Source organism: Gossypium hirsutum, chromosome A13 (assembly GCF_007990345.1).
Source record: "Gossypium hirsutum isolate 1008001.06 chromosome A13, Gossypium_hirsutum_v2.1, whole genome shotgun sequence".
NCBI classification, from domain to species: domain Eukaryota; kingdom Viridiplantae; phylum Streptophyta; class Magnoliopsida; order Malvales; family Malvaceae; genus Gossypium; species Gossypium hirsutum.
Genome location: NC_053436.1, coordinates 105,654,155 through 105,715,102, shown reverse-complemented (window position 1 = coordinate 105,715,102; position 60,948 = coordinate 105,654,155). Strand labels below are relative to the sequence as shown.

Here is a 60,948-nt window from a genome sequence, read left to right as displayed (position 1 = left end):
TCGTATGAGATTTATAAATGATATTAAAATGCCTACACACATTAATTTTGGGGGATTAATATTCCTAGGCAAATGTAAAATGTTGGCATGATGATGATGATGGTCTTAAAAGGAGTTTTAATTATAAAATTACTAAAAACATGCGGAAATAACGGTAATTATTTAAAGGGTATTATTTTAACAAAGCAATAGCATAAGAAACTATATGTAATGATGTAAATGAGAAGAATCAAAGGTTTTAGGTTATATGTGGGGGCATTGGAGGCTTTACGGGCGTGGTCTCTTCTTCCCATAAAATCCCCCAATGATTCTCATTTCTAAATTCTTTTTTGATATAATTTTTAAAATTATTCACATTTCCTCGTTAATCTTTAAATAAGAGGATAATATATTTCAACGCACTCGAATTCACGTCTTCTTCTACTGATAATAATACCGATTGCAATCAAATTAAGGCTCAATGGACATAGTTTTTTGTTTTTTTAACTATATTAGTAATTATGCTGATTGAGTCTTAGTTCGATTGGCATAGATATTGTTATCAATACAAGAAGACCTGGGTTCAAGTATGTTAAAGCACATTATCCTCCTATTTATTAATTGAGCATATTAATCGCTTAATTATAGTTTTCTTTTTTTTTTTTAGTCACTTAATTATGAAAAATTATAAAAAAATAGTCACTAAATTATTAGTATTTTTTTAGGTCACTCAATTATAAAAAATTACAAACTACTCCCTCAACTAATCAATTTATAATGATTTGTTTTATATCTAATTTTATATTATCAATTAGATCATAAATTTTTTATTCAATCAATCCATTCCATCCGTTGAAATATAAAAACCTATAATCCTTTTCCGTGATAGACTCGGATTAAAGCACCAGCGCCCATCAATGTTCAATTTCAAGCAGCCACTAGGTTGTGGCTTCAAGTCAAAAAGTTGATAATTAAGAAAATGAAAAAGAAATTCAAACACTCATGCTCGGTAATAAAAAGTTATAATTGTTTTTATTTTTATTTTTTATGTTCATTTTACGGTTTATATTCGGAGTTTGTGACTGTCTCTGCTAATAATATCGTCTCCAAAATTCAAATCTAAACATGTCTTTTGAGAGAGTAATATATCTTGTCATTGCATACCCAATTATTGATTGGTATGTTGATAATTATTTTGATTTGTAACAAATGACAAAAGCATGGCAAAGCTTCTAATTGTTTTAAGGCCATTGACATAGTTTTGTCGTCTTCACAAATTTTCCATCGATAATTAGGATAGCAAAGCTACCCGACTTTTATTTTTATATTACTTAAAACAGCGTGGAAGATGTTGCGACGGAGATTAAGGACGATTCACCTTAGTTGGGTGTAGACCTGTATTATATGGGTGATGATTGGAGCCGAGTTTTTAAGAAGGGAATAACGGTGATGTTCAGGGTAAGAGATTATACATGGTGTATTATTCTTGAGGATGTGAGAGGTATTTACATAGGTTGATCTTTAGGGATTCGTGTTTTCTTTTGGTAGTTTTATTGGTTATTATATGATTATTTATTAGGTAAATTATGTGACATCACTTAAGTTGGATGATACTGTTAGTTGGAGTGATCTATTAAGAATGATTTGCTTGCATATTTCTTAGATTATGGTGAAAGAATGCTTGTAACGAATGAGGTGCAACTTACAAAACTAAGTGGGTGCTGAAGGTTAAAGATTTCATGCATAATGATGAAAGACTATGAAAAATTGATTGAGCACTTTAAAAATCACCATTTGATTGATACGAATTTATTATTAATATAAATCCACAAAATCATTAATTTTTTTTTTATAATTATGGTATCATCTATGTCTATTTTAGGGTTAATGAAGACTAATCATTTCAAGATTCATAACTGCTCCTCCAACAATGTTATTTTCAATGTTTGGATTTGTTCTTTATAGGAGTTAATATATTTTACCATTTCACCAAACACTTATTAATGAAAAACTAATGTAGAAAATGTTAATCAGATCAAATATGTCGATAATACAGATAATTAGGCATATAATAAATGTAGACTATAAATGATGAAAGGTATAATCTATAATTAAGCCAATACTTGCTTGAAACAATAGTTAAAAGAAATATGTGAAAATATGACATAAGTTCATGGATTTGAATTTTGAAAATCTTCGAAATAGATAACTTAAATTCATAGAAATAAAAGTATATAACCTCTTTAATAGGCCTATAGAATGCAGATGATTAATTATTGGACTCGCTATGGTAGATATATTGAGAAATTAAAAAAATAAAAAAGACAAAATTCTAAATTTATAAAGAGTGCATAAACTTATAACATATTTTAACCTTTTAAAATATAACTAAAATTTGAGTAAAAAAAATGAAAAATAGAAAATTATTTTGTGATTAAAAATATGTATAACTAAAGATATTAAATTTTAAATCACAAACAAATGTTTGTTTATTATTTATATAATTATTTTTCACTCAAAAAGTGAATATGATGAGTTTTAATATAAATTATATTCAAGTTATTTTAGTTCCTGACTGAATTGATGTCACGAGTAAGTTTGACGTTAACTTAGGATATGTTTGATAAACCATTGAAAATTTGTATTTTATTGAAAATTAAAATTTTTCAATATTTATTATTTTAAATGTGTTTGATAATTATTTTAAATTTTAAAATTTTTACTTAATATAAAATTTTCAACAAAAAAGTGTTGAATAAGACAAGATAAGTAGGTAGATAGTTACTTAGTACTTAATGTAGAAAATACTAAGTTAATTTTATTTTATTAAAAAATAAAAATAATTTACCCTTTTTGGAAAAATAATTACGATATTCAAATTATCATATTTATATTTTATCCAAAACTATCTAAAATAATACAAAATGTTTCACTAATAAGATGAAAATTAAAAGAATAAATACTAAAAATAAGTATTTACTTTTATTAAACAATAAAATTATATTCAATATTTACATTTACCAAACAAATTTTTTAATATAAATTTAGTACTTATAAAATTTAATATTAAAAATTCAGTACTAAATTTTTCAACATTTAAAATTTCAGTTTATCAAATATACCCTTAATTAAGAAACAACTAAAATCTCTATTTAATACTAACAAATATTATGATAATAATTTTTTAATTTTTTATGTAAAATCTATTAAAATCAATTTAAATCTAAAATATATTTAAAAAATAAATATACTTAGAAAAGCTTAAACACATATTTTTTTCTCAGAATTTATCAATTGTCATAATGGGTATGAATAAAAAAATTAAAATAATATTTTGAGATAATGATTTATTTGACTTTCTAACCTTAAAAAAATGATTTTAATTATTTATTTAATTTTCACTTTTTTCTAACTTTTAAATTTACTTTTTTTTTGTTAAAGTTTGTTAATTTTACTAACGTGATATACGCATGAATCATGCGGATAATATATAAGCATTTAATTAAATTTTTAAAATTTTTAAAATGTTTTTTTATAATTTTATACTTTTTAATAATTTTAATGGTTTTTAAATTTTAAAAATAATTTTATTAAAAATTTAAAAAATTAATTAAATGTTAATGCGTAATCTACATGACAATCTATGTAAATATTGTGTAAGTAAAGTTTAAAAAGTTAAAATTTTCATATATTTTTTAGATAATTTGATAAAAAGAGTAAAAAATAAATAATAAAAAATTAAAATGAATCAGTTAACAAAATCCATGGGATAGGATAATGATCCCTAGCTTCATGGCCCAAATCTCAACCTCCTCGGAGGATTGTCGACCTCTCACTCGCACAAATTGGAATTGTCAACCAAAGTGGTTAAAATCTATCGTAGAAATGGAAAAACAAACCCTAATTAAAGACCACCTTACCTAGAGCCGCTCAAAAGAAGGAACAAATCAGATATTGTCACGTCGCAATTTTAGCTGATAAGACAGTTATACCCTTGTAAGGCAAACGATCTGATTGGTCCTTACGGGCGGTTGTACTTACCTCAGCCCAGAACAAGCTGTATACGCTCTACTTTTGTCTCCCCAAATGACGCAGTCCAATCAGTCCAATTCCTAATAAGCCCCTTCTCCCCTTCCATCTCACGGTCACTATTGGTTCATCAACTCAAACAAACGTATCAGATGGTCAACCAGCCAATAAATTCCCAACACACAATTAAACTAGTATATTTTTTTATTTATTAGAAAAAAGAAGAAGTAAAATTGAAGTAAAAATGCGAGGAATAACCCTTTTGAAATTTCTGTCAATATATATGCACTGGGGAGTGACTAAACTACTTGCATCTCAAGTCTTTTTTCTCTTTATCAATGGGAGTTTTACATTTTATACAGTGGGTTGATTTTCATTCTGGGTTTTTGTCATTTGATGTCAATACATCGACACAACTGTTGGATTTGTTGTTAATTGGCCGATGACACTCGGGTACGTGTGACCGACACCTGTTCGTTCTGCATGATAGAGAGAGATTGAAAGATAAGTGAACAAGTGGATGAGAATGAACAGAGAAAGGGAGAAGAAGGGTTTTTTTTTTTTTTTTCCTTTCCCTTTGTTGTTGTGCTTGACAGGTTGGGGATGGGTTTTTTTTAGCTGAAAACGGCATGATTGTGGAATTACAAGGTCTTACTTTTGGTACTTTTTTTTCCCTAAATGGGTGTTTGGTCTTGTTTTCAGATCTGACTCGTACCTTCAATTAAAATTTGTTTTTGTTTCTAAGTGAAACAGTTTCCTTATATGGCAAAAGCTTTACCTTCTTTGGGACAGAGAAATTGACAGAAGAGAGTGAGCACACAGAGGTATTTGTATAAAGCTTATACTAATGCTTTTGCGTGCTCACTTCTCTTTCCGTCAGCTTCCAGTGCCGGGAGTTGATTTTTAACTCCCCGTTTTGGTCATATCTCGGCCTGTTTTTGTTCCATATATTCTCTCTCCCTCCATTCTCAGAAGAGTTCAATTTGACTGGCACCAATGAAGGTGGTATGCCCTACTGACGACCTGACTGTATCTTTTGTTTATGATTTATGTTATTAACAAGCGTGGCTTTTGATGTTATTCACTGTTGAGGTATAAGCTTTGATTGATTATTGTGCAGGTTTAGTGGCAAAACGATGAATATGGGACCATTCACGTTACCTCTTGCCTACTAATAGCTAGTATGGTCCTCCCTCAACAAAACCCTCTTTTTTTTTCTGTACTTTTCTTCTTGTTGGTACCATACCTTCATCTTTTACTGCTTTATTGGAGTTTGTTTTCACCTGAATCTAGCAGGCTCAAGTTTCTTGTACGCTTAGTTGCAAAAATGGAGTTTTCTATTCATCAGTTCAATTTATAACCCTATCTTTGTAACAGCAACATGTTGCTTGTCCTACACCTGTTTGTAAATTTCACAATGAGCTTCTTTCTTGACTTATTGTTTCCTTTTGCAGGAAGAAACTGATTTTGAGTTTTTGCAACACTGGATCAAGGTTTGTTCTTTCTACTACTTTGTTCTTGTTGTGTATCAAACAACTTAATATGCTTACAAGTTACAACACTGTACTTTGTTGTAGTCTTTATTATTTCTTGTATCTCCAAAAGCATTTTCAGCTCTATAATTGACTGTAGTAAGGCAAAAACTTCCATGCAATCAACAAATTTCAAACTACAATAAGATTATGTTTTCTTTAGGAAATGAAATCATTTTCATGGATGTTTGCACTTTTAATTTTTTTTGAATCTGTTCTGCGTTAATTATTATTTTAAATGATTGCATGCTGTGTTCATTTCTGAATATCAAAATTTTCTGCTAAAGATTAAGCAATTACAAGATTCCTTTTTTTTTTCTTTTTCTTTTCGTTTGATTGTGTGTTGAGGCTGTGCCAATTTGGATCTCCTTGTTGCTTATGTTTCGTTATATTAATTCTATTTCAAAAGTAGGATATCACTCTACAAGTATTATAGGTATATTGTGACTGTGCAATGTGCACTTAGTGAATGGATGAAAATATCCAAATTAACAATATTATAGCAAATATGCTGGTTAAGGTTTAGTTCGATTGGCACCTGCATTGGTAATGCAGGAGGACATGAGCTGAAATTCATTATCCTCTTATTTAGGGGATGGAAAGGGGTTGTAGGTAGTTTTAGTGATTATGTCCAAAAAGATTAAAAATAAGACTATTAACAAAAAATAATATATAACAAATATTTATAAAATGAAAATATTCTAAATAAGATTGAAATTTATTAGGATGTGTATTTTTTTTTATAATCATAGGTATCTTCAGCTGTTTTAAAGTTTCAGACTAATCCTATCCAAATTGGGACGCCATTGAGGAATCGCTTTCTCATCAATGATTAGGATGTAGTCGACTTTCACCTCTTCTAACTAGTTGTTGCAAGGTATATAGGATCCATGTAGTCTACCTTCTGTTGTACTCTCTTTATGAATTTAACTATAAATGATTGCATTACCAAACATCCAATGGTTAAAGTTCTCTCAACCATCTCATTCATCCTTTTGATTGAAGTAAGCATAATTATAGCTGATATCTGTAAGCAACCATCATATTGTAGTTCATATTTGAAGGCACGAAAAGTTTGAAATTGTATCCAACATTTGTAAGCAATCATCATATTATGTATGTTTTAATTTTTTTAGAATTTCACCAATTTTTTCACTGTTGCATAGATCTCAATTTCAAGTATGTTGTTCCTCACCTCCTGGTTTTCATTTCCACCATTAAGATCTTCTGGTATTTTTTACCTTAAAAATTAAATTTTTATCCAACTTTGTACTTGATCGAGTTTTAACTCGATTGGTATGAATATTGTTCTCAATATAGGAGAGTTCGAGTGCGTTGAGGTGTATTATCTTTCTATTTATGTTTATGAGTTGTGAAGTTATAATGAGTTGGGGAGAAGCTATGAGTAGTTTCAGACATTATCTTAAAAAGAGCATATATGTAACTGTAAAATTAATCATCTAATTAGTATAACCTTTTTATCCAAATAAAGTCTTATCTTTTATGAAAATTTAGATTTTTCTCACTGTTTTCTTTTTTATTTTTATTTTTTGGTTATGGCACTTGTTGATCTCTAAAATTAGAGTTTGTACAAAGAAATATTTTTGGTGAAATCACTTAAAATTATGTGTCTTGTGTTCTTGACTATTTGTAATTTTTAAGTGCATTTCTTAAATCATGTAAAAAAAATCATAAAGCTTGATTTATCATTATTAAATATAATTTAGGGACAAATTTTAAAAATATAAATAAATTATGGTTTAATGTGTATATACATGAACTTTAATTTTATTTTATGTAATTTTATATATAAAATTTTGATATAATTCAATTCTTGAAAATTATTAGCACAATTGTTGATATAACATCATTTTATGTTTATATATTGCATAGATAAATAAATATATTTATTCAATATAAAATAAATAGATATGTTTATTTCTTTAAATGTGTATGATTAAATCAAAATTAAAGTTTCAAGTATATATTTTAACTATAATTAGAATTAATTAGAATTTTACGTGTATAATTGTACAAAATTAAAATTTATGTATATAATTGTATATTAAATTAAAATTTATATATAATTTTAAAATTTATTTTTATAATTTAATGTTTATTTTAACTTGAATAAATTTATTCAATTTAACTTAATTTTTTGAAAAATTTCAAATTAAAATAAATTGATAAAACAAAACTTAACAACTTATTACACATAATTTTCCTACTACAAATGATGTATATCTTTATCAATATTTTTGAAATATATTTAATATACGTAAATAAAAATATAAAATAAATGAAATTAAATAGATTTAAAATGTTTTATATTCATCAATTATATGTAATATTCTTTAATACACATTACAAATAAATAAATAGAACTCATCATTCAACAAATCAAAAAACAAAAAAAAAACAACAAAAGCATCTCATGCTAAACATATAAGATGGAAGTTCTATAAAAATATACATAGAAAGATGTATTCGTGAAATTTATAAGAATTTTGCTTCCCCTTCCAACCGATGCACCTTCTTATAGTAGTCGTGACAAAAACTTGAACAAAACAAAATGCTACGATTAATATAGACTAAAAATTTTTCCGATACAAAAAATATTTGAAAGTTTCGATTTTCTACTAAAATGATGTGGATAGACTGAATTAATACAAAATTAATCATACGGGAGGACATCGTTTTCTAATTTGAGTTTTTTCAATTAAACGTATCCAATTAATTGTAGGTTCAATAAAGATTCAAATCCATCCATCACACTTAATATGTAGTTTGTCCCTTAAGTGGTATTTGAACTTATATTCCGTTACTTAAGTTAGTATCTTCTCACTAACACCGTTAATTTGTGTTGTTGTGGCATTGATAACCAATCTAGTGGTGACATGTGGTAGTTTTTCAATGTCATGTGACGAGCATAAATTAAAAAAATTAAACAAACCTTTGAAAGTAAATAAATTACTAAAAAAAAGTATAAATTTTTGTCTAGTTTCATTTTTATGCTAACAAAATTATATTTTTTATAATTAATTTATATATTTTTAAAGTATTTTTCATTTATATTTGCCACGTGGCATACTAAGAGACTGCCACGTGTTATTAACGGATTGACTATCAGTATCACGTCAACATAAACTAACGGTGTTAGTGTAAAAGTACCAACTTAAGTGATGAGAACAAGTTCAAATACTAACTATAGGTCTAATAAAAAATTTAAATACCAACCAATCACCTTTAAATAAGTTAAAAGGACAAACTACATATTAAAAAAAAATCCTAGAGAAAGAAAGATGGGCCTAAATAAATTTATTCAATCCAAAACGTCATGGTAATCTATGACTATTCCCGATACCCGAATACAAATAGACTGACCATCAATAACGTTGTACGAGATTTTATTTATTTTTTAAATAAAGATTGGATATCTTTATTGAAGCAATACGGCAATGTTTCATAAATGAAAAAAAATCAAATAAAATACAAACCATAAGACTTTAAAAATAAAACATCAAAAGAAAAGCAAAAGTTCCCGTCGCACTTAAGCTTTCCTCGTCAAAAAACCAGAATATCAAGAAATTGAACAGCTCCCAAGTTCACTTTTGTCCACATCCATTGCTAGTTGTAGATGGCGGCAAGAGCATCTGGCAGTAAACAAGTCAAAGGTAAGCACTCTGACCGTTGAGATCCATTCCAATCTTTCGTCTGCCGCCACCATCGCCCTCAGACCTGATCCATCCACCACATCACCTTCGTGGACATTTTTCGCCGTTCGTCTTCTACAAGAAGATAATGATCGGGGTCACGTTCACCCTCATGACCATTCTTGATACTCGAATACAAACGGATTGACCATCAATAAAGTTATACGAGATATTAATTAAATCGAATAAATCTAAAAAATTGAATCGAATAAATCAAAACAACTTGATTTATTCAATTAATTTATTCATTTCAAACAATTTATTTAATCAATTATGAATTTTAAATATAAAAAATTAAATAAATCAAGCATTAAACTTGATCCACTATATATACCCAACCAAATATCTAATTATAAATAGTTTTAAGATCTTAAGAGAAAAAAATAGTCCAACTGCTTCTCTATGAAAACATTTCACTTTTCTCCTGTTATTTTAAAGAAAATGGGGGGTTAATGGTGTAATTATTTTCGCATATCAAATGCTAACACCTCATATATTATTAGAGTCTCTATATATATGCTTGCTTAAAATCTAAAATATACTGGAATAAAAAAAAAAGAAGAAAAATCAATTGATTAATTTGGGATATAATTTTAGATTTTTTCTTATTTTATTTTTGAAGAGTTCTTTTTTTATATAATTTTTGGAATTATAATTTTTATTTAAGATTTTTAATTAAAAAAATAAATTATTTGCTGGAGACTAGATTTATCCCACTAGAAATCTCCTTCTCAAGGCAGTGGTAAGATCTAGTACATCCCAGAGGTGACAGTCTGTTGTTCATGATGCCACTGATGTTGATCTTAACAGCTTGGAAGGATATTTAACTGCTAACATAGGGATCGATAAAGCTTCAAAGGTTGGAGCAATCACCAAAAATGTTTTGACAGTCATTTTAGCTTTACGTTGTTAAATTATTTTATTTTCTTGAATCCGAGTGAAGGGATTTTGAAAAACAATTTGAGATGCAGGTTACCTTGCAACTCACCTTTTCGAATATTTATATGGCTATCAAGAAAACCTACCAGTTCTGCTCATAAACATAACCATGTCTTTCTATTTATGATTTATTGGTTGCCTGTGCTTTCTGTTATGCCAAAAGAAAGGCAATTTGGAAATAAAATTTGTTTATTTTTGGACTAGACTGAAGCTGCGATAGCATATATTTCTTACTGATGCTGATCTAGTTATTTTCTAGCCACAGAGGAAATTGGGTTTAAGGTTTCAATATTAGGATGGAGTCACTTTAATATCGACTACGTTAAATATTTTAATATAATTTAATATAAAAATAAAAATATTTTAATATAATTCGATATAATATATTATTTTCAAATTTCAGAAAACATAAAATAAAAATAATTTATTATAAAATATTAAATTAAATTAAATTATTTAATAATAATATTAATAAAATTTAATAATAATAACAATAATTATCAATCTAAAAAATTTTATGGTAAGGGTAATCTGGTCATTTTAGTTTTTTTTATGTTATTACAACTTTATTCCATTCAACAAGATACAAAAATACTATTAGAGTTCTATTTCTTTTCATTCAACCAAACAATTAAATTACTGATTATAACTATATTCCATTACAGCTCTATTCCGTTACAGTGAACTAAATGTGGTGATAGTCTCTTATTAGTGATAGAAGGTTGATGGTTAAATTGTTAGGCATAAAAAAATAGGGGCTAAATTAAATAAGTGTGTAAATATTAAGGATTATTTTTTATATTATTCTCAAACTAAGCATTTTACGGCACAATTTAAGGGAGGGACTATTTTTTTCATTCATCTAATGTTTAGGGATTAGTTTACCCAATTTTTTAGTAAAAAGACCAAAATGCAATATACGTTATAGTACAGGAACTATTGTTGTAGTTTTACACAAGACAGTGGATCACAAAAACCTAATTCCAAGTGAAATTTAAAAATGAAATTAAAGGAAAAAGTGAAAAACACATATATACGCTCTTTTCGTTTTCCAGATCTAATTTCCCTCTCTCCCTTGTCAAAGAGAGAGTTTCTCCCATCGTCAAAATGGAGTCTCGATCCAGATCTATGCACAAGTTGACCGCCAAGATATGTCCGTTTCTCTTCCTCTTTCTGGCCCACGCTGCTCACTGCTTCTACCTTCCCGGTGTCGCTCCCGAAGACTTCCATAAGGTTGCCTTTCGATTTCTATTTGTGTTTTTCCCTATGTTCCTTTCTTCTTCTTTTTTTGGTTGATCTGGTTTTAATTTCGTGCCTTAGCTATGATCTCTGTTTATTTTTTTATATAATAGTAGGATTCATATAGGTTCACTACGAGAAGGAATATTATTAAAAATTTAATATGTTGGAAATGGAAATAACGTCTCAGATTCAGCTAGGTTGTATAATTAGAACAAGTTAACTTCATTTCACATGATGATTTCCTTTTCCGTTTTATTCTTTTATTTGAAAACGTTGAGAGTGCATTCTTTTAGCTAGTTTTTAAGTTTTGTTCCGTTCTTGCATTTATCCAAGGTATCTGCGATTGTACTTTATGCTGATCATGTTCTGTAATGCTACCTAGAATAATTATTGCTTAAGATTTAGGAAGTTATCCTCGAAAGAGATTCAATATACATAATGTATTAATTGAAGCACCAAAACGTACGTGATCTTTATTGTGGTTAGTTACATTGTGCTCATCATGCACACCTGATCAATAAAGGCTTTGATTAAACCACTTTATGTTCTCACTACATGCCATGATAGTTGGGAGGCGTTCACTGAGGAATCATACTGGTCTTCTTTAGTTTTTATTCTTTTGTTGGGGTTTGCAGGGAGATCCTTTGAAGGTGAAAGTGAACAAATTGACGTCTATAAAGACTCAGCTTCCTTATTCATACTATTCGCTTCCTTTTTGCCCACCTAAAAAGATAGTTGACAGCACTGAGAATCTTGGAGAAGTGCTTCGTGGTGATCGAATTGAAAACTCTCCTTATGTGGTCAGTTATTAGTATTTCTGATGATTTAGTTCTGACTGTTTATTTTATGGCCTAACTTGTTTTTGTTGACTTTAATTAATGTAGTTTAAAATGCGAGAGCCACAAATGTGTACTGTTCTTTGCCGCATTACACTTGATGCCAAAACTGCAAAGCAGTTTAAGGAGAAGATTGATGATGAATATCGAGTCAATATGTATGCTATTTGTTTATTGGGACATGGAAGTCATCTTTCAATCTTTTAATTGCTCTGTCGCCTAGGATCTCTTTCTAATTAATTTTTGATTCGCTTGACAGGATACTGGACAACCTCCCCCTTATTGTTCCCATTAGAAGATCAGATCAAGACTCTTCTACTGTTTATCAGCTTGGCTACCATGTTGGGCTCAAAGGCCAATACAGTGGGGTAAACATAATATCTATTACAAGCATTAAAAGTTCCTTTGGTTGTGGATGTAATTAGCTACTATATCTGTGTATGCTTATGTTTTCTGGTTATTTACAGAGCAAGGAAGAAAGATATTTCATTCACAACCATTTAGCATTTACCGTCAAGTATCATAGGGATCCACAAACTGACTCTGCTAGAATTGTGGGTTTTGAGGTTAAACCATACAGGTTAGTTGGTTCCTTTGAGTTCTATCATATTCTAATGTTTTTGATTCTAGGTTTCTGCGACTGAGATTCAAGTATTGTGTTTTAATTCATTTTCTTCATATACTGAAACAATGCAGTATTAAACATGAATATGAGGGGGAATGGAATGAAAAAAGTCGTTTAACAACATGCGATCCCCATAATAAACGCACAGTTGTTAGTTCTAACACTCCTCAAGAAGTTGAAGCAAAAAAGGAGATAATATTCACCTATGATGTTGAATACCAGGTGAGCTCTTCAACTTCAAATAATTTGTAGGGTTGACAATTGCAATGTTAAAATTTTCCAATGGCAACCTTGAGCTGAACCCTTAGAGGCTGTATTCCTTTGTGTTTAAGTAGATTCTGTTGATATTATTACTTGGAAAAAATTCTCTATTGTATAACATTTTCTTGAATTAAGTTTCTGACATATAAATCTATGAGGTGCTAGTATTCTTAAATTTTTCTGTGCGACTTTCAGGAGAGTGATGTGAAGTGGGCATCTAGGTGGGATGCATATCTTTTAATGAATGATGACCAAATACACTGGTTCTCAATTGTCAATTCTTTGATGATTGTTCTCTTCCTTTCGGGAATGGTAGCAATGATCATGCTAAGGACACTATACCGTGACATTTCTAGGTATAACGAACTTGAGACTCAGGAAGAAGCCCAAGAAGAGACAGGATGGAAGCTTGTCCATGGGGATGTTTTCAGGCCTCCATCTAATTCTGATCTACTCTGTGTCTATGTTGGCACTGGTGTTCAATTTTTGGGCATGGTACTTGTTACCATGATCTTTGCTGTTTTTGGATTTCTTTCCCCTTCAAACCGAGGTGGTCTGATGACAGCTATGCTTTTACTTTGGGTCTTCATGGGCAATTTTGCGGGCTATGCTTCTGCCCGTCTGTACAAAATGTTTAAAGGAGCAGAATGGAAGAAATTAGCTTTTAGGACTGCGTGCATGTTCCCAGGCATTGCCTTTGCCATCTTTTTTGTCTTAAATGCAATTATATGGGGCCAGAAGTCTTCTGGGGCCGTGCCTTTTGGGACAATGTTTGCTCTGGTCCTCATGTGGTTCGGAATTTCGGTTCCACTTGTTTTTGTGGGTGGTTATGTTGGGTTCAAGAAGCCAGCAATTGAGGATCCTGTGAAGACGAACAAAATCCCAAGGCAAATCCCAGAGCAAGCTTGGTATATGAACCCGACATTCTCTATTCTGATCGGAGGAATACTTCCATTTGGAGCTGTTTTCATCGAGCTGTTCTTCATTCTCACCTCAATCTGGCTGAACCAGTTCTACTACATCTTTGGTTTCCTGTTCTTGGTATTCATTATCCTCCTTATCACTTGTGCTGAAATAACCATTGTGCTTTGCTACTTCCAATTATGCAGTGAAGATTATTTGTGGTGGTGGAGATCATATCTCACATCCGGCTCCTCGGCTTTGTACCTCTTCCTCTACGCTACATTTTATTTCTTCACAAAGCTTGAGATCACTAAGCTGGTTTCGGGGCTCCTATACTTTGGGTACATGCTAATCGCTTCGTATGCATTTTTTGTGCTAACGGGCACCATCGGATTTTATGCGTGCTTTTGGTTCACGAGACTTATCTACTCATCTGTCAAGATCGATTAGTGTGTAAAAGGGGATATGCTTTTTAGGTTAAGATATAGTCATGCTTTAAGATGTATACATTAATTCTCATTTTTGAACTGAGTTGTCATTGTTGTAGTTGATTGAGAAAATACTTGTTATTCAGATATTTGTTAAGAGGAGTTTCTTGTGATTCTTTTATCAATCATTCTCCTGTTATATTGGAAATGTCAGAAAAACACTGGGTGAATTTGATGATTTTGTAATAATATCGTAGCCTTTTTATTCGTTTATTTACAGAAAACGCAAAATACTTATGTTGATGATTTGTCTTGACCTGGTGGAACACAACTTGACATGCCCAAGGCTGGAATTCTTTTATAACGAAAGGAATGGATCATGTCCGAACTCTAGTTCAATCGGTCAAGAATATTTTTCGATCCGATTTAGTTTTCTTTACTAGATAAAATATTAAGAACTTTAAAAAAAATATTGAAGATTTATAGAATTCAGCTTAAATCGTTTGTTTAATCGTTGTACTCGTTAAAAAACTAATCATTTTTTTTTTAATATTTCTGACGTACAAACCGATTTATCTGATTTTGACAATTATGAAGCTTATTTCAAGTTTAATAACTGTAAGCTATAACTGTATATGCATTATTTTGTGTAAATGTTTGCGCATAATTTTTTCTGATTTATATGGTGGTCTAAAAAATTCTCTAATAAGGAATATTCAATAAATTCTAGCCTTTGAGTAGAATTGATCCTTAAATTATGTTTTCAAAGAGACCAATCGGGTAGCTGATACTTTGGCTAAAATGAATATCTCAAGTGTTGAATCGTTGAATTTATTTAAAAATCTCCCTTTGGAGATTAAAGAGATCTTGAAGGATGATAACTCTTTTGATAATTTGCTTATGATATTCTTTTTTCTGTTTATTTTATCAAAAATAAAAAGAAAAAGAAAAAGAAAATTGTACAACATTATGTGATTATACTAAATATTATTTTGTTACACTAATTATGATTGATTTTGTAATGTTAGTCTAACACAGACTATAGAATATATTACCGATTTACAAAATTTCTTAGAGTTTGCATAATTTTTGAGTAATAACACAACTCTTAGGCGACATATTACCTTATTATACTAATTATTACAGATTTTATAATGTTTAGTATAATATGAATTATAGAATATATATTATCAAATTACAAATTTTATTACTACTTACTAAATATTTTGAGTAATAACAAAAATTTCATAAGGATTTTGTGTGATTATACAAAATATTATCCTATTACATTAATTATTATAGATATTGTTAGTACAAATCTTCGGTGAGGAAAATCTCGAACACACGAACGGAACTCGAACAGAAGAAGAAATAGGACAAGGCTTCAAGGCGTGTATTAAGCCACTATCTTTAAGGTTATATTCGCCCTCACCTATCTTCGGTGTGCAAACGAGTTTCAAGCAAATTAATCTCGAGGATATAATGAAGCCAATGACTATTTACGTTTTGCACTGACGAGAATAGCCCACTACACACTGAGCAATTGTATGACAAGAAACTCAATTTCTATAAAGGATTTCTGCAGTAATACTTTATAGAATAGTCTAATAATATTAGAAAACGAAGGAAGGAAAGAAAGAATATTAGAATTTGATGGTATGAATTCCAAATGAAATCTCATTCCTATTTATAGGAATTTTTATGTCTCTTCGTAGAGACATATTTCATCAATAGTTGTCTTTCTGAATAATAATTTCTTTAAAATAAACATATAATTATTTATTTAACTATAACTATTCAAATAAAATTATTCAAATAGTTATAATTCTTTTTCAAATAATTAAACGATATAATCTTTTGATTAATTACACCCATTCATTTATAGTTATTGGAACACTATAAATATTTGAAAATGTTCCAACAATCTCCCCCCATTTTCAAAATATTTTAGATTTTGATATTCTTGGAAATCAAGTTACATAAATGAAAGGTATCTTACGATTGAACTTTCACTTAGTGAAAACATGTTAAAGTTAATCGAAATTGCATGGTAGACTAAGCTTTGAACCAACTATTTCATTTGATTAACTGAACACATCTCACACAATGATTTCAACATTGGTCAATGCATAGTTGTAATGGCCTAAATTCAAGGTTATTGAAACAGTGGTTTCGTAACCACAAATCCGATTTAAAGAGAAATTTATTTTAATATTGTTGCATGAATATTTATATGATATAAAAATCGTATCAAAATATCGATAGAAAAAATTTTACCGATTTAGTGGTTAGTTAGAAAAAGAAATTATTGAAGAAATTGGGTAAAAACAAGGTATTAAGACCTTGATCTCGTAAAAATGAGTAGGAAATATTTTTATAAATATTTATGAAATGTTAGTAATGTGGTATTAAAATTCCGTTAGAAAATTTTAACGTTTGGATAGGTAATTAATGAAAAGGACTAAATTGAAATAGGTGTAAAAGTTACAAGAATGATTAAATAGCTCAATTGTCAAATGGAGAGGGACCTAAAGAGAAAATAAGCCCAAAGGAGATATTTTGGGTGGCATAAGCTGAGAAAAATCAGGAGAATTACTAAAATAAGGGCAAAATGGGAAAATAACAAAATTTACTAAATTAAAGTAGGACTAATTTGGAATATCTAGAAATCTCTTCATTTTTCTTCATTCTCATCAGCCAAAAACACCATAGGAGGGTTTTCTAAGCTGATATTTCATAATTTTTGCACCAAATCCAGAAGATTCAAATACGAAGCTAGATCGAGGAAAGGAAAAAGTTTGGGATTAGTAGATTTTTGTATACGAACAAGTATCGAGATAAGCTCGTGTAACTTGAATTATATTTTTAAATGCTTGAAATGTATGTTATTGATGTGAATATGATTTGAATGTTCATTGTATGAAAATTGATGAAACATTGATAAATTTGATAAAAAGGGGAAGAAATCTCAATTGAATGAAAGGAAACTTCGATGGATCTTTGAAAAGGAATTGACGGTAAAAAGGATCTAGCCCAGACGGGTGATCCTATTCTGATATAGCCCTCCCAAAGAATATGTGGAAAATGGATTTAGCTCGGACGGGTAATCCGAATTAGGGTCTGAATTTAGCCTGGACTTGTAATTCAGATCCAAGCTCATTAGAGTAATTGTCGTTGTAGGGGATTTAGCCTAGACTCCGACAATACTCTATGAGTTTATATTACAGGGGACTTAGCTTGGACTGGTAACCCCGCTGTAAGGATGAGGTTCGTGGGAGTGTGCTCTCTGAAATGGAAATGTGCGCACATGTATATGAATTGACGGACCCGGAAATTGTACACTAAAAGTGTACCTCTGAAAATCTATCGAAAATTCCAAGAAATTCAACGGGATAAATATGGAAAAATAATAAGGGAATGGAAATCATGGTATTGATGAGTTCATCAATCATTGTATATATATATTATTGATACATGGAAATTATTGTACTAACTTGAATGTTGAGTTTGTGCATGTTAGGGTAATAATGCATTGAATGGATATATGATTGTTTATTGCATTATATTGAAAATATTAGGTAAGTATAATTCTTGTTACATGAGCTTACTAAGCACAAAGTACTTACCCTATTTTATTTTCCCCTGTTTTGTAGTGTTAAGAGCTCGGAGGTTGGATTCGGTTGGAGACACATCACACTATCAACCTCAAGATTTTGGTATATTAAGAAACTTTATTTTGGAAATCAATGACATGTATAAGCTAATAAAGTAAATGTTAATGCGAAATGAATGTAATGTCAGCCATTGGTATGGCTAACAAATCTTGGTTTTGGTATGTGATGAGGTTATTTTATAAATATGCATGAATCTATCTTGAAGTTATGTTGAATTAGATTTGTTAATGTGGATTGGTCTCAGTTTTAAATTGCAGGGAAGGTTAGATAACTATAAAGGGGTTATATTGAGTAAAAAAAATTAATTCGTAAACTCTAATAATACCTCGTACCCTATTCCGGCAACGAATACAGGTAGGGGGTGTTACATTTGTTGGTATCAGAGCCACGGTTTAGCCGATTCTAGGACCAACGTAGCAAACGCGGGATTAGCTATACATGCCATTTAAATTATTATTGATAGTGTGATATCTCCTGACCATTTAAATTGTGTTTTTCTTATAGTAATGTCATCCGACCAAGCTCAATCCGAGAAAGCTAGGAGTCAGGCTCCGACTTCAGTACAAAGAGAAGAAACTAGCAGTAGAAGGCCCGAGACAGAGGGTCGAGGGGAGGAGGCAAAAATAGCCTTCTTTCAAATGATGAATGAATGGTTTAGTCAATACTTAAGAACTAAACCTGTAGTGCAGCAAGTTCAAGCTTCCCCTCTTGCTCCTCCACTGGTTCCCGAGATCCTACAGGGTACAGGTACTGAATCTATCAGAAAAGAGAAAGCTCCAGTAGATAAAATTCAAAAATATGGGGCAGAAGAATTTTGAGCAGCAGTTGATGATGATTCCGAACGGGCTGAATTCTGGTTAGAAAATATTACTCGGGTTTTGAAGGAATTATCTTCCACACCAAAAGAATGTTTGAAATGTGCCGTCTCACTGCTAAAAGACACAGCTTATCATTGGTGGAATATTAAAGCTTCAGTTGTTCCAAAAGAAGAAATTACATTAGAGTTCTTTCAGAACGAATTTAAAAAGAAATATATCAGCCAGAGGTTCCTTGATCATAAAAGAAAAGAATTTCTTGAACTGAAACAGAGCAATAGATCGGTATCTGAGTATGAAACAAAATTTGTTCAATTGAGTAAATATGCTCCAGAATGGGTACAGTCAAAAGCTGAAATGTGCAAACGATTCAAAGAAGGGTTAAATGAAGACATTAAGCTACTGATCGGAATTCTTGAAATTTGAGAGTTTGCTACGTTGTCAGAGAGAGCTTATAAAGCAGAAGAATTGAGCAAAGAGAAGAAATAGGATGAGAGGGAAGCTCGAATTTTTAGTAAAAGACCCATGAAAAAAATCTCAGTTTTCTGTTTCAAAGAAATTGAAGAAGTACCAAGAGTGTTCTACCTCAGCCACTGGGTATTCGGGCAGAGAGGGAGGTTCTCAACGCACTAATCCAAGACCTTCCACTCCATCAGTGATCAGTGTTGGCAGTGTTGGGACCCCTAAGTGAAGATGTCAGTACTGTAATAAAGCTTATTTTGGTGAATGCCGATTAAAAAGTGGGGCTTGTTACCGATGTGGATCTTTTGACCATTTCCCCAGAGATTGTCCAGAAATGGGTGAAAAAAAAGCTGAACAGATATCGAAGCTGAGTAATTCAGTTTCAAGTGTTAGACCACCTCGACCATCCGGTAATGTCAGTGGTAGTCGAGGAACTACAAAAGATACTGCAGGCAGACCTGAGGCACAAACACCTGCTAGGACATATGCCATTAGTGCCAGAGAAGATGCCTCAGCACCCGATGTTATTACTGGTATATTTTCTTTACTTGACACTGATATTACTGCATTAATTGATTCCGGTTCTACGCATTCATATATATGCATAAAGCTTGCATGTGTTAAAGATTTATCTATTGAACCTATTGAATTTGTGGTTAAAGTCTCGAACCTCCTGAGCCAATCTGTTTTGGTGGATAAAATCTGTAAAAATTGTCCACTGATGGTAAGAGGTTATTATTTCCTAGTTGATTTGATGCTACTGCCATTTGATGAATTTGATGTGATATTGGGCATGAATTGGTTAACCCAACATGATGTAGTAGTAAATTCTAGACAGAAATATAGTGCTAAAATGTCAGAATGGTGAGTTGCTCCGGGTTAAATCTGATCCGGCAGAGGGGTTATCTAATGTGATTTCAGTAATGACAGCACAAAGGTATGTCAAAAAAAGGTATGATGCTTACTAGGCTTATGTGCTCGACACCAAGATATCTGAGTCAAAGATACAGGCAGTGCCAGTGGTATGTAAATTTTTCAATGTCTTTCCAGATGAATTACTAGGGTTGCCACCAGAAAGAGAAGTGGAGTTTTCTATAGATTTGATTTCGGGAACTACTCCGATTTCCATAGCTCCATACTGGATGGCTCTTACAGAATTAAAGGAGTTAAAGGCACAGTTGCAAGAACTTGTTGACAGGGGTTTTATCCGATCGAGTCATTCACCTTGGGGTGCTCCGATTCTATTTGTAAAAAAGAAGGACGGGTCTTTAAGACTGTGTATCGACTACCAGCAGCTTAATAAAGTAACCTTAAAGAATAAGTACCAATTACCCCGAATTGATTATTTATTTGATCAGCTGAAATGCGCTACAATATTTTCAAAGATTGATCTTCGATCAGGTTATTATCAGTTATGGGTAAATGAGTCAGATGTGCCAAAAAAAGCCTTCAGAACCAGGTACGGGCATTATGAGTTTCTAGTTATGTCGTTTGGGTTAACTAATTCACCCGTAGTATTCATGGATTTGATAAACCAGATATTTAGACCGTACTTAGACAGATTTGTGGTATTATTCATTGATGATATTTTGGTTTATTCTCGAGATGATGAAGAGGAACACGTAAAACATTTGAGAATTGTGTTGCAAATTCTGCAAAGGAAGCAGTTATATGCTAAATTCAGTAAATGTGAATTTTGGCTTCGTTAAGTGGATTCTCTTGGACATATTGTATCCGCCGAAGGCATTAAGGTAGATCCAAGTAAAATCTCAACTATCGTTAATTGGAGTCTACCAAAGAATATATCTGAAGTTAGAAGTTTCTTGGGTTTAACTGGTTATTATCGGAGATTTGTACAGGGATTCTCTATGATAGCTTCTCCGATGACTCGATTATTGCAGAAAGATGTAAAGTTCGGGTGGACTGATAAATGTCAGTAGAGTTTTAACCGATTGAAAGATTTACTAACGAAAGCACCTGTATTAGTGCAGCCTGAACCGGGTAAGGAATTTATTATTTACAGTTATGCCTTATTAAATGGTTTAGGTTGTGTCTTGATGCAAGAAGGTAAAGTAATAGCCTATGCTTCAAGACAACTTAAACCAAATGAAAGAAATTACCCAGTACATGATCTTGAATTAGCTACTATTGTATTTGTGCTGAAGATATGGCGACATTACTTGTACGGTGAGAAATGTCATATTTATACTGATAATAAAAGCCTGAAATATCTAATGACCCAAAAAGATTTGAATTTGAGACAGCGCAGGTGGCTTGAACTGATAAAGGACTATGATTTGATTATTGATTACCATCCGGGTAAGGCTAATGCTGTAGCTGATGCTTTGAGCCAGAAATCTCTGTTTGCTTTACGAGCTATGAATACCTAGTTGTCACTGACTGATGATGGTTCAATCCTAGCTGAATTGAGAGTTAAACCGACATTTCTACAGTAAATATGTAAAGCTCAAAAGAATGATGAGAAGTTACAGGTTAAACGGGCACAGTGTGAGTCAAGTACTGATTCTGAATTTCAAATTGGGATTGATGGTTGTATGTTATTCAGATGTAGGGTATGTGTACCTCAGAATTCAGAGCTCAAACAGAAGATTCTACACGAGGCTCACAGCCGTACTATGTCTTTACATCCGAGGAGTAATAAATGTAAAATGATCTGAAAAAGATGTACTGGTGGTCGGAATAAAACGTAATATCTCTGAGTTTGTATCAAGGTGTTTAATATGTCAGCAAGTTAAAGCTGAACATCAGGTACCTTCGGGGTTACTTCAGCCAATTATTATACTGGAATGGAAATGGGAAAGAATAACTATGGATTTTGTATCAGGGTTACTGTTGTCTCCGAGGGAAAAAGATGCTATTTAAGTGATTGTTGACCGATTGACAAAGTCAGCACACTTTATTCCGGTACGTATAGATTATTCTTTAGATAAACTGGCTGAACTATACATATCTGAGATTGTTAGGCTACATGGAGTGCTTGTTTCCATTATATAGGATAGAGATCCCCGATTTACGACTTGTTTCTGGGACGGATTGCAAGAAGCCTTGGGTACTCAGTTGTATTTCAGCACTGCATTTCATCCTCAGACAGATGGCCAATCTGAGTGTGTAATTCAAGTATTGGAAGATATGCTCCGATGTTGTATACTAGAGTTTGAAGGTAATTGGGAGAGATATCTACCTTTGATTGAATTTGCTTACAATAACAGTTATCAGTCCAGTATTAAAATGGCTCCGTATGAAGCTTTGTATGGTAGAAAATGTAGAACACCATTATATTGGACAGAGCTCAATGAAAAGAAAATACATGGGGTTGATTTGATCCGAGAAACAAAAGAAAAAGTAAAGGTTATTCGGGATAATTTAAAAGCAGCTTCTAATCGTCAAAAATCATATGCCGATCTTAAACGAAAAGAGATTGAATTTCAGGTCGGTGATAAGGTATTCCTAAAAAGTGTCTTCTTAGAAGAAAGTTCTTCGATTCGGTCGAAAGTGTAAATTAAGTCCAAGATTTATCGGGCCATATGAGATCATAGAAAGAATTGGATCAGTCGCTTATCGATTGACATTACCACCGGAACTAGATAGAATCCATAACGTTTTTCATGCGTCTATGCTATGACGATATCGGTCAGATCCTTCACATGTTATTTCTCCGACAGAAGTGGAGATTCAACTAGATATGACTTACAATGAAGAACCGGTCAAGATATTGGCACGGGAAACAAATGAGCTTAAAAATAAAAATAAAACATAAATTTGGTGAAAGTATTGTGGAAAAAGCACGGGATTGAGGAAGCGACATGGGAACCGGAGGAAACAATGAGGAAACAATACCCAAACCTCTTTACTGGTAAGATTTTCGAGGACGAAAATCCTTAAAATGGGGGGAGAGTTTTAATGGCCTAAATTCAAGGTTATCGAAACAGTGGCTTCGTAACCACAAATCTGATTTAAAGAGAAGTTTATTTTAATATTTTTGCATGAATATTTATATGATAGGAAAATCGTATTAAAATATCGATAGAAAAAATTTTACCGATTTAGTGGTAAGTTAGAAAAAAGAATTATTGAAGAAATTGGGTAAAAACAAGGTATTAAGATCTTGATCTCGTAAAACTGAGTAGGAAATATTTTTATTAATATTTATAAAATGTTAGTAATGTGGTATTAAAATTTCGTTAGAAAATTTTAACGTTTGGATAGGTAATTAAATGAAAATGACTAAATTGAAATGGGTGTAAAAGTTACTAGAAGGATTAAATAGCTCAATTGTCAAATGGGGAGCGACCTAAAGAGCAAATAATTCCAAAAAAGATATTTTGGGCGGCATAAGCTGAGAAAAATCAAGAGAATTACTGAAATAAGGGCAAAATCAGAAAATAACAAATTTACTAAATTAAAGTATGACTAATTTGGAATATCTAGAAATCTCTTCATTTTTCTTCATTCTCATTAGCCAAAAAAGCCATAGGAGGGTTTTGTAAGCTGGTATTTCATAATTTTTGCACCAAATCCAGAAGATTCAAAAACGAAGCTAGATCGAGGAAAGGAAAAAGTTCGGGATTAGTAGATTTTTGTATACGAACAAGTATCTAGGTAAGTTCGTGTAACTTGAATTATATTCTTAAATGCTTGAAATGTATGTTATTGATGTGAATATGATTTGAATGTTCATTATATGAAAATTGATGAAACATTGATATATTTGATAAAAAGGGGAAGAAATCACGGTTGAATGAAAGGAAATTTCGATCGCTCTCTAAAAAGGAATTGACGGTAAAAAGGATCTAGCCCAGACGAGTGATCCTATTCTGATATAGCCCTCCCGAAGAATATGTGAAAAATAGATTTAGCCCGGACGGGTAATCCGAATTAGGGTCTGAATTTAGCCTGGACTGGTAATTCAGATCTAAGCTCAATAGAGTAATTGTCGTTGTAGGGGATTTAGCCTGGACTCCAACAATACTCTATGAGTTTATATTACAGGGGATTTAGCCTGGACTGGTAACCCCGCTGTAAGGATGAGGTTCGTGGGAGTGTGCTTTCTGAAATGGAAATGTGCGCACATGTATATGAATTGACGGACCCGAAAATTGTACACTAAAAGTGTACCTCTGAAAATCAATCGAAAATTCTAAGAAATTCAATGGGATAAATATGGAAAAATAATAAGGGAATGGAAATCATGGTATTGATGATATCATTAATCATGGTATATATATTACTGATACATGGAAATTATTGTACTAACTTGAATGTTGAGTTTGTGCATGTTAGGGTAATAATGCATTGAATGGATATATGAATGTTTATTGCATTATATTGAAAATATTAGGTAAGTATAATTCTTGTTACATGAGCTTACTAAGCACAAAGTGCTTACCCTATTTCATTTTCCCCTATTTTGTAGTGTTAAGAGCTCGGAGGTCGGATTCGGTTGGAGACACATCACACTATCAACCTTAAGATTTTGGTATACTAAGAAACTTTATTTTGGAAATCAATAGCATGTATAAGCTAATAAAGTAAATGTTAATGCTAAATGAATGTAAGGTCAGCCATTGGTATGGCTAACAAATCTTGGTTTTGGTATGTGATGAGGTTATTTTATAAATATGCATGAATCTATCTTGAAATTGTGTTGAATTGGATTTGTTGATGTGGATTGGTCTCAGTTTTAAATTGCAGGGAAGGTTAGATAACTATAAAGGGGTTATATTGAGTAAAAAAAATTTAATTCATAAACTCCGATAATGCCTCGTACCCTATTCCTACAACGAATACGGGTATGGGGTGTTACAGTATCTAGGGACACTATTATGGCCATATGTTTGTGTCCTCTTTTTATGAGTACTGTTAGAACCAAGCCCTTGAGCTCCTAGAAGCGGCCATACTTCCACTCACATACGTAGATCCTATCAAGAGTGTTCCCGTAATTATAACACTCTAACATTTTTATGTTATGGGTCTATTAAGAGTACATTACTCATCCTTCCCTTATCATTACAGGTACCTAGCACTTTAATCTTAAGATGGATTTATTTACAGTGCTAACAGTCACATACTAATGATGTACTTTGTCTCATTGAACTCAAGACTTGATGTTATACCAAGCATTGAGTCGAGTTTCCATCATGGGTGACTCTAATTAATGGGCTTGAGTCCCATCCCTTTTGAGGTCCTTTTTACTATATCTTTAGCAAGACTTTTTGTCAAAGGATCCGCCAAATTTTCACTTAACCTCACATAATTAATAGTGACCACTCCATCAGAAATTAATTGTCGGACATAACTATGTCTTAATCCAATGTGTCTAGACTTTCCATTATATACTTGGCAATATGCCTTTGCTAGAGTAGCTTCACTATCACAACGGATAGAAATAGGTGAAATTGGCTTCGGCCATAAAAGGTATATCATAAAGCAAATTTCTTAACCATTCTGCTTCTTTAGATGCAACGGCTAATGCAATAAATTCTGCTGTCATGGTGGGATCAGTAATACATGTTTATTTCTTAGAACCCTAAAAAATGGCTCCTCCACCAAGAATGAAAATCCATCCACTAGTAGATGCATGATCTTCCAAACCTGTAATCCAACTAGCATCGGAATACCCTTCTAAAACTGGAGGATATCCATTATAACACAATCCATAGTCAATAGTTTTCTTTAAGTACCAAAGTACTCTATTCAAAGCTTGTCAATGCAAGCTACTTGGATTACTTGTGTACTTACTTAATTTCCCAACAGCATATGCAATACCTGGTCTTGTACAAGTCATTATGTTCATAAGACAACCAATTAGACTTGCATATTTCAATTGATCAATTTTCCTACCAGTATTAGATACTAATTTTATTTGAGGATCCATGGGTGTAGATGCAGGTATACAGTTGAAAAGATCAAACTTTTTAAGCACCCTTTCAATGTAATGTGATTGTGATAAAACTATAGTGCTTTCATCTTGGGTTATTTTAATCTTAAGAATAACATCTGCTGCACCCATATCCTTCATAGCAAAGTTGTTTGACAAGAATTTCTTTGTGTTTTCTATTTGTTACAAATCTGTGCCAAAAATAAGCATGTCATCTACATATAAGCAAATTATGACACCTTTTCCATTTTCAAATTTGCTATATATACACTTATCGGACTTATTTATTTTATAGCCATTAGCTAAAACAACATTGTCAAACTTTTGGTGTCACTGTTTTGGTGCTTGTTTGAGTCCATATATAAATTTAACAAGCTTACAAACCTTATGCTTTTATACTGGAACAGCAAATCCTTCCGGTTGTTCCATATACACTTCCTCTTCCAATTCACCATTTAAAAATGCAGTTTTAACATCCATTTGGTGAACAACCAAATTATATATAGAAGTAAGTGATATTAAGAGTCTAATTAGCAATTCTTGCTACTGGAGCACAGGTATCAAAGTAATCAATACCTTATTTTTGTGTAAAACCTTTGGCTACCAACCTTTCTTTAAACTTATCAATGGTTCCATCGACTTTCATTTTCTTTTTGAAGATCCATTTACAACCTATTGGTTTGGAACCCGATGGAAGATCAACTAAGAACTAAGTTTGATTTCCCATTATTGAATCTATCTCATCATTTATTGCTTCTTTCCAAAAAGCAGAGTCTTGAGATTTCATTGCCTCTTCAAATGTAATAGGATCAGATTCTCTATTATAACAATAAGGTATCTTATTGCATATACTGTCACCTTTTCCTTCTACAAGAAATATAATGAAATCTGGTCCAAAATCTTTGACCTTTTTAATCATCTTACTTCTTCTTAAATCTTGACAAGATTCATCATTATTATCAATTTGTTCCAATGGAATCTCATTCTCATTTGAAGAATGAATCAATTTTTGTGGCTGTAATTGTCTTGATATAGAATTAAATTTATTTTCGTCAAAAATAACATCTCTTGATTCAATAACAGTATTAATTGAAATTGAACCATTTGGTTCAATTACCATGAACCTATATGCCTTGCTATTTTGTGCATATCCTATAAATATGCATTCAATTCCTCTTTCACCTAACTTTTTACGTTTAGGTGTTGGAACTTTGACAATAGCTCTACAACCCCAAACATTTAAATAATTAAGGTTTGGTTTCTTTTTTTTTCCATTGTTCATAAGGGGGTTATTTTAGTTTCCTTATTAGGAACTCTATTCAATATATGAAAAAACTGTTAGAACAGCTTCTCCCCAAAAACCTTGTCCAAGACCTGAATATAATAACATTGAATTTACCATTTCAGTCAAGATTCTATTTTTCCTTTCAGCTACACCATTTTGTTGTAGTGTGTAGGGGGCTGAAACTTGATGGATAATCCCAGTGGATTCAAAATAACTTGGATTATAGTATTCTCCACCTCTATCCGATCTTAAGCACTTGATAAATGATTCACACTGAAGTTCAACTTCAGATTTATAAACTTTAAATTTATCAAGCACTTCATCTTTTGAATGCAATAAATATACATAACAATATCTAGAATAATCATCAATAAAAGTAACAAAATATTTCTTTCCACCTAATGTAGGAGTATTATACATGTCACATAAATCAATATGTATCAAATCAAGCAATTTTGTTTTTCTTTTAACCTTAGGGAAAGGGTTTCTTGTAATTTTAGTCAACATACATGTATTGTATTTTCCAATATTATTGTTAAAAACAGGAATTAAATCTAACTTATACATGTCATTCAATTTTCTATAATTCAAATGACCTAATTTATAATGCCATAAACAAAAAGACTCAACCATATAAGCAGAAACAGTATTTTTATTCTTATTAATAATATTTAGCTTGAACATACTCTCATACATATACCCTTTCCCTACAAAAATTCCTCCCTTAGACAAAATAAACTTATCTGCCTCAAAAACAAGTTTGAAACCAAACTTATTTAACAGACTTCCAGACATTAAATTCTTTCTAACTTCTGGTACATAATATACATCATTTAAGGTTAAAACCTTTCCAGAAGTGAATTGTAGTTCAACAGACCCTTTGCCTTTGATTGCTGCGGTGGAAGAATTTCCCATGTATAAGACATTGTCATTTTCACATTGTGTAAACTTTGTGAACGTGCTTTTGTCTTTGCATACATGTTTGGTGCTTCGGTATCAATCCATCATGTATTATCATCTTGAGCCATATTAATTTCAGATATCATTGGAACGAACTTTTTGTTATTATCAGCCTTAGAAGATGATTTTTTCTTTAAAAATTGACATTCATTCTTGAAATGTCCCGGCTTACCACAATGATAGCATGAGTCCTTTTGTTTCTTTTTGAACTTAGGTGCTTTATCAGTTTGTTTGAACTTTCTCTTGAATAGTTTAGTAGTCTGTACTTCCTCCGTAACATGCATTTTGGCATTTTCAGAATTTAGATTCTGATCTTGCTTTCGATATTCTTCTTCAATACGAAGATGATTTGCCAAAGCTTCAAGAGATATTTCTTCTTTTTTATGTTTTAGACTTCTTTTAAAGTCTTTCCAAGATAGAGGAAGTTTGTCTATTATGGAAGATACAACAATCATTTCATCCATTTTCATATCATATGGCTTGAATTGATTCAACATCTTTTCAATATCACGGAATTGTTCCATAACAGAACGACCATCAACCATTTGATAATATTGAAACGACTGACAAGAAATTTCTTACTTGTAACATCCTCGGTCATGAATCTTGTCTCCAGTTTTTCCCATAATTCTTTAGCGGTGACCTCGTTTTGGTAGGTGTCGAACAAACCATCAGATAAACCATTCAATATGTGGCCCATGCACATGTAATCAGCATTGTCCCATTTTTGTCTTTCTTGGGTTGCAGCAACAAATTCATTTTCAGTCTCGTCAGGTCTTGGAATATCCAAAACATAAGCAATCTTCAAAAAGAAAATGAAGGTCGATGAAACCATTGATAAGTTTAAAGCAAGGTTGGTAGCCAAAGGTTTTACACAAAAACAATGTATTGATTACTTTGATACCTATGCTCCAGTAGCAAGAATTGCTACAATTGTTAGTACAAATCTTCAGTGAAGAAAATCTCGAACACACGAACGGAACTCTAACAGAAGAAGAAATAGGACAAGGCTCCAAGTCGTGTATTAAGCCACTATCTTTAAGGTTATATTCGCCCTCACCTATCTTCGGTGTGCAAATGAGTTCCAAGCAAATTAACCTCGAGGATACAATGAAGCCAATGACTATTTACGTTTTGCACTGACGAGAATAGCCCACTACACACTGATCAATTGTATGACAAGAAACTCAATTTCTATAAAGGATTTCTGCAGTAATACTTTATAGAATAGTCTAATAATATTAGAAAACGAAGGAATGAAAGAAAGAATATTAGAATTTGATGGTATGATTTCCAAATGAAATCTCATTCCTATTTATAGGAATTTTCATGTCTCTTCATAGAGACATCTTTCATCAATATGTGTCTTTCTGAATAATAATGTCTTTAAAATAAACACATAATTATTCATTTAATTATAACTATCCAAATAAAATTATATAAATAGTTATAATTCTTTTTTAAAAAATCAAACGATATAATCTTTTGATTAATTACACCCATTCATTTATAGTTATTGGAACATTATAAATATTTGAAAATGTTCCAATAGATATTTTAGTGTTTTATGTAACATATGAATTACATAAGTGTAAATTACTATATTCATGGTCACTCTAAAATATGATTTGTTCTATTTTGATCATTTCAAAAATCTTTTTTTGTCAATTTAGTCACTCTAAATAAGATAATTGTGTGAATTAGTCACTCTATTAAAATTTTCATTTTCTTTTAACAGATTGTTGATGTGACACATTAGCACATTGAGTGATTGACACATATTTTTTGTTGACTTTTGATTAAAGTTTAGGAACCTCCCTATAATTAGATCAAAACTTTTTCCCTTAAACTTTAGTCAAAAGTCAACAAAAAATGACACATGTTAGTCACTCAATGAACTAATGTGTCACGTTGGCAATCCATTAAAGGAAAATGAAAATTTTGATGGCAGTGACTAATTTGCACAATTATCTTATTTATAGTGACTAAATTGAGAAAAAATTAGAGTTATCAAAATAAGACAAACCCTATTTTAGAGTGACCTTGGATGTAATTTACCCATTACATATTATATTACCCAGTTACAAAATTTCTTAGAACAATCATAGTATTTAATTAATTTCTTAGATGGATTTGTTAGTCACTTTTACCTTTATAGAATCAGTAGAATAAGAGTAGACCTATTCATGGGTCGAGTTATTAGTCTAGATTTGAAGGTTCGCCTGAAATTTGGGAAGATTTAGATAAAAATATTAGACCCGATAAATGGGCTTGGGTAAAAAATTAGGCTCGTTTAAAATATGAGTAGAGCTTGGGCTTGAATATTCAAGGCCCGAGCCCGGCCCGACCTATTTTTAAGTTTATAATACTTTATATTTTGTTATTTTTATATATTATGTATTTTAGAACACATTAAAAAAATAAACTCAGACTAAATATATAATACTATTCTAATGTAAATATTAAAATAATATTAAGATGAATATATAAAAAAATTCAATAAAAAATTAAAATAATATAATATAATATTTGTTTAAAATTTTTTAAAAATAATACGGGTAAGTCTAAAATGAGTTTAGATTTGGGCAAAATTTTGGGCCTATATTTCAGATCGGACTAAGTTTAAACAAATATAAAATATCTTAATATCATACTTATACTCGACTCGACTCGAATCTGATCCGACCCGGCCATGATCAGATGTTAGAGGGAGTTGTTTTCCAAACCGGCTTACAAACCCGGAAATGAAATCTCAGAGAAAAAACAAAAAAAAAAGAATGGGCCTAAATAGATCAGTCCAATCCCAAAAGACATAATAATAATCCACAAGACCATGACCATGACCGACACTCGAATACGAATTGACTGGCCACCGCCAGTCACCACACGGTAGATAAGAAAAATCAAATTCCACGGCAGATTTTAAAAAAGATTAAAAAACAACAACATATAAGCTCTTCTCTTTTATCAGATCTCATTTCCCCTCTCCTCTTCCTTCTCAAAGAGAGAGTTTCCTTCTCCAACCCCGTCAAAATGGAATCTGGATCCAGATCTATGCACCGATTAACTGCCACCATCATATGGCCGATTCTCTTCCTTTTCCTGATCCATGCCGCTCACTGCTTCTACCTCCCCGGTGTTGCCCCCGAGGACTTCCAGAAGGTCGTCTTTCCCTTTCTCTTCTCTTCTTTATTTATTGATATGGTTTTTATTTTGTATCTTCACTTTCAACTCTGTTTGTTTTTTATAGAATAATAAGATACGTATATGATCTCTGCGAGAAGGAAAATTAATGAATTTTTTTGCATGCGTGTTGGAAGTGGAAAAACCGTCTCAGATTCAGCTGGGTTTTTTTTTTAAACAAGAAATTAGAACAATTAACTTCATTTCACTTTATGATTTTCGTTTGCCGTTTTGATTCTTTTATTTCAAAACGTTGAGTGTCCACACTTTTAGCTAGTTTTTAAAATTTTCTTCCGGTCTTGCATTTATCCATGGCATTTGCGATTGTACTTTATGTTAATCATGTTCTGCAATTATTGCTTAAGGAACGAGATTCAATTTACATAATGTATTAGTGGAAGCGCCAAAGTGTGCTTGATCTTTATGGTGATTAGTTACATTGCGTACCTGATCGATAATGACTTTGATTAAAAACTAAGTTCTCACTACATGCTGTGATAGTTGGGACTGTTCATTAAAGAATCATTTTGGTCCTCTTTAGTTTTGATTCTTTTGTTGGGGGTTTGCAGGGAGATCCTTTGAAGGTGAAAGTGAACAAATTGACATCTATAAAGACTCAACTTCCTTACTCGTACTATTCGCTTCCTTTTTGTCCACCTGAAAAGATTGTTGACAGTGCAGAGAATCTTGGGGAAGTGCTTCGTGGTGACCGAATTGAAAACTCTCCTTATGTGGTCAGTTATCAGTATTTCTGATGATTTAGTGTTGGTTGTTTATTCTATGGCCATTAACTTGTTCTTATTGACTCCAATTAATGTAGTTTAAAATGCGAGAGCCACATATGTGTACTGTTCTTTGCCGCATTACACTTGATGCCAAAACTGCAAAGCTATTTAAGGAGAAGATTGATGATGAATATCGAGTCAATATGTATGCCATTTGCTTATTCGGACATGGAATTCATCTTTCAATCTTTTTATAGCTGTTGCCTAGGATCTCTGTCTAATTAATTTGTGGTTCAATTGACAGGATACTGGATAACCTTCCCCTTGTTGTCCCCATTAGAAGATTAGATCAGGATTCTTCTACTGTTTATCAGCTTGGCTACCATGTTGGGCTCAAAGGGCAATATAGTGGGGTAAACATAATATCTATTACAAGTATTAAAATTTCCTTTGTTTGTGGATGTAATTAGCTACTATATCTGTGTTTGCTTATGTTTTCTGGTTATGTGCAGAGCAAGGAAGAAAAATATTTCATTCACAACCATTTAGCATTTACTGTCAAATATCATAGGGATCCGCAAACTGACTCTGCTAGAATTGTGGGTTTTGAGGTTAAACCATACAGGTTAGCTCCTTTGAGTCTAGCATATTCTAATAATTTTAATTCTAGATTTCTGTGACCGAGATTGTTGTATTGTGTTTGATACATTTTCTTTATATACTAAAACAATGCAGTATTAAACATGAATATGAGGGGAAATGGAATGAAAAAAGTCGTTTAACAACATGCGACCCCCATAATAAACGCACAGTTGTTAATTCTAACACTCCTCAAGAAGTTGAAGCAAAAAAGGAGATAATATTCACCTATGATGTTGAATACCAGGTGAGTTCTTCAACTTCAAATAATTTGTAGGGTTGACAATTGCAATGTTAAAATTTTCCAATGGCAACCTTGAGCTGAACCCTTAAAGCTTGTATTGTGTTTAAGTAGATTCTGTTGATATTATTACTTGGAAAAAATTCTCTATTGTATAACATTTTCTTGAATTAAGTTTCTGACATATAAATCTATGAGGTGCTAGTATTCTTAAATTTTTCTGTGCGACTTTCAGGAGAGTGATGTGAAGTGGGCATCTAGGTGGGATGCATATCTTTTAATGAATGATGACCAAATACACTGGTTCTCAATTGTCAATTCTTTGATGATTGTTCTCTTCCTTTCGGGAATGGTAGCAATGATCATGCTAAGGACACTATACCGTGACATTTCTAGGTATAACGAACTTGAGACTCAGGAAGAAGCCCAAGAAGAGACAGGATGGAAGCTTCTCCATGGGGATGTTTTCAGGCCTCCATCTAATTCTGATCTACTCTGTGTCTATGTTGGCACCGGTGTTCAATTTTTGGGCATGGTTCTTGTTACCATGATCTTTGCCGTTTTTGGATTTCTTTCCCCTTCAAACCGAGGTGGTCTGATGACAGCTATGCTTTTACTTTGGGTCTTCATGGGCATTTTTGCTGGCTATGCTTCTGCCCGTCTGTACAAAATGTTTAAAGGAGCAGAATGGAAGAAATTAGCTTTTAGGACTGCGTGCATGTTCCCAGGCATTGTCTTTGCCATCTTCTTTGTCTTAAATGCAATTATATGGGGCCAGAAGTCTTCTGGGGCCGTGCCTTTTGGGACAATGTTTGCTCTGGTCCTCATGTGGTTCGGAATTTCAGTTCCACTTGTTTTTGTGGGTGGTTATGTTGGGTTCAAGAAGCCAGCAATTGAGGATCCTGTGAAGACGAACAAAATCCCAAGGCAGATCCCAGAGCAAGCTTGGTATATGAACCCGACTTTTTCTATTCTGATCGGAGGAATTCTTCCATTCGGAGCTGTTTTCATCGAGCTGTTCTTCATTCTCACCTCAATCTGGCTGAACCAGTTCTACTACATCTTTGGTTTCCTGTTCTTGGTATTCATTATCCTCCTTATCACTTGTGCTGAAATAACCATTGTGCTTTGCTACTTCCAATTATGCAGTGAAGATTATCTGTGGTGGTGGAGATCATATCTCACATCCGGCTCTTCGGCTTTGTACCTATTCCTCTACACTACATTCTATTTCTTCACAAAGCTTGAGATCACTAAGCTGGTTTCGGGGCTCCTATACTTTGGGTACATGCTAATCGCTTCGTATGCATTTTTTGTGCTAACGGGCACCATCGGATTTTATGCGTGCTTTTGGTTCACAAGACTTATCTACTCATCTGTCAAGATTGATTAGTGTGTAAAACCGGGATCTGCTTTGTGTTCTTTTGTCATATTCATGGACCAATGTCTTAGGTTAAGATATACTCATTGCTTTAAAATGTATACTTCAATTCTCATTTTTGAACCGAGTTGTTATTTTTATAGCTGATTGAGAAAAACACTTAATTCTGATATTTGTTGAGGGAGGGGCTTCTTGTGATTCTACCATCAATCATTTTCTTTTCTGTTATATTTGATATTTCTGTGAAAAGCTCAGGTTGAATGTCTTGACTGTCGTAATACCCTAGTCTTTTTATTCCTTTATTTACAGAAAATGCAAAATACTTCTGATAACGTGGTAGATAACGTGGTAGAACCAAATTAAGCACTGGCTTGTTATCTCTATATAATGGCAACACAACAGAGCCATCTCCACTGTGGAAACAACCTTATTTACACAACTCTATCTAACACCTCACTTCACAAAATGGACATACATTGAGGAACTATTGATGAATATTTTCAGCTTTTTATTCATCTTCAGAGTGGCCCTTCCGAAATTAACAGCAATCAAATCTAAACAAAAATAATTCAAAGCTTTTGGGAATCCCAACATGAAAAAGAATTGATTTCACTTGGACAAGTCCAATGGCTTAAACTTCGGAAATTTCTCGAGCTCGAATCTAAGGGAATACTCCCAACAAAGAATAATGTTTGCTTCATTCTCACTGGCTCTTCGGTTCACCTTCGTCCGAAGATTATAAATTACCCAGCATTATCCAACTTTCATCTGGACTCTACACTCACATTGCAACTTAAATCCTTATTTGCTTTGTAGTAAAGCAGTTTCTGAACATAGAACAACATATAACACTGTGAAGCTCTCACTATCCCCTCATCAACTTCACATATCCAAGCATCATCGCATTTATACCACTGGTTGTTTACATGCAGATACGTCACATAATGCCCAGATTCCAGCATTCCCGAATGAGCAATCACAGCAAATATCTCGTATTCTGCTGAACTATCGGTGTTTTCACATTCGAAAGCAAACATTCTATTCCCGAACCTGCTTCTAACAATCGAGGATGACAAATATGGGGTCATGTCCAATGCGAAAGGGAACTGCAAATATTGATCGATTTTCCTCGATGTTTTTCGGATTAAAGAGTGTTCAAATCTCTTTATGTGTAAACAAAGCACCAATGGGAGTCTACTAATAGACAGTTGCTTCGATGTGTCCCGTAGCTCTTGACAATTCTGACAATGGAGTTTCGAGTCAGAACCTAACCTCTCTGCTCTCGTAAACAAATTCAGGCAACCTGACAGAGTAGACAAACCCGTCTTCTCAGCTGCAGATGAGTTAACTGTGTCCAAGTTGAGTGAAATATCAACACAAGGATCGTAAGTTGTGGAAGTAAATCCACAAGTCGTACAAGTGACATCAGATCTCAACAACCCCGAGAATGCCCTATGAGCAATGCATTGGCAATCTCCATCATCTGTGCAAAAGAATAACATCATGAGTAAAATACAATCCGCATTTTCAGTTAGAGAGGAATATCTACAAACGCCCAAATGACCCCAAGTATATTCCGAGTAATTTCTGACCAAAGTGAGAACATGTGTTCCTACTTATGGCTACATGTATGTAACTATTCTCCTACTCCGAGTCGTAGAATCAAATTTCTTACCTCTACAAGTTATGCATGTTAACTAATCAAATTTCTTACTCTGCCCCTAGTATCGGTACCGGATAACCTCAACTGCATGCATTATTAGCATAATTGTGTATTTATGACTACCGCACAACAACGTATGCGATAGAGAACAATTACCACCTCGACAACCTAATAGTACATATATGACATTAATTTGAAGCAAGCAAACATCATCACAGCACCTTGTTACCTTTGCTAGAGTTTCTTACTTTGCTTTCTTTCTCATGGATCCCATCTAAAACTGAAATGAAGAATTCATGAGCATCCTGCTCCTCATAACTAGCTAAATTCGATGAATGCTGCCACCAACTTCAAAAAAACAAGCACAAATCCATCAGTCTTTAGATGGAAAACCAAATAGATTGAGTACAACATACAAGCAGAAAAAATTTGTCTCGATTTAAGGCTTAAACAAAGTAACCAAAACAGACCTAGTTCTATTCACATCATTACATTAAAAGCATTGCAAATTACTTAGGCACCTGTAAAGAAACTGAGCTGGACTGTAAGGGGATCGATCACCCGAGAACATAGCTGAAACAAGAGCACCAATATCACAAAGCAAGCATAGCTTTTCACCATATCTTCTCTTGCATTCATCACGGTTATGGTGATCACTCAAGAAATAATTCCTCAAAGGAGGAGCATGAAGCAAAGCCTGCAACACTGAGTTCATAAAACAAGTATTACCCAAATTGTTTAATCCCCTTAATCCCAATGGATAACACGATTTAGCTCTCCCATCTCTCATTGCAATCAACTGTTTCGACTTCTTCAAATCCAATTCCATCCCTGAATTTAATCTCCTCCTCTTGTTCGATCTCCCAGGACAGGAGCCCTTGATTTGTTCAGACACGACAACCTTGTCGAAATCAGGATCGTATACCTGATCACAACACAAACAGCAATAAAGCTCCGATCTTTCGATGTCGATCGCTACGTCATGGCCGGACTTGGATTGGGTATGCAAAAGAATGTGGGTCGAACATGATATCGATGAGCACATCAAACAAATATAAAGCCTGCCTTGATACCCATTACAGAAATTGCATCTGGGTGTTTTAGTATTGTGATTATCAACTCTAGTTCTTCCAATTGGGGTGGTTTTGAGGCAATTTTGGAGGGAATCATAGCCATTGAAAGCATGCCTGAGCTTGTAATCTGCTAGGTGTTTGCAGGGGTTGGGGCTTGTGTACGAAGAGCTCCTTAAGCACATGTTGATATTGATGAAAAAAAAAAGCTTCGAATTGAGATTATGAAGCTGATATACTACCACAATAAAGCGGTAAACTTTGTTAAACTGGTAATAACAATGTATGATATAAGGATAAGCAAACGAAAAATCAGATAATTTTTGGGAAATTCAATGGAAGTTAAATGATTAAAAGAAGGATAACATATGAGATTTGGCAAGGTTGGTGCAGAAAAATCAATGGGGTTACAGAGTTGATTCGGTGAAATTAAGAGTTGAAACAGGGGATGTAGAAGATTGCAGAAAATGCTTGGAGGGTCCTTTTTTTTTTTTTGCTTTGGATTTATTATTGACCGACTGATGGCAAATAAAACATTTTTCTTGTTTTCATTGGTCAGGACTCAGAACCGACTTTAAGACATTGACTTTTGCAGTTCATTGAAGCGAATTTTAGCTAAGTTGGTATTGTTGTTCTAAATTGAGTTTCGAATTACGTTATCTTTTTATTTAAAGTTTAGTAGAAGTTATTAATAATTTTATGTATTGTATCAGAAAGAGCTTATATGAATGTAGGTATTAAGAAGAAATATTGAGAGATGTAGTGTGTTACAAGCTGAGTTTTGAGCTATTTATCATGGCCTGCAATTAACTTGGAAGGATAAATGAGTAAATTGTGTTTTAGCTATCAGAGGTATTTGGAGAGATTATAAAAGATATTCAAATAGAGAATTGATGTTGCGTACTCATGAACTATGCAGTTGTAAGTGGAGAGTATTCATAAAGTAAGTGCCTAGAGAAGTGAATTATGCTGCTAATACTTTAGTTGATCTGATGAAAATTTTCTTATTGGTGCGAGAATTTTTCATGTGGCTCCCCCATCTATTGATGATCAGATACGATTTGACAAATGTTTTGGTTATCCAACTCTGATCCTACTGTTAGTTTATAATTGATGCGATTTATATCTTATTACCAAAAAATATATATTATGTAAGCTTTGTAGCAATTGAGAATTATGAGAAAATTAAGTACTAATAAAAAGATTCCATTTCCTTTAAGCAAAATTTCAAATTTGTTCATACAGCAAATAAGGTTAAATTCTGTTATTTTATGAGTTTTTGTATTATCCCAATAGTTAAATCTATTTGATTTAATTCGATTATTAATCTTGTATTATGTATAATTGTAGGCTTGATACATATCCTATAATTAGATAATTCTAAACTTTTGTTTACCATCGAGGTTGAAATGCAATTTTTAACCTCAACATTGATTTCAAACAAAAAAAAATATTGGACAAAAAATATTGGCAAGCAACTTCTTAAAACCAAAATTTGTAGCTTTTGGCTTTTTGGAAAAATATTTCTCAGTGAAGTTACATTTTTATCCCCCACTAAATTTTGTATTTTACAATATCATATTTAAAGTTGACATTTTATTTTCTCACGAATACTTTTTGATATCAATGGTAAACAATATCAAACTTTTTAAAACCATTTTTTCACAACACTTTTCAATCTCAATGGTAAACTAGCCCTAATTCTCTATACTTTTCAAAATTTTAAATTTCGAATTTGATGCAAATGACAGTTGTCAATCCATTTATTGAAATTTTAGCGAGTAATATGAGAAAATAACAAACTGGCATGGCATTACACATATGATAATATATTGGCGCATCAAATTTTGAAAACAACATGACATAACTTAATGTATTTAAGAGTTATAATTTGGTGGAATGAAATAGTTTTTCTATTTAAAAATTCGACTTGATTGCCAATGAAGATTTGAAAATGTTGGTTAAAGTTGAGACCTCATACTTTGAAGGCTCAAGTTCAATTTTTACCTGCCGCAATTGCGATGTGTTGGTCTCTTTGTTAAGATGTGGGTGTGTTTTGTGTTTTTTGTCTAATTCTTTACGGATTGGTTTTATTTTTGTCTAATCTATTTTCAGATTAGTTGGACTTATGCTTGTTCATTCGTTCGCTGTTGTGTGTGATTTGTTAGATTCTCTCCAATAGTTTGAATTTTGTTCGACTCCTCATCCACTGTTTCTAGATTATTTCAACTTTTGTTTGATTGTTTACTCCCTATGCTAGTTATAGTTCTACATGATTTGTCTCTAAATTTATTTGAGAACCAACATAACTATGAAACCTAGAAAGTTTTTAGGGAATTAGTCTTTTATACTTTTTAAATTTTAAAATTTAGGTTCAATTATTAATCCCATAAAAAAAATTTTATTAATTTCACAGGAGTGACATTTTGAAATTAAAAACATACTCACTTGATAGTCATGTAACAATAAAAAAAATGATGTTGTAATGAACTTGACTTTAATAAAAGAATTTTAACAATATAAATTAATAGACTTACATTTTTAAATTTGAAAAGCAGAGTGACTACATTTTTTGAAATAAAAGGTAGGAATGCTAAATTCCAAAAGTATGGACAACACAAACACTGAATTTTGTTAATAGAATAAATTTAACGATATTAACAATTAGACTTGTAATTTTTAATCTAAAAAGTTAAATGATTAAATTTCTCAAAATAAAAAGTAAAAATATCTAAATTTCAAATGCAAGAAATATACAAGGATTTAAAGTGTATTTTAATCTATTAAATATTTCTAAAATGCAATTTTTTGAGGTTTTTTTACATTAATAATACAACAAGAAATTGAGTATGAAAATAGGGTGCCTTCTAAATTGTTTACGAAAATGACTTGTTTTGTATAGTATTTTTCGGTGTTGCCATGTTGTAAGGCAACACCACTCAAAAAGTACAACTAGGATTAATCAATGATTGCAGTTGATATTTTTTTTAAGTAGTGTCGTCACCTTATACGACAATATTGAAATTTCTAATTTCCCCATTTTTCAATTTACCTGGCTATATATGTTTGTATCAAAATACCGATGCCGCCATATAGGGTGACAATACCACTTTCTGCCACCTATGCATCTCCTTAGGTAATAGGCAAAGATAATTTAAGCAGTGTCATTAACTAATAAGGCGACACCAAATAGAATTTAAATCCCTCTTTTTTGGAAAAAAAAAACCAATTTTTTTTTGTTATTTTTTTATTTATTTTAGAAACAAATGGAGAGAAGAAAATTGAATTGTTATAGTTAAATGAAAGAAATCTTAAGTTTTAAAGAGTTCCAAAGTCGAATAATTGTTTTTCATTTCAAAAATTAAGTTTGAGTTGATAAGTTAGTTTACAATTATTTTTTGGGTAATCTACAAAAATAGTCACTTTTGTTTGCCTCAGGTTACATTTTAGTCACTTATGTTTAAAATGTTACGTTTTAGTCACTTATGTTATTATTTTGTTACAAAGTGATCACTCTACCGTTAAATTCCGTTATCTCTCTAACGGTAATCTTAGGTGGCAGTCCAACTAGATTTTAGGTGCCAACTTGGATTTCTAAATGGGATGAAAATAGATTTTTAATTAAAAAAATTTAATTAATTAAAATTTTCAAACCTAAACCTTAACTAAAAAAATTATTCATCTCCTCTTTTTAATTTTCCTTCTGTCTCTTATTTTTTATCAATGGGTTTTTTTTTATTTGACTGGAAAAATTATTATTAAGATCAAAATAGTTGAAATCAGCAATAAGAAAGAATAATCTGGAATACCCACAAAGGGATTGTGAACATACAAATTGATTCAGATTAGAAAAAATTTAATTCAGCAGCCAATTATTCATGAACTGTGAAAGAACTAGAAAATATAATAATTAGGAACAATAACAGTGAAAGTAACAACCCTTTTCTGAAAATTTACAAATTAGCTTGAATAGAACATGTTCATGAAAACATGTTTCTGGTTGTATTTTATGATATGTCTATTGACGCAAAATAAAGGTAGAAGAAAATATCAATAATTTTAATTTAGGGTTTTCATTAAACAATAAAAAAATCTAATCTTTTATTTTTCAGTATTGAATAAAAGAGATAGAGGAATGCAAAGAAGACATACCTGAACCCTCCATTGAATCCATCTTTATGAAGCAGTCAATTTGATTTCAACTATTTTGATCTTAATAATAGTTTTTCCAGTCAAATGAGAAAAAAAAATCCATTGAAAAAAAGAAGAGGTGGAAGAAAAATTAAAAAGAGGAGATAAACATTTTTTTTAGTTAAGGTTTAGGTTTAAAAATTTTAATTAATTAAATTTTTTAATTAAAAATCTATTTTTATCCCATTTAGAAATCCAAGTTAACATTTAAAATCTAGTTGGACTGCAAGGTAGGATTACCGTTAGAGAGATAACGGAACTTAACGGCAGAGTGATCACTTCGTAACAAAATAATAACATAAGTAACTAAAACGTAACATTTCAAACATAAGTGACTAAAATATAATCTGAAACAAACAAAAGTGACTGTTTTTGTAGATTACCCTTATTTTTTATATCATTTCATTTTATTTTACTATTATGTATAATTATGTGAATATATAGTGTTAATAATTTCTAGTATGACTTGCAAATTTTTTTTTTATACATAGTCTTTTTAATGCTTTAATATGGTATAAATTGTTTTAATAACAACTAATATATATTGTTTTTAATTTATTTTACAGATTTAGTATAAAAGATGAATAACCAATTCTTCATATATGTCCATTTCAATGGGGTAATTTGTCATATGGAAGTTGGTTGTGTATTTGAATCGCACCATCAAATAGGAACGAAGTTTAACAGAGTGTAATCAAACAAAAGATTGGTGCGAAAACCCCTTGACGTTGTAAATGGAGGATGTCCAGACTATTCTACAAATTCTCAGTTTTGTCAAACCTGTGCAAATATAGGGAGATGCAATTTATAGAGGATGATGATGTGGAGACTATGATCGCACTGTATTACTCGCTTGATAACGTTGAACCAGATGAATTGTTTGTTGAGCTAACGGATGTTGAACTGGTACAAAATGTCACTCCATTAAATAAACAATATATAGTTCACAACCCATATATAAAGGTTCCAAAAGTGTTTGTGGATAGGCGATCTTCTATACACAAGTTTGACTTTAATCTGAATGTTGGTTGGGTAAAACAGTACGATTATGGAGCGACATTAACATCGAGCAAAAATTCACACGATGCTTCTATTTTGTATAATAACCCTAATTTGGATCCCTATTTACAGATACATCAATTGGTGATTGGTATTGATAAAGATAGTAAAGAAAGACCCGATAATGATGATGATTCCGGTCACTAAGGGGAAGAATTTAGTGACCCTAATCTTGATAAGGTTTTGATGTTATTGATAACGAAGGCGCGAGCTATGATGATGATAATGTAGAAGCCTTTCCACTCGTATGCTGAGTGTAGATCCCAATGTTGTTCATGCATCTAACTTCCTAGAATACCTGAATATAGTATCTTCCCACAGGTTGACGTCAGATTTTGAATTAGATGAGTTGGCTATAGGTCAACCTAAACTAACATTATAAATCGGGAAGTGTTGGAGGTCTACAAAAGGTTGCAACTGGCAGGTACAAGCTGCATTGATTCAAAGGCCACAACTATGGGAGATTCAAAAATATGTAAGGCCTCATACATGCACTGTTGTAAAGATGATGTAAGATCATGGGAAACTTGATGTGAAATTAATCTGTAACTACATCATGCCAATGGTGAAATGCATGCCCACGATTCCTATATTGATATTGATTGTCGACTGTATGAACCAAAAACTTGAAAATCTACTAATAAAGGCAAGTACATTAAATGAACTCTATTATTAGTTGAGTTCGGTATGAGCACCCCCTATTAACTCCAATATAAATGCCTGAGCAGCGCACATCTTCTCCGACTCAGAGGCATCATTTAGTAAAGTTTTGAAAATATGTTTGAGTGAACAAAACTTTAAATTGCTAAATTTAGTAGCACCTTTAGCTAGTGATCATCCAAGTAATTGATAGCAATGAGACACAACACTAGTCACTTTACTTGAACCCGTTATTGTAGCTCGTCAAGTGGGAGCCCAATTTGCAATGCAACATCTTTTAAAATGATGGTGTACTCCTCACACGACAATTGAAATGTACGGGTCTCCGAGCGTCACCTTTCAATGAAGGTTGATATCAAGTTAGAACTAAGCTCAAATGTCTTAATCAATATTGTCGTTCCAAATCCGGCATCACTTAAATATGGAAAAATACAATCGTCCGACTCGTAGGTCAAAGTGTGGACATGCACTCTCAAGACACGGTAATCACTCTATTCATAACCAATTACACCATAACTTAAAAATGCCAAATAAAATATTAATGACATGCACTTTTATAAATTAATCGTGAATAGCAATTATGTTTTTTCAATTTAAATACACAACATTCCTATTTAAATAAATAACAAGTAGCAATTATGTATTCTACCAACACATCAATCATCAAAGTAGTATGATTGGGTGCTCTTATCAATGAAGGCATTTCGATATAGTTGTACAAACAAAATTGAATAAATATATCATATTAAAATAATATAATATTTCCAAATATTCCGGTAAATAAATTTTTTCTAACCACATTTTTGTAAATATTTTTTTTTGTAATTTTAAGACGGTTAAATAACTATGGATAATAACAACATTCTCGTAAATAATTCTTAACTCAACCTATTTTTATAATTAAATACTTTTTATCTCAATCCATTTTTGTAAATAATTTTTTCGTATCTTTTAAATGAAATATTCACATAATAATATTAATCACCAACTAAATAAAAAAATACAAAAATAAATTAAATGTTTGAAATTGGAAATTTCTATTCTACACAAATAAATATTAAAACATAAACATCTTTTTAATATATATATGTATATATATAAACCTAACTAATCTAATCAAATATAAATTACAAAAAAAAAAGAAAAAAAAAAAAGAAAACTTCAATCGCACACAGTTACCTCTATGTTTCAAAAGCTGACTTCCAAAACGAAAACACTATAAATAAAATGTATACATAATTAATTAAAATATAACCCTAAACATAAATTTTAAAAATAAAAGTCAAAAACTTTCAACATACACATTAGACATTAGTTTCACAAGCTGCCCAAAATTTCAACAAATAAATTATAAAAAATATATAACAAATCCTAAATCTAAACATTAAAAATAAAATATATAAATTATTAAAAAAATTTACCCTTACCAATTTCACAAGATACCCAAAACTCCTTTTTTTTTTTTTTTACCATTGCTCAACACCAAAATTTGTATGGGAGGAGGGGAAGGAACCAATCTTTAAATATTGGTTTGGGGAGGGGAATTAAAAATATATATAAAGTGTACTGCAAAGGGGCTGTTATGACCGATTGGTCACATCGGCGGTAGGAATGTCAAAACTGATGTTGCCTAATTGTGTTGTTAATGTAATCGATCGGTCCCTCATTACATTGCAACCAATTTTATTTTTTTAATTTAATTGGTGTCAGGACACTAATATTTTTCATATTTTTAAAAATTTACTCATATTTTTCAAAAAAAATTCAGTGTTGTGGTATAAAATGACGACACCATTTAAAAAATTATTTTCTTTTTTAGTTGTAATCATTGATTAATTAAAATTGTAGTTTTTGAGGTAGTATCACCTACTATATAATTGCATTAGAAAGAACAGTTGATTCTGGTAAATAATTTGGAACATAATCTATTTTTGTAATTAACTTATTAATTAATGTAAAAAACCCCAATTCTTGAGGTCATATCTGGAAACTAATGGGGCCTCACCCAAAAAAAAAAAGGTAAAAAGAAAGAAAGAAACGTGCCCCAGCTCTACTCAACTCGAGTTTATTCAATTACCAAATCAAAGCCAAAACTAGTGGTTGTTGAACTTAAAACACTGTTCTGTTCTCCCCCTTTCCTCTTGGTGCCTGGTTTCAGTTCCATCTATTTGTCCATGGATCTTACACCTCAGCAACTTATCCAATTCAACGGCTCCGACCCATCCAAGCCCATCTACGTTGCAATCAATGGTCGCATCTACGATGTCACCGCCGGCAAATCCTTCTACGGTCCTGGTGGTGCCTACTCCATGTTCGCCGGCAAAGATGCCAGCAGAGCTCTTGCAAAGATGAGCAAGAACGAAGAAGATGTCTGTCCCAACATTGACGGCCTCTCTGAAAAGGAGATGGATGTCCTTAACGATTGGGTCAAGAAATTTGAAGCTAAGTACCCTGTTGTCGGCCGCGTTGTCTCCTGAAAATTTGCACCTTTCCTCTATGTTGGGTGTAATTTGTTTCGTTTTTAAGTGTCTTTAGACTCTGGTTATTACTTATCTATCAATTGTGTTTGGTGTTTTGCTTAGCTCAGAGCAATTTCTAGGTTAAATAAATGGGTGAAAATTAATAAATTGAGATACTTATGGGCTTGCGTTGTGTTGGTATCTCGTTGTTGTTTATGTTAGAGAAGTTTCATCATCAATGGAGAAATTCATTTTAATTGTGTGATTTTCTTTTTGTTTACTCCATAATGGTGAAGCTTAAGCTTGGTTTAGTGAACTAAAGCATCATTATCTCCATGAAGAGTCTTTATAAAAGCATGATTACCAGATTTTTGTCATCTTTGATTCGTGATAATGTTAGATCCAAGCCACAAAAGATTGGCTTCAGCCACTGCTGCTGAGTTTCATGTCTCCTTTGCCTAGGGCTGCAAAACCAACCTCCCCTGTTTTGGGCAAATTGGAGCACCGAAATTATCCTTAATTGTGTTCATAGATGGGGTTGTCCACTTAGCATCACACGCACCATGGAAGGTTGATCTTTTTGTTTGGACAAACTGCCCTAAGGAGATATCCAAGGAATGATTGGACTTGTTGTATCTTGATGGATGGCACTTTGGATAGGTTATTATTTTATTCGTGTCTCAATATTTGTTATCTTATTTTATTTATCACAGTTTTGATAGTTTAACGTTGTTAACCTGTGAGATTAACAAGGAGGAGGAGAAGAATGCTGTGGTGGTGGTTCTGGTTCACCCTCGATTGGGTGGAGAACCATTGGATGGTGATAAAATGATCTTAAAAAATGGGTGTGGGTAGGGGGAGAACGAGGAGGAAGGAAAGCTGATTTCTGTGTCCTGGTTTTCTCTCAAATGTTATGGTGAGCTTATACATGAGAGATAAAGATGCCCACGAATTTTGAGCTCAGTGATATTGGAGTTACAATTTGTTCGGTGTTGATGTGACATTTTAGGATATGACTTTTTATAATAATTGGGTAATTAATAAGTCTAAATTCTTATGTGTATTTCGTTCATCTATTGTGGTTTAAGATTCACTTGATTGGAGGTTCATCTGATATGGGCATGTTAGTTTGTAACTTGTCTGATGATGACACGCGAGGGACACATGAAGGATGTATAACAAATATCGAGAAATTAATTTTACTTGTCATTAATGTAAACTCGAAACCAACAAACTTTTTTAAAAGCCAATCATACTACTAGTGTAATGACAAATTTGTGTAGGTTTCAAATTATTTGATACAAGGTTTAATATTTGCATTTGTAAATGTCTTCTCCCTTCTAATTACATATTTTTATGAAAAAAAACCACCTTTAAAAAAGAGTAGAATAAAGGGATAAGCATTAACCCCCAACAACTAAATGAAAGTGAAAGAAGAGAGAACATCCGCTTAGTAAATGCTGGGCAACAAGTGCGGTAGAGCTCTACACAGTTCCACTGAAGAAAGAGACAAACAATAATAATGCCTAGAATGGGAGTGGTTTATTAAGAGCTAATGCTGTGCTATATTTCAATCTATACGCTTACACAACACACATGCATACATACAGCTGCTATATTGTATTCAAATGAAAAACTAGACTACTTGGATCATCAATTTATATAATGAATGCCTCAACTTGTATGTATTGTGCAGAGATAGATGAGAACCAGGAACTGAGGGTATCCCTTTATAAATTCGTCAAATTCCATCCAACTTGGGGGAATTTATCTATTATTTTCTGCAAGTCCCAAGGTGGGTACGGGTAGCATGCTTAGTGCAAGAGCCGACCATGCAATTGGAGGGATTGGAGTTAATGAAACCCGGTTCTACTTCTCTAGTAGGGTTTCAGTAGTTGGGTTTCAAAGTCTATAAAAGTACATATTCATTGGTGGGCAGTGAACCCATCAACAAAAAACCCAGTTTGGCTATATAAAAAGCCCTTACGGCTACGGTCCAAAGGGATAAAAGAAAAAAAAATGGAGATGAGGGAGTCTGTTGCACAGCAGATTTGAAGAAAAAAGAGCAGAGCTTTGAAGGAGAAAGGATAAAAGCCAACGTAGACAGAGAAAGCAAACAGAAGCATCAGCTGGTATATTTCGGCTTATAACTTCTATATTTCATTAATATCTTGTTCGCATATTCTGCTTTTTTCTCTGAAAGTGAATATATTTTCATTTTAGTTCTGGAAATGCATAATACAATGGATTCAAACTCATGCTTTGGTCATTTGTTTATCCGAAATCAAATCATGTTAAGCTTGTTTTGGGCTAATTCCATGTTAGACTCCTCCAGTCCTTTGAATTTTGATGTTTGCTATTCTATTCAATTCAATCCGTTGTGATTGTTGATTCTTACTGATTAATATTTGAATGCTTGTATTAATGAGTTTAATTTCTCATCATCATTTGTATTGAGCTAGTATCTTCCATGCAATAAGCTGATTGTTCATTTTTAATCCAAAATTGGTCACAACACTCATAATGTGAATGTCTGTATCTTTGTTGTTCTTGTTCTGACTTGGGTATGTCCTACCCAAGTTCAACAGGTAAAAATGAACAGTGATAGTAACATAGTGATGGTAACATACGTCTCTATCATATTAAAACTGTTGTGTTCATTCCTTAACTATATTTCTAGATTTTTGTAATATGTCTGAATCTGCATTTGGTTTATAGAAGTTTCAATTATATCTATTGATATTTATCCTTGTGTGATTTTAATGTATGATAAATTTTGTGCAGACTTCGTTGATCTGTTGCATGTCTCTTAGTTTAGTATATTCGGAAAAACCATATCAATTTTCTCTATACCTTTAGTTTCTACCTCCTGCAAATAACAAGGAACCTAAATGTCTCTCTTGATGTCATCCTGCTTAAGTTTTCCTTCAAAATTTAATCCATTTAAAACATGTGATATGAAATTCTGACAACCTTCTGTATCGAGTTCATTGTGTTCTTTTGTTGATCACTACAAATTTTCTTGCAACGTGGCCGTAAATAACCATAAAATCTTTAGAAACAAGTCTCTGAATGTTTTGAAGCCTGTTAAAATTTCTATTAACCAAAATAGTCAGCCTTTCACCGATGACGATGACGATACCATAGCTTTTGATTGGGAGGATGAAGAAGATATTGAAGACATGGGGTCACCGTGGGAAGGGGCGGTTATATACAGCAGAAAACCTTCTGTTACTCATATGGAGTATTGCACAACCTTAGAGAGACTTGGTTTAGGAAAGCTGTCTAGTGATATCTCAAAATCTAGGGCGTCAGTGATGGGATTAAGGGTCACAAAGGATGTCAAAGATTATCCAAATGGAACACCTGTTCAGATCTCCATTGATGTAACAAGAAAGAAGCAAAAGACAAGGCTTGATGGGATCATTAAAACCGTCATCAGTCTCGGTTGCAACAGGTATTTTAGTGTTCCCCAGTCAGCACTTGTTCATGCTCTTAAGTTTTGATAAAGTTTGCCATTTCTTTTTTAATGCCATTTATTCTTTTTGTTTCTCATGGCAATAGATGCTGAAGTAATTGTACTAGCTTTTATCACTTAACAAGGTTCAGGGTCTGCTTTGTTGCCTGCAATTGAGTTTTGGTAAAAAATAGTCGGGGTAAATGTACGTTTCGGTACCTGAACTTGGCTTCAAGGTTCATATTGGTACCTAAGGTTTTCTTTGGGTCCAATTAGGTACTTAAACTTCGTTTTAGGGTTCAAATTAGTCCCAAACTTGGCTTCAAAGTTCAAATTTGTTCAAATAAGTAATTTACTGTAAGTACTAATTTGCACAAAAAAGCCAATTTCAGCTACCAATTTGAACTAAGAAGCCAAGTTCAGGTACCTAATTGGACAAAACTAAACTTTAGGTACCAAATTGAACCTTAAAGCCAAGTTCAAGAACTTAATTGGACCAAAAAAGCCTTGGTACCAATTTGAACCTTGAAGCCAAGTTTAGGTACCAAAAATGTATATTCCCCAAAACAGTTTTCATGCTTTTGCACTGATTGAAATTCAGGTTTCATTAGACACTGCATTGGCTCGAAGCACTCTGTTTTAACTGTTCAACTGCATAAATTTTACCTTTATAAACCCTTGTCTTCCTCAGTCTAAATGACATTGTATGAAACCTTCTGTTGAAGGTGTGGTGAGCCTGCTGCTGAGTGCATATTCTCCAATTTCTCACTTCTACTAAGCGAAGAGCCCATTGAAGAACCTGAAATTATCGATATGGGAGCAAGCTTTAAGGAAGGTTTTAAATCTTTTAATGGAAGTAACCAATGGGTGCAGGAAGACGATGACGATGCATCGATTGATTGGGATGATCGGCTTTATTTCCCTCTTGAAGAAAAAGAAATCGATATTTCAAAGCATATACGAGACTTGGTGCATTTGGAAATTACTATTAATGCGATATGTGATCCAAGATGCAAGGGTATATGTTTGAAATGTGGTACAAATTTGAATACTAGTAGTTGCAGTTGTAAAGAAGATGTAGAAAAGAAGGATTATGGTCCTCTTGGAAACTTAAGGAAGCAAATGCAGCAGAAATCATCCTATAGCCAATGAAATGCTTTGGAATAGGGTTTTTCTGCAAATTTTCCTTTTCCTTTCGGTGTCATTCTCACTAGTTATATAAAAGTATAAAACCATAAGGCCCTATAAATAGTCCTATTTGTATCTGATAATGGTAGCGATTGAAATTTTGATTCTTTGCGTCGATATCTTAATGGAGTATTTTTTTTTCTTTTCTTGCTTTTGGAGAACAAAAATGTTCATCCTGATTGGCTTATCTTTGATATTTTTGTCTCCAAAGACAAACAAATGGGGTCCGTGCACAGTGCTCCGCACCATGGGGTACACTGCTCACCGACGGATCATGAGAATCTCCTCCGGCATTGCCAAGGGAGCTTTGCGCTTGAATCCTCGAACAGTCTCGACGCCTCCTGTGTGAGCATTGCTCTTCTCGTTGGAACCTTTCCACACTTCTTGTTGAAGCCGCCTCAATTTCTTCATTCGATATCGCCTTAGCTCGCTCGCACGGACAGCGTCAGACTTCTCTATGCTACTCAAGTTAGCACTTTCCCTTGGTGCCTGATCGATCTCCTCCACCTATCTCACTCTCGACCTCTCATAGTGCCCTTCCTTGCAGCTCCTCGACGTGCCTTTCCTTGCGCTCATTGGACCCCTCATGGGACCTCACTTGGGCTAACAACCATTCTTGCCTTGAGCATTCTGAGTATCCTCTCACTCTCTCATAGCTACTCAGTCTTGCTCCTCCATTAGCCAGGTACCCTTATGTTAGCCTCGTCCTTCCTCAAGGAATCGCTTTCCATTGGCAACTCGACACCACCTCCACTGGATCCTTGAGGGTCTTTCTCATCACTCCTTGGTTCTCGACCATACCCACCTCGAATCAAGAAATATACTATTAATTCACATATTTAACACATGATAATAATAATACATAATTAGATTCAAAAAAAAAACCTCTTTTTCCAAATATATTGGAATCTCATCTAAAAATATATCACAAATTAACTTACAATCCAAACTGACGAGACAGATTTCTTTCCCTTGGTGTTTGCCCTAAGCATGCATCAACATGTGAATGTATGGAGGCAGAAGGGAGGCTTGAAAATTAATGCAGGTGGACGTGCGGGTAATTTGTAGAATATTTTATATTCACAATGAATACCGGAGCATGAAAAAGTGAGAACAAAATACATTTAGGAAAATAAATGCCCAGCACATGTGCTTTAGACATCAAATCAAAGATTTGATTTATGCATATCATGGATTCTCATGTACTTGTGTGTTTAAAGAACCTTTATTGACTTGTATCACAGTATTCCATATTTGCTTTTAATAATAATAACAACTAAGTTATCCCACGTGAAAAAAATTATTTAGGATAAATTTTTTTTCCTTTTATTTATATTTTAGTCATTTATATTTAAAATGTTATGTTTTAGTTATTTATATTAACGTGTTATAATATTTTAATCACTAAACCAATAATAGTATAATAGTAAGTTAACGTAGCATGTTAAACTATCATTTCAAATAAAAATTTTAGGTTAAATTTATAAAATTGATATCCATTTTTTTATTTTTGAGTAATTTAATTTTTTTCTTTTATGTTCTTTTAACTTTTTTTATTTTTTATTCTCTTTTGCTTTTCCCTATATTTTTCTCCCTTCTTCATCTCTTTTAACGTAAAAGAGACTAACTTGCATAATTTAACCTAAAATTTTCATTTGAAATTATGATTTAACGTGCCACGTTAGCTTACCGTTACACCATTAACAACAATTAAAGCTCAGTGACTAAAATGTTACAACATTATAATGTAAGTGACTAAAACATGATATTTCAAACATAAGTGACTAAAATGTAACTTGAGACAAACAAAAGTGACTATTTTGACAGTTTACCCATTTATTTATAAAAAAATCAAAATAAAATTTTAATTGTAATGATAAAATAGATATATTAGAATAAAACTACGCATTAAATTTGTATTTTATGTGTACATATTTCTTTATTTTCATATAAAATATATAAATACACCATCAAAATAATATAATTTATTTTGAAATAATACTTTAGTCATCGTCCAATTGAGTTGGTATTTGATCTACTCGTGAGACCAACTCAATTAATAGCTTAATACATTATTAAATTGTGGGCGAATTTTTTTTTATAATATATATTTTTTAAAAATTTGATATAACAATTAAATATGACTTTGATTGAAATGATAAAGTTAATATGTTAAATATTATAATATTTAGATTTGAATCACATCATTTGTAGATTTTTTTAAAATTTTATAAGAAAAGACAAATTTACCTTCAAAATAATTTATATTGCTATATAAAAAAGAAGGAACTTTTGGTAATCTTACAATTGAAAGTTCAATTAATAGATGACATCAACTCAATTAAACTCTTAACAATAATGAGATAGAAATATATATTTCATTAATGCATTAAATACTTAAAAAAAACAACTTTTTACAATAATTTCAATGTTAGGCAGATCGACCTAGCTTAACTGATACTGTTGTTCTTGCAATAATTAGGAAGGTCTCCGATAGAGTTTTTTTAAATATGTATTATCTTCTAATTTAAGAATTTCAGAGGGTTATCAATAGTAGTAAAATTTGTATAAAATTAAATTAAATTCAATGTTAGTTAGCATTCCCGCATTTCGTACTTTTTTTATGCTATGATTCTATTGGAATGTGATTGTCAAGAAAATTACATTATAGCATTCGGTATATATTAAGAGGTATTTATTAAAATAATAAGAAAGTTCATTAATTACTTTCTTAGGACTGCAAAGATAATTTACGAGTTTACTCTTATCGAATAAAAGATAATATTCACGTATTTAATTTTTTATAATAAACTTGAATATTCATAAATACTATTATAAAGTTTAATTTTCAATTAATACACTGAAAATAAAATTGAAAATAAATATAATATGTAAATGATATATTATATAAATGATTAAATATGCATATAAAAAATAAAATTAGAGAGAAAAAAACTTACGAAGAATCCGTTGAATTAATAAAGAAAATCAAGTAGTGGGAAGAAGAAAGGAAGCAATAGCTTCTACCTTTTATTTTTATGTATATTAATAGACTAGTATCCTAAACTAATATAAAATAAGGTTAATTTTATTTTATATTATTTTTAACTTTTTAATCTACACAAAAAAAATAACTATCTCACCTTTTATGAATCACATTGTCATATTTATAAAAAAAGTAACTCCCTATAAAAAAATTAAATTCTAATTAATTAAGAGATTTTTATTTTTTTTCATTTTGCCAATGGCTAGAAACTACAAGGTTTAATAAGAAAATTAATAGATATAGATTTGATTAATGCATGAAGGATTCTCATGCATTACAATGCAAAACCCCCGTTTGGTCAAGTAAATATATAAATTAAGCTAATTAGATAAAATTATTACTAAATATCATTAAAAAATCAAGCTTCGAGTACTGTAGAATTAGAGTTGTTTATGAACTAGGTCAGATAAAAGTTTATTCGAAAAATTGGAGGGTTTAGACAATAATGTAAGTCTAAAAAATGGACTTCAGCAAAAAAAAAATATGGTTTATTTAGAAAACGGGTTGAGTCTCATGTATGAGTTTTTTTGCCTTAGGCTCAACTCAGCCTGAATTTTCAATAAAAAAGGATCTTGTTGTTTTCTCACTTTTTGCCACTATTTTGCTATAATTTTACTATTATGTTGCTACTATTTTATTATTAATGTTTGGATATTATGTAACATTTATTTCATTATTAATTGTGCTACTATTTTTAGAGACATTTGCTTGTCAAATTACCCTTATCTTAGTGTTATTTAAGTATAAAGTTTTTTTTAAAATTTATTTTTAATTTGTTGGGAAACATTCATTTTAATATTTTTAGTGTATTTAGTGTATTATATTTTTAATTCTTTTATATAAAAAATATTTTTAAAAAAAATTAATATAGACTAAACTGGACTCGAATTTTAACATTTTTATCTAAACCGAGCTTAAACCTAGCAATTAAGTCTAAAATTTTATTAGGGTCCAACCTGATTGATGGCAACTCTACATGGAACCAATCCCTCCTCTGTTAAATATATTAAGATAATCTCATGCTCACATCCAATTGTGTAGCCCAAGTAAGGAATAATAAATAATAATAATAAAATGGAAGGAGTTGAATAACAAATAAGCCATTTTAGGGAAAGCAGGCGGTTGAAGACGGTGGCAAAGCATATTATGTTTGGATTAATTGTGTGTATAATTATTTCATTTAAAACTACAAAAAGTATGGGCCAACAATAATCCAAAATCTTCACCCTATTTTGTAGCCGAAAGCTAACGCCAAAACCGATGGCCAAAAACAAATCAACAAATGCTCCCAATAAATTTATTCAATTTCATAAATGCATGAAGTAAGTGAAGAGAATCTTTTTCACAGTAAATTCAAGCATAGCTAGGTTAGGGTTCTTTCTTCTTCTTTTTCTTTTTATTAAAAAATAGCATGTTTAATGAGAAACAAATAAATATGGAGTTTTCCTCTTCTTCTTCCTCGATTCATGAGGTCAACAATGTCGACAGCAATAAATATATAATTTGTTTATAAAGGGAAACTTTGAATTTCACTTTTCTTATTTCTTGAAATTATAAAATTTTAAGGTGATTATTATTTTATTTATATATATATGTGATGGAATACGTGAATCTCGCCTGTTCTTAATTTTTTAATTAGTTTATTTTCTAGATCTTGGCCCGGGCTGATATTAGACTTAGGTTCGATTCGATTCGAAAAATGAATTTAAAATTTAATCAAAATTTGATTTGAATTAAAAATGTTAAATTTGAGCCCGATTCGGCTGTATTAATTTTTTTAGATTATATTTATTTTTTATATAAAAATAAAATTTAAAAATATAATAACATCAAATACATTAAAAATATTAAAACAAATATTTCTCAACAAATTAAAAACACTAAGATAATTGCAACTTAACAATCAAATACCTATAAAATAGTAATAAAATTAATAATAAAACAATAGTTATATAATATCCAAATAATAAGTAAAATAACAACAAAACAACTTATTCGAGCTGAACAGATGTATGTCTTATTTTTTTTTAAAATAAGCCTATTTTTTAGTTTATATTTTTGCCCAATATCTCTCACTTTTCAAACGGACTTTTAAGCCTAAACAAGTGACAGAGGCAAACTCAGGTGGGCTGGCAAGGGCCCCGGTCCCTGTAAAATGAAAAATTATTATTTTAGCCATTTAAAAAAATTTTAAAATTTAAATTAGTTTGGCCTCCTTAAAATTATGAAATTTTAATTTAGTCATTTAAAAATTATATAGATATAGACTATTAACAATTAAAATTTCATTTCAACCCTCTTAAAAAAAAATTTTAACTTCGCCCCAGACGAGTGACCCGACCTACAATCAAATTTAATTTTTATTTTCTTTTATTGTAAAACAATGAATTTTCTTTTCTATAAACAATATTTATTGGTTATATTTATGACATCAGCATTTCGACTAACATAAATAGTCAAAAATACAAATTGTTTTGACAGGAATATAAAATCAAAACAGTAAAATGACACGTTATCCCAAAATTCGAAAAAGCTTGAACTTGATTCATACTAATTTCTGAGTAGAAGATTACGATGCAAATTTAAGACTATCCAGCAAATGAACAGTTTGCTACGCTATGTGGGGTAAGCGTATTTTAATTTTTACCTCAAAAGCAAAAAATGAAAAAGTAACAATATTTTATTTTATGTATTTAAAATAAGGGGAAAATGTCTTGAAATGTTTAAAGTGAGAATTAGTGGGAACCAACGCTTTACACTTCCAATTTTCCTACTTTTTACTCTTTTTTAAATAAATAAATAAATAAGACTTATTTTATTTTTTCTTACTTTATTTTTTAAAATATATAACTCTAGTCTTTCACATGTTTCAACTTTTTAAACGTATAACAATGTAATATATACACTTTGTAGTTTTTTCACATTTTGAAAATGACAGAAATATATATAACATTTTTGCAACGGCAAGATATGAATATGTATACATCATATCAATATTGAGGGTAACTCAATCCTTTTAAAGAAAAAAAAATTAGTGGTACAACTTTTTTAAATTAAATCTTAGCAATATTCGCAGCAGCATTAATTTTCTCGATGGTTATTATTATGGTATTTTAATAATATTATTTTTTAAGGTAAATTTATTAATTCATTCAACAAATATTTATAGTAGATGGTGAATGATAAGTTCCATTAAAACAACAAAGGCTTTAACCTCAGTATCGATAAAACATTATGGCATGTTGACAATTAATTTTGTTACAATTCAAGCTCGACATATTTGGAGTGATTGCAAGTATTTAATACGATAAGAAAATTAACTTTGAATGGCCCAAAACAACAAGTAAAAATTGACAAAAAAAATCGAACACGACAACAAAATCATCCCTAAAATTTTTGTAAAACTGAAATTACCAGCATAATTGTGATTATTGTTTATCTAGTCGTGATTCTTTTTAATTTGTAGTTTCACTTCACTATATTTTATCTAAAAATTGATTGCACCCATCCTATTTTCTCTTTTAAGGCAATGATGATTTTAGTTTTTATCCACTTTATTTTCTTTGATTAGTGTATAATCGTGTTTGATGCATATATAAAATTTATCAAGGGTTTCACTAAATTTATTAGAAATTATTTTTGAAGAACTTTGTCATAATATATCATTTCAATAATGTTTACAAAATTAGATTTCGAGATAAAAAAAGACAGAATAAACAATTTACAAATTATTTTTTTATTCATCACTAATTCGATGAGTCTCTTGAACTCTTAAAAATAAATTTTGATGACAAAATCAAACAATTTTCAACAGTTTAATCAAAATGGTACCACTTTAATTTGTTCATTGCTCTAATGCATTTATTTTAGAAACAATGACATTGATGCATCAAAAATTATAATATCCGACTTATCATGTTTCGATTATTGTTCCTAATGATGAGAAATATGATTCAATAAAATCCACAGAACATACAGTTGCAATTCAGTAAAGGTTTGTGAGTGATAATATGATGAAAACATTATTGGCCTTATCGGGATTGGCAGGAACCGCCGCACAGCCACCGTCCTATTCCAACTTTATTGACGTATCTTTTACCCACCAAAATCTCAACAGTCGCACAGTTGCCGGCAGTGACACAATATTCCCCACACCACAAAGCAATTGTCCCCAACGCAACAATGACATCCAAACAAACATCACTTCATTCATTTCTTTCACTATCTTTTTGCTTTCCCCCACTTCCTTCAAACTCAAAAAGCCCCAAGAAAACGAAAGAAAAAAATGAACAGATATGGAAAATCAGAGCACATTTGTTATTTGTTATCTAATTTTTATTTTCTATACCCATCAATCCCCTCTAAAACAGGGACAACCATTTGACATACCGAAAATATTAAATTTAAAATTAAGGGGAAAAAAGAGTTATCATTTATCATCATCATCTTCGTCATCACCGGACTTATGGTGATTTACCTTCGAACAACCCATTACACGCGCCGCCGCCGGTTGAATCTGTGGAGTCAGTGCGTCAACCACAGTCGCAGAGGACATCTCCATCTGGCAAACCCTAACCGCACCGATCAACTTTTCCGGCAACTCATTCTCCGTTTGCGCTTCCACCAGAAATCCCATATCGATTGTCACACTTGTCACGTATCCCAAAGCGAGGTGCAAAATCGCGTTAGCAATTGCCGAACTGGAGATATCGACATCAATTTCCAAATAATTTGGTCCTCTATGGTAATTGCACGTCAAAGCTTTACCTAATAAGCAAGCTGCGTAATTGCCCACCGCCTTTTTGACGATCCATGGGCCTTTGACAATCCGGTTGACGATCTTGAACCGTTGGTTCCTGAAGGCATCATCTCCGTTGACGAATCGGTAGAGCAACGAACCGGGAGGGATAGGATCTTCCGTACCGAAATAAAAAACCGCGCTATAATGATCTTTGCCAGGGACTTGGAGATTGACGGCGAAAACGAAGCTTTTCATAGATTTGCCTTGGGATTGAGCTTTTTTCAGCGCGTGAGAAACACGGTTGTCGGGACGGGCGAGTACGTTGTCGAGCTTGGTAGTTGACTTGAGCCAGTCCATACCGAGCGGAGAGAGCAGGTAGTCTCCGGCGGGTGCTTTTTGTCGTTTAGTGAGGTAATTAAGGGAACGGAGAGAAAAGAGGTTACCTGGTGGTGACGCCCAACCGTTGGTTCCAGTGTCGAGGTCCACGTGTCGCAAGGATCCACCGTTTATTGAGTCGGTGATCCAATCGGGGAGGGAAGCAGCAGGTTTGGCGGCGGAATCCATGGCGGAGCCTCGGTGTTTTTGCTTAGTAGTCGGGCACATGATATTTATCACTCTCCTATTCTTTTCTGTTTTTCCTAAAACTTCTTTTTTGTCTTTAATACGAAAACAAGAATGCAGATAGAGAGAGAGAGAGAGCGAGAGAGACAGGGAGAGAAGGTTGGTGTACTTTGTATGTAGAGTGGAGGAGGGACTGATAAAAGGTACAAGTAAATATACCCTTGGGTTTGCACTGAATTACAATAGAGCCACTTTGTTTCAGAGTAGGGAAAGAAGTTTACTAGTAACAAGATTGTTTACTAGTATGGCTAAATAATCCCATCTAATTTAATTAAATAAATTATTTAAAATTTTAAAAATAAAATATTAATTTATAAGTTAGTTAAATTAATTCTCAATTCAACTAATTAAATAATATAAAAATCATGCAATTCTCCCATACTTATTTTTATTATAATAAAAATTATTATCAAAATTGTTAAATTATAAAAAAATATATACAGATAAGTATAAATTTTTATATAAGATTTATTAAAAATTTATCCACTACTTTAAAATTATCACCATCATACAAATTTTGTCAAATAATTCATATTCTAATTATCAAGATTTAAAAATAAAATTTATATATAAATATCAAATATACAATTTTTTGGAAAAATATATATAAATAAATATAAAATATATTAGCCTTTTAAAAAAATATAACTAGTACATATTATAATTGTTCAAAATGAAAAAAATAAAAAAAAATACAAAATCTATATTTATCATAAATCTCTTAATAGAGTTCTATGTCATGGATAAATTCGATATCAATACAACTAAAAAAGATTAATATATATTTTTTAAATGATAATTAATATTATTATTATAATATTTTTTATATTCTTTAAATAAAATAACTAAAAATCACATATCAAATTATTTAAAAAAAAGTATCGAATACATGTTTTAATAAGATTCAGATACAAAATTTTAAACATTCCATTTATAATTATTGTTTAAATATTAATTTGTACAAATAGAATCGTAATCAATGATTATAAGTATTAAATTAAATAAAATTTATTCGAGTCTTGAATTTTAAATTTTTTAATATTTCAATTGTAAAGTTGACAATATAATAAATAAAATATCATGGTTTTTTTGTGAATTATAATAATAGGGTAAAGCTTGAACAACAAGTGTGATTAGCACGACTCGAACCCAGGCCATCACATAAGGTTAAAATATCATATATTTTTATAACAGATAATCATAAACCAAATTTCATAAACTGTCTTATTCTTCTGCCATTTAAAAGAAGCTGGCAGATGCTCATAATTGATGACCAAACTTATTAAGTTATGAAATTAAGGCATATGGCTTTGAATTAATCATGATAAATGGTATTATTAATTTAACCAAATTAAGCGACTACAGCCACAACATCCTCCATTAATTTTTCACTTTCACTAGCCGTATCCTTCCTTTAACCACCTAAAGTAAGGGATAAATATAACTCAATATTTACATGAAATACCATCCCAAACCTCCTTCAAGTATTAGATTAATTATAAATACTAACATATAACACATTTAATATAAAAATAAAAACATTATTAAAATATATTTATTTGAATTATGAGGTGTCCCTCATTTTTACGGGATAACGTCACAACGAGGATTACGATGTCACGACGTGTTCCTAAATTCAACCGAATTTTATTCTCCTAATTAAACTCTGATTATTTTAGGAATATTATAGTCTTATTAGGACTCTAGTTTTAGCCTATTTAAAGGGACCATTGTATCCCTAATTCTAAAGGCCAAAATTAGACACAAATTAGCAAGGGCTTTTTCTTTGAGGGTGATAAGATGTTATCGCATATGAGTTTTTGTGAGAGATTCGTGGTAATCTCATTATAGGTTCTTATCATATCTGCTCGTTTTGATACAATGTTTAGAACTACCGTAGCCCTTCCTTAGCCTTTAAATAAGAGAATGATGCGTTTCAGTGCACTCGAACCCACATACTCTTGCATTGGCAATAAAGTCGATGCCAATCAAGCTAAGACTTAATTGGTTGTTTAAATACATTAAAACACCAACTTCTCGACT

General features: G+C 31.8%; 6 protein-coding genes and 1 long non-coding RNA gene across 8 annotated transcripts; 5 read left to right on the top strand and 2 right to left on the bottom strand.

Annotated features, from left to right (window-relative positions):
• Positions 1-4,242: 4,242 nt before the first annotated feature.
• Positions 4,243-7,246, top strand: LOC107893467 (uncharacterized). 2 transcript variants are annotated; one of them, XR_001682818.2, is made up of 4 exons: positions 4,247-5,013; positions 5,129-5,189; positions 5,463-5,501; positions 6,293-7,246. It is a non-coding gene; the product is annotated as an uncharacterized lncRNA (long non-coding RNA). The 2 variants fall into 2 exon arrangements; XR_001682816.2 differs by lacking the exon at positions 6,293-7,246 and having other exon boundaries at positions 4,243-5,013; positions 5,463-5,721.
• A 3,930-nt stretch (positions 7,247-11,176) lies between these two features.
• LOC107893470 (transmembrane 9 superfamily member 8) lies at positions 11,177-14,760 on the top strand. Its single transcript, XM_041085584.1, has 7 exons — positions 11,177-11,425; positions 12,070-12,234; positions 12,319-12,428; positions 12,530-12,638; positions 12,738-12,850; positions 12,967-13,117; positions 13,352-14,760. The coding sequence occupies exons 1-7, from the start codon at positions 11,300-11,302 to the stop codon at positions 14,507-14,509; spliced, it is 1,932 nt and encodes a 643-aa protein (XP_040941518.1). The 5' UTR covers positions 11,177-11,299; the 3' UTR covers positions 14,510-14,760.
• A 16,671-nt stretch (positions 14,761-31,431) lies between these two features.
• LOC107893468 (transmembrane 9 superfamily member 8) lies at positions 31,432-34,922 on the top strand. The gene is made up of 7 exons (XM_016818471.2): positions 31,432-31,743; positions 32,334-32,498; positions 32,585-32,694; positions 32,794-32,902; positions 33,002-33,114; positions 33,225-33,375; positions 33,605-34,922. The coding sequence occupies exons 1-7, from the start codon at positions 31,615-31,617 to the stop codon at positions 34,760-34,762; spliced, it is 1,935 nt and encodes a 644-aa protein (XP_016673960.2). The 5' UTR covers positions 31,432-31,614; the 3' UTR covers positions 34,763-34,922.
• A 98-nt stretch (positions 34,923-35,020) lies between these two features.
• Positions 35,021-38,003, bottom strand: LOC107893469 (ubiquitin C-terminal hydrolase 22). The gene is made up of 3 exons (XM_016818472.2): positions 36,935-38,003; positions 36,643-36,761; positions 35,021-36,233 (listed from the first exon to the last, which is right to left on the bottom strand). The coding sequence occupies exons 1-3, from the start codon at positions 37,666-37,668 to the stop codon at positions 35,515-35,517; spliced, it is 1,572 nt and encodes a 523-aa protein (XP_016673961.2). The 5' UTR covers positions 37,669-38,003; the 3' UTR covers positions 35,021-35,514.
• A 7,404-nt stretch (positions 38,004-45,407) lies between these two features.
• LOC107893471 (probable steroid-binding protein 3) lies at positions 45,408-46,117 on the top strand. The gene has a single exon (XM_016818474.2). The coding sequence runs from the start codon at positions 45,568-45,570 to the stop codon at positions 45,868-45,870; it is 303 nt and encodes a 100-aa protein (XP_016673963.1). The 5' UTR covers positions 45,408-45,567; the 3' UTR covers positions 45,871-46,117.
• Positions 46,118-47,643: 1,526 nt separating this feature from the next.
• LOC107894470 (large ribosomal RNA subunit accumulation protein YCED homolog 1, chloroplastic) lies at positions 47,644-50,604 on the top strand. Its single transcript, XM_016819742.2, has 3 exons — positions 47,644-47,984; positions 48,637-49,309; positions 50,035-50,604. Exons 2-3 carry the CDS (start codon positions 49,035-49,037, stop codon positions 50,459-50,461), a joined length of 702 nt encoding a protein of 233 aa, XP_016675231.2. The 5' UTR covers positions 47,644-47,984; positions 48,637-49,034; the 3' UTR covers positions 50,462-50,604.
• Positions 50,605-57,470: 6,866 nt separating this feature from the next.
• Positions 57,471-59,077, bottom strand: LOC107893472 (protein ENHANCED DISEASE RESISTANCE 2-like). Its single transcript, XM_016818475.2, has one exon. It carries the CDS (start codon positions 58,885-58,887, stop codon positions 57,973-57,975), a length of 915 nt encoding a protein of 304 aa, XP_016673964.1. The 5' UTR covers positions 58,888-59,077; the 3' UTR covers positions 57,471-57,972.
• Positions 59,078-60,948: the final 1,871 nt, after the last annotated feature.

What these genes read in the sequence shown, in the direction of transcription:
- LOC107893470 (XM_041085584.1), top strand. Translation starts at nt 11,300, where the DNA reads ATGGAGTCTCGATCCAGATCTATGCACAAGTTGACCGCCAAGATATGT. An exon ending in CTCCCGAAGACTTCCATAAG is followed by an intron (nt 11,426 to 12,069) that starts GTTGCCTTTCGA and finishes TGGGGTTTGCAG; the next exon opens with GGAGATCCTTTGAAGGTGAA. An exon ending in TTGAAAACTCTCCTTATGTG is followed by an intron (nt 12,235 to 12,318) that starts GTCAGTTATTAG and finishes TAATTAATGTAG; the next exon opens with TTTAAAATGCGAGAGCCACA.
- LOC107893468 (XM_016818471.2), top strand. Translation starts at nt 31,615, where the DNA reads ATGGAATCTGGATCCAGATCTATGCACCGATTAACTGCCACCATCATA. An exon ending in GATGAATATCGAGTCAATAT is followed by an intron (nt 32,695 to 32,793) that starts GTATGCCATTTG and finishes TTCAATTGACAG; the next exon opens with GATACTGGATAACCTTCCCC. An exon ending in TCAAAGGGCAATATAGTGGG is followed by an intron (nt 32,903 to 33,001) that starts GTAAACATAATA and finishes GGTTATGTGCAG; the next exon opens with AGCAAGGAAGAAAAATATTT.
- LOC107893469 (XM_016818472.2), bottom strand. Translation starts at nt 37,668, where the DNA reads ATGTGCTTAAGGAGCTCTTCGTACACAAGCCCCAACCCCTGCAAACAC. An exon ending in CCAGCTCAGTTTCTTTACAG is followed by an intron (nt 36,762 to 36,934) that starts GTGCCTAAGTAA and finishes GTTTTTTTGAAG; the next exon opens with TTGGTGGCAGCATTCATCGA. An exon ending in AGTAAGAAACTCTAGCAAAG is followed by an intron (nt 36,234 to 36,642) that starts GTAACAAGGTGC and finishes TCTTTTGCACAG; the next exon opens with ATGATGGAGATTGCCAATGC.
- LOC107893471 (XM_016818474.2), top strand. Translation starts at nt 45,568, where the DNA reads ATGGATCTTACACCTCAGCAACTTATCCAATTCAACGGCTCCGACCCA.
- LOC107894470 (XM_016819742.2), top strand. Translation starts at nt 49,035, where the DNA reads ATGGGGTCACCGTGGGAAGGGGCGGTTATATACAGCAGAAAACCTTCT. An exon ending in ATCAGTCTCGGTTGCAACAG is followed by an intron (nt 49,310 to 50,034) that starts GTATTTTAGTGT and finishes CTTCTGTTGAAG; the next exon opens with GTGTGGTGAGCCTGCTGCTG.
- LOC107893472 (XM_016818475.2), bottom strand. Translation starts at nt 58,887, where the DNA reads ATGTGCCCGACTACTAAGCAAAAACACCGAGGCTCCGCCATGGATTCC.